General features: G+C 35.3%; 2 protein-coding genes and 1 pseudogene across 2 annotated transcripts; 2 read left to right on the top strand and 1 right to left on the bottom strand.

Moving 5' to 3' along the window:
* Positions 1-27734: 27734 nt before the first annotated feature.
* Positions 27735-34814, top strand: si:ch73-390b10.2 (Golgi pH regulator). Its single transcript, XM_042730886.1, has 14 exons — positions 27735-27946; positions 28215-28274; positions 28362-28465; positions 28764-28870; positions 29140-29241; positions 29456-29576; positions 29663-29743; positions 30060-30169; positions 30733-30821; positions 31119-31211; positions 31308-31403; positions 32477-32566; positions 32802-32867; positions 33851-34814. Exons 1-14 carry the CDS (start codon positions 27905-27907, stop codon positions 34055-34057), a joined length of 1368 nt encoding a protein of 455 aa, XP_042586820.1. The 5' UTR covers positions 27735-27904; the 3' UTR covers positions 34058-34814.
* Positions 34815-37373: 2559 nt separating this feature from the next.
* Positions 37374-44134, bottom strand: LOC109086057 (Na(+)/H(+) exchange regulatory cofactor NHE-RF3-like). Its single transcript, XM_042730887.1, is given in 8 exon segments — positions 37374-38117; positions 39020-39346; positions 40385-40612; positions 40754-40950; positions 42024-42214; positions 42645-42786; positions 43588-43816; positions 43923-44134. Coding segments are annotated over 8 exon segments (1593 nt in total). The 5' UTR covers positions 44130-44134; the 3' UTR covers positions 37374-38045.
* Positions 44135-48896: 4762 nt separating this feature from the next.
* Positions 48897-65114, top strand: part of LOC109086058 — a 36070-nt pseudogene continuing 19852 nt past the window's right edge.

Raw genomic sequence — 65114 nt, 5'->3', positions numbered from 1 at the left:
TTTTTGTCAGAAAAATATACATATTTCAAACATAATAAACACTTTTCTCTCACTTCTGCTGACTGTCATATGCGGAAGCGTTATGATGTAGGACATATGTGTCGCATGCAACTCTGAGATATGCTAGTCTTATGAGTTTGTTTAAGGAAGCAAAGTTTCCTTACTTTAGCAAAGGAAAACCAGTCTCTTCTTGGATTATATCTCTACAGGAGGCCTTTATTCACGCCCCAGAGCCATGTGAGGCATGTTGTATTATGGATGCACACGCTTTATTTAATGTCTTTTGGACTGTTGAACAGAAACACCCACCCACTACAATTTATAGAGTGTAGAAGTGGCAGGAAAATTTTTTTAATATAACTCCGATTGGATTCATGTGAAAGAAGAAAGTCATATACACCTAGGATAGCTTGAGGGTGAGTAAAACACAGGCTAATTTTCATTTTTGGATGAACTAACCCTTTAAATGCAGCAAACACAATTTATCCAGCAATCAGAACAAAGGAGAAAATGCAATGTGCGGAGAAACATGTAACCGCTACAAAGCAGTGTAAAGACAATACCTGAACAAAAAAACTGAAGGAACTGAGGGCATAGGGGTTTTGCACTGGCTAGTTATAAGAACTCAGTTACAGGAACTAGCCACCAGGGCGGTACCTTGAGAATCACTGAAGTGACGTACCGTACGTTGCTTAAAGTTACAGGAACTATGTAAAGGTTTCACCAGTGGAAAGCCCCTATAAATACACTAGTAAATGAGGAACTAAACAACAGACAGTAATCAAACAAGAATAACTACAGGAAAAACAAACTAAACATTCAAGCAAATGAAACTATGACTAAAAGACTAACCTGAATGTATGAATCATATGGAAATTCATGTTGAAATTTCCTGGAGATAAAATCTAACAGTCTTTTTATTTTATTAAATATTACCATTTTTAACGTTAAGTCATTGTTAGATGATGGCAATGGTAATCTTAATGTAAAAATAGCGTAAATGAGCATGCACAGTTAAATACCCAAAAACAACTGATACTAATAAATCCTCTGTATCAGCAATATCCAATATGATACGATGGCATGCATCCTTAATAACAAAGCAACTGTAAACTGTCCTTAAATGTTCCCTCACTTACATGTCACAAAATTTTCACATCACAGTACGTTTACTCTGATGTCATCATCTAAAGATGAAATTAAAATCCCCATCTGACTGAAGGAATCCCCGCCTTAATTCAGAGATATTTAGTGGAGATCCTTAAGAGAGACGTAATGCATTTTGATCCTAATGTCTGGGAGATAATGTCTTATCTTATTAGATCATCATAATCGTGTTGATACACAGCTCCATCATGATCCTCTTGTCTCAGCATCTCTCTCTCTCTGAATGCCCAGTGTGTCAGATCCGGCTCATTTACTTATCAGCTTGGTCTATGATAATGTGTTCATTATCAAATCAGCACTGCCAGATTAACAACTCCTAACTAATGGGCTTTGAAAGAAAGCGTTATCTTCGGTGTTTAACATTACACTAATGCCTTCTGGTATTGATACCCTATCCATAATTGTTCACAACATTTCCAACAATGTTTGTTCATATGTCTAGTGTGTCATTTCTGATATACGGTAGGCAAAGCATCTCAGCTTCTATGTGAAGGCAGAATAAAAGTTGATGGGGATGAATTGGCCTTCATAGATTAGCCGCTTTAGCTCCAGAAGTCCTGATTAGCTTATCCATTGGCCGCTGCTATAAGTACTTAGAGGAGGTGGGAAGAGTTCTAGTGTAACACCTCCCATCTCTAGAGCCTCCTGACTGTCTGTTAAGTTCTCAGTGATTAGACGAGCCAAGCTCGCTCTCTCCCCTTAACCGGCGGGAACTAGGTTGTTACCATGGCGACAAAGGCAGTGACGGACACGACTGCATGTGTTATGTGTGCTGGTCCAACATGAAAGTGGCCTTGAGTGGAATCCCAATGAGGAAGGGGAAGTGAATAATCCTGCAATCTAAAATTCGTGCAGCACGGTCACAACACACTCATCTTGGCAATCAATTCGTCCAGTGTGGAATAAACTGCACAGAATGGCAATCTGGACATGCTCCGACTTCTAGCATGCTTTGTTTATGCTTATTTTGTGCATGCAAGCAGGGAAGCATGGAGGTATTTTCTGCATATTTTCCTCATCTGTTATACGACTCGTCCACTGAAACTGGCCCGAGATGGTCTCTGTATTTTTGTTTCTTCCTTTTACTCTTGTTTCTCCCACCCCTCCCCCTGTGTCGAAGAGCTGCACACATCTGTTTTGAGTGGCTGGCGAGCATTTATGTGGTAATTATGTACAACGGGCCATGGTTACACACACAGAAATACAGCTAGTCTTCATCAGTGCAAGTTTCCCACATCCTGTGCTTTAATTGTTTAAATACAATACAATTGCGTCTCTTAAACCAAATATTGTTACCAGTATTTATACTCTAAAGAGGTCATATACAGCAGATGTAATTTCAGTAGCCATCAAATTTGAACATACTGAATTCAGTGCATGATAAATCAATTATTATATATATATATATATATATATATATATATATATATATATATATATATATATATATATATTTTTTTTTTTTTTTTTTTGATAAAATGAGTCGTAGATTATACAAGAACATTGAACTACATTTTTAACTATATTTATATTTCTTAAACAAAATACTAGCGCTTGCAAGGCAACAATATATGGTTTTAGGTAAGTGTGGGTTTTAGGATTTTGTTCTGGAGAAATGAACAACTGCAACTACAGTATAAAGTAAGTAAACAATCAGTAGAGAAACAGATACTGTTCTGACAGAATATTACCAGTACATTTTCTGTTTAGTTTATGGACATTTCCTTCAACCCTAAAACACAACACAATATGTAATTCAAAATACAAGTAAAATACCCATGAAAAATCACTATGGAAAGTTCCTTCATATTACATAATACATTGGGCCGCATTTTTATGGACTTTTCTTAGACTATAGACTGAAAAAGATTGGGGAAACAAATTTCACAAACAATTCTAAACAATTCTAACAATTCTAAAGTAGTAAAACTGAAGTAGTATTTTCTTGTAAAATGTACTCCATTAATCTTTAGCTTTATTTACAACTTTAATAAATCACTTTTTACAGTGTAAGAAACTTCAACAATCAGCACATACCCTGAATATGTCTGGCTATGAATATTTCCTTGCAGTTTAGCATGCAAAAAGCAGTACATCAAAAATGTCCACATCAGTGTTATTTTAGTATTATTTATACAATATCAATATTATGAAATAGCTTTTTTTCTTCTTCTCAGCTTTCTTTTTAACTTTGGTTTAATTGTATTGTATTGGTATTTTTGTCATTTTTATTAGTTTTCCTCATCTGTTTTTTTCTATTTTATTGTAATTCATCTTTATCTCAATTAATTGAAACCAAATCATTTTCCCAAATCCTTAAACACAAATCCAAATACTAAAACTAAGTTCACAAAACCTCTGACTCTTCCTTAACAATATTTTTAATAGGTTTAATTTTAGTTAAAAATACTGGTTTAAAAGCTATATTAATAAAACAATTAAGTGTACAATACCTGGATGACCTATGTATTTTCTGCTGATGGACACTTTACTGTCCCAAGAGAACATGGAAACTGAGGAGCTGTCATATTTCAGAAAGCTGAAAAAGGCAGAAAAGTGCAATAGGTACCAAGACTGCTGTTCAAGGTTAACATATAGTCTATCACTATAACAACATGAGCACTTTACTGTCACTATCGCTAATACAGTAGTATGTCAAAAGGTTAAATGGATACTCCACCCAAAAATTAAAATTTTGTCATTAATCACTTACCCCCATGTCGTTCCAAACCCGTAAAAGCTTCGTTTGTCTTCGGAACACAATTTAAGATATTTTGGATGAAAACCGGGAGGCTTGAGACTGTTTTCATTTTGGGATGGAGTATCCCTTTAAAGAATGTATGGGTCATAAAGAATGATGTAAAATAGGATGGCAAGATGGTGATTTCGGGCATGTATTTATACTACACATGTTGAATAGGGTTCAGTATAATATCTAAATGTATGCAAATTCAAACGTAAAAAAATGGCTGTAGTGCTAAAACACTAATGACAGCATAACAAGTACAAACACAATTCAATATTTAAAATGTTTAAAATTTTACCTTGTTATGACTGTCAGTTATACTGTATTTGTACTGTAAATCAGTGATAGAGCATTACATTCAGTCTGTTTAAGAAGTATAAATCTTCCAAAAAACTGCACACAATGTGAAAATGATCTACAAAATAGCTTTGAATAAAGTTGTTGACTTGTTTAGGCTGAATTAATTGCCCAAGTTTAATACTTGTCAGAGGTTTAGTACAAACCCTGAGCAGAGTGTGTGAGGAATATCAATGCAGTGTTGCCTTACGAACCGTGTAAAACTAAAAGCTAAAAACAGCAAATGATGAAACTCCGTGAAGTCCTTTCCTAACTACAACAACCAGTTGTTGCAGGCAGAGCATGTTTTAAATGAGCACCATGTAATTTCTCATTTTGCCTGGGTCAGTTAAAGTACTGCAGTGCCTTCTCCTTTAACAGCCTCCAAGTGACTGGCGAACGGTGCTATAGGGAGACTTAAATTGCAGCCAGACAGGAAAAAATAAAAATAGCATAGCACAATTTAGGAGACCGAAGCAGTCAGTAATTTATAACTGGCATAATATATTTAGCAGGGCCAGGAACAATTACAAAGCTCGGTGCAGGAGGCCCTATGCATGTACGAGCGCAAAATCTCTAATTTTCTAGTCTCATGTTACATTTGTTTGCCTAAAGGCCCAGTCACACCAAGAACCAGTGTTGGGAAGGTTACTCTGGAAATGTAATAGGTTACAGATTACAAGTTATCCTATTTAAAATGTAATAAGTAGTGTAACTATTTCAATTACTTTATTAAAGTAATATAACTGATTACATTTGATTACTTTTTGATTACTTTTTTACATTTCTAACAAATGTTTTTAAATGTTTATCATTTTCAAACATGTAAACCAGACAGGGTTAAACCTTTTCTAGGACTTAACACTGATTACTGGCAGAATTTCAAAATCCCTCATCACTTGAATTAAGATTCTAATAATTTAATTTTAAAGCACAGCACTGAAACACACTTTTAAAGCACTAGAATGCATTTTTATTGCTTGCCTTGATGGTAATGCTCAGACAGGTTCTATCCTAAAGCTTTCAGCAACAATGTGGATTGATGTAATTGGCAGATGTGGTGCAATGCAAATTCAAAGAAGAGAATCAAAAGTTTTAGAATAGCGTTGCTTTACTAAACATCCTTTAAATGGCAGGAGGCATTGTGCACACCAAAAACAGGCAACACAACAAAATAATATTATTCAACATATCCTAAATTTTACAGAAGACATTCAAATGTAACCCGCTTTGTTTGTAATCGTTAACATTTTCATAACTGTAATTTAATTACACTTTTTTTCTCTCAGTAACTGTAACAGATTACGTTTATTTTGTAATTAAATTATGTAACTCTGTTTATGTCAATTACTCCCCAACACTGCGAAGAACAATTAAGTAAAAAGAGAACTATATATATATATATATATATAGATATATATATATATATATATATATATATATATATGAAATGGTAATCAGTAAAAAAAAAAAAAAAAATAAAAAAAAAAAACATGTTTACTACTTTACTACATAAAACCATGGTTAATTTTCGTAAGGGTGATGAATTTTTTATATATATTAGGGCTGTCAAAAATTAATCAATCACATCCAAAATAAAAGTTTTGTTACATAATATATGTATGTGTACAGGGTATATTTATTATGTATATATAAATACACACACATAAATTATATTTAGAAAATATTTAATACATATATATTTATATTCTTATCCCAATATTATATATAATATATTTAATATATAAACATAACATATTCTTCTTAAATATATACATGCATGTGTGTGTATTTATATATACATAATAAATATACAAGTATACACACATATGTTATGTAACAAGAATAATTATTTTGGATGTGATTAATCGTGATTAATCATTTGACAGCCCTAATATATATAAAAAACATCACTGTACCATGTTACAATGTAACATTGTAAGTCTATCCCTTACAGCTTTGTTTTATTTTAAATAAAATCCCAATATTATGAGAATTTATGAAGTACAAATAACATCATCAGAACGTTTCAAGAATGTTGATACAAGAATGTTTTCTCTCACTGTGTATCAAAATTATAAGAACATTCCATACATATTACTATAAGTAAGTATGTTTTGAATTGGTTTGAGTATGAATTTAGACAAAAAATCTGAAAGTGGATTCAGCTGTATCGTTTCTCTGTGTTTTTATCATTACAGCTGTGGTGTGGACTGTGCTATTCTTTTAAATTTAGAACAATTTTTAAAACTATATCGTTACTGCTATCATTATAGTTATTATCCTTGGTGTGAACAGTCTTGACTTTTTTAAAACAAAGCCCAAACCCAATCTCTCATTACCTTACATTCCTCTGCCAAGAGTGAATACATCAAGCATGATAATGAATGCTACGCACAAAGAAAAAGTGAGTAAGAGAGAACAGCACTGCACATCCTCTGAGCTGGAGTTCATACGGGCATGAAATATGCATGCGCTAACCATTAACCCCACTGTCCTCTAGTCCGCTGCACTCACCAGAGCTCGGTGGAGATGTTCTCTCAGGGCTCTGTTCACTAATCACAAATGCTCTCCTCAAAGCGAGCGTCTTCAACCTGGCAGATCACTTTACAACATCTGCAGCTGCAAAAACAGAATATTTGCTGTAAATGAATATGGGAAGAAAGTCAAAACATATGCAAGGAGCAGCATGAGCAACATGCATGTGGCTGTAATAAACGTGTTAACTGAACATGGACAGACCTCCATAATAATTACAGTTTTATAGCTATGCTTAAATAGTATAGTTACATTGTAATAGATTTATTTTTATCACTCTGCACCACTATGTCATCTAGTGTTACCAGACAAAACTGGTAAAATAATTACTGTTTTCAAATAGGTTTCTTACATTACCTTACCGTAAATTATCTTGAAATTAGAATTTCGACCAATTTGACTGAAAAATTGTTTTGAGAATTAAACAATTTATTGTGCGACATATATGCATCCATTGGGGTAGTTTTTAACGTTACTGTTCAACAGTTTGAAGACTGAGTTCTTACTGAAGCAGTCTTGAGCTTAAAAATAACGTTCATTCACTCTTTTCTAACGCTGGGATCAGAAGGAAGACAATACAGTACAAAGTCTTCACAGCCATCTTTATTGTTTGGTTTCTGAGTAGACCAGCCTTCGCCCTTCTTGTTATTTACACTACATGTGCAAATCGGTGGGCGTGGCTAAACAGGCAATGATGTAGAAGCAGGCGTTGATCTTCTTGGAAGTGGTGCTTAGCCACACTATTACATCATAGAGAACATTCAAAAATTAAGTTTTGGCAGACTGCCTTCAGTATTAGCTGTTTTTAGACTAACAACAAAGTTTTGAGTTCTAAACTTACAGAATGTTTTTATAGTACAATGACCTCTTATATGTCATATGATCAACTGAATTTTGGTTTCTTAGTTCATGACCCCTTTAAAAAATGCATTTGAAATAGTCTTTACTGTCACTTTTGATTAAATTAATGCATACTTACTGAACAAAAGTATTCATTTCTTTAAAAAAAAAAAAGGAAGCATATGTTAACATTTAAAATGTTCATTCTACCACATGCTTTCAGAAGCAAACTGGAAACATATTACTCATTTGAAATGTCTTAACTTAATTTTTTATTAGTTTTACCCATTTAGTTTTGTGTAATTCTGTTCTGCTTTGTATTTGACCATATAACCTCAACACTTATTTGAATGCTGCTAATGCTGTTATGTCAGCTACACATCATTGCAGTGTTTTTAAGGAAATTTGACACAGTGGCTTTTGCAACACATTTACAATATATCCATAGAAAAATACATACCTTAAATGTGGTGTCTGGTTTAACTTAAAAGGGGTTTAAAGGGGTCAGTTTTAAGAAACGCTTGCTCTTCTGTCATTCCGTGTATAAAAAAAAAAAAAAAAAAAAAAATTAAATCCTTACCCTTCCTATTTCAAAATAAAAATAAAAACAATTACAATTACTTTTTTGTGTGAGCACAGTAAAATAGCTAGATATATTACTTACAAGTATCTTTATTTGTCCCATTTTTGTAAAGAAGTGTACCATGGTACGGTGATGGTAGAATGTTTTTCTTCTTCGTTCTTTTTCTCTCTTTCTCTTTATTAGATTAGGCAAGCACCATCTTTACCCCTACCTGAAATGACTCTCGCTGATCTGAGTAATGCAAGGCCAAGCAATCCAATTAAATCAATACAAATCCAAAGCCTAACATCCTCATCGTGAATGTAAACACGTTGACTGTAAGTACTGCCGCGTGTACGCATGAGAGGAAGGACGGGAAATAGAGATATAGAGAGAAGGTACCTTGAGAATTCATAAACACTCAGAAGGGAATTCACTAAGAATCAATTGTGCACGCTAATAGGGTTGTCTGTGTTATTTTATACCCAATTCACTAAAGGAATTATGTAAATCACGTAATAGCATGAACACATCCAACAATTAGTGCTGAACAAAAATTGCACGGTAAATATCCCATCTTGACCCAGGTTTGGGTCCTGGGGTGCATTTTTCGAACAACGATGTAACCTGCTGCTTAACTACCACAGTACGATACACTGATAGGGAAACTTACTATGACTATTTCACGAAAACGTGGAAACTTTTTACACATCAGTTGTTATTTTGCTGCATGATCAGTTTAAAGGAATAGTTCACCTTAAATTTAAATTTATTTTTCCTCAGGCCATCCAAGATGTAGATTTGTTTCTTCATCAGAATTAATGTGGAGAAATTTACATCATATCACTTGCTCACCAAGTTTGAATTTAAAAATGTCTTAAAGTTATAGTTCACCCCAAAATTTTTATTCTCTCATTAAAGGGACAGTTCACCTAGAAATGAAAATTTAATGTTTATCTGTTTACCCCCAGGACACCCAGGATGTAGGTGACTTTGTTTCTTCAGTAGAACACAAACAAAGATTTTTTAACTCACACCGTTGCAGTCTGTCAGTTGTATAATGTAAGTGGATGGGAATCATGGCTTTGAGAGTCAAAAACATACACAAACAAAACCAAATTAAACCCTGCGGCTCGTGATGATACATTAATGTGTAAAGACAGGAAACGATTGGTCTGTGCAAGACACTGAGCAGTATATATATCATTTTTTACCTCTGATTCACCGGAATGTCTGAACTGTCCTGTGCGTATTTGCATCTTCTTCTTCAGCTGACGTGTGATGGTCTTCTTTTTCTTCTTCTTGCTTTATAGCAGATCGCAGACTTATAAGTGCATTACCACCACCTATCTCTCAAATGGACCATTGATACTCTATCTACAATCTCAATTAGGAGTGTCAATGGTCCGGCTGAAGAAGAAGACACGAATGCACTCAGGACATTGTTCAGACATTGTGGTGAATTGGAGGTTAAAAAAAAAAAAAAAAAAAAAAAAAACTATATAAATACTGTTCAGTTTCTTGCACAGACACAGATTGTTTCGTGTCTTTACACATCAATGTATCATCACGACCCACAGGGTTTAATGTGGTTTTGTTTTGTACCTTTTTTTGACTCTCAAAGCAGTGATTTCCATTCACTTACATCACTTACAGCAAGGATACTAGCAATCAGAGAGCTCTCAGATTCCATCAAAAGTATCTTAATTTGTGTTCCAAGATGAACAAAGGTCTTACAGGTTTGGAACGACTTGAGGGTGAGTAATTAATGACAGAATTTTCATTTTTGGGTGAACTGTTCCTTTAATGATGAATTTGTTGATTACAAACAAGTAGTTAGGCAAACTGATGGGCTTGAGTGGTGTCAATAACTTGTGGATTATTGTGATGTTTTATGAGCTGTTTAAACTCTTATTCTGACGGCACCCATTCACTACAGAAAGCTCTGGATTCAGTAAACACCATATCCTTGAAAAACGATGGTATAAATGAAACTTGCACCAATAGTTGACTTTTGGAAAACGCACACATGTTTGGTTGTGGAGGATGCAGTAAAACACAAAAATCTGAAACCAAGCCAGACACCTAAATCAGCTCTTTAAAATGCAGGAAGCCCTGAAAATAAATGGCATTGTCACTCTGTGCAATTAATTTTTAGTGTGTCTGTCAAAATCCTTATGTGAAATAAATACTGCATGCAGAAATGCAGAAATGACATAGTGACCAACAACACCCAACGCTGCACACTGTACTTATTCTTGAAAAATACTGGCAGAACGTAGTAGATGAATGAATATATGACCCATATGACCTACAGTGCTCTGTGTGTAATAGGGGTAATGTGTTTAGCACAGATCCCCAGACAGAGTGGATGTTTCTTAGCTGTCATCCACCTGACTGCCTTCCGGTAAAAGATTTTCCCGTTTAGGCTCCATTACAGAGAGTGAAACAGCAGTGGGATAAGAGCTTCTGTGTTTGCTCATCCGTGTGTGAGGGGCCAGAGATTGGAGCTCGCCCCCTGCTTCATTGACTGCTCATAGGAAAGGTGCCAGACTGGCACAGGACGGTCAAATGACTGGAAGTCCTTGAGATAACATTTTCCAAAATGTAATGTCCTATTTAAACAGACGTTGACAGAGATCCTGCTGGCCAAAGGGCCATTTCGGGGGGGGATGGGGGGGTTGGGGGGGGGATAGGCACAGCAGAAAATCATGTTTAAAAATCTACCTTTATCAGCTTGTCACTGAGGCAGTACCCTTAAAAGAACATTTTTGTACCTCATTCACCTCTAAAACATTCAAAGTAGTAACTTAAGGGTACATATCTATGGTATAAATATGACTTTTTTTTGAGGTAGAAAAGATATGAAACCATCCCTTTAAGAGTACTGCTCTAGCATCTTGCTGTGTACCACTAAACCCAGCTAACAAAGAGCGCTAGCTAATGTACCCATTAAGTTATAAATGCATTATATCTGAAAGTTCTCTAAAGGATAGAAATGCCAAGCTAAAAATAAATAAATAAAATGAAACCCCTTTTTCTTAGTTATACAAAAAATAAGGTAACATCCCATTTGATCATTTTGTAAATATTATGGGAATTTTCCTTTGGTCTCTGAATGTACTGAAACAAGTACCAACATTTAAAAATCATTAAATAAATGTCCAACTAAAACGTTTTGGAAAAAAATTTGGAAAAATGAATACATTATAAATAGATAATGTTTTGTACTAATGTTTTAAGAACATTAGTAATGACCAGATCATTTTCTATTAACATTACTGGAAAATATTACAAACATCATAATTACGTTACATGATTTTTATATTTTATTTATGCTTCTTTTCCTCTAGGATTGGTGATATTCTGTATAGTAGGGTCCGAAAAGTTCAAATCCAATTGTTGATTTTTGGATTTAAAATTTTTCTAATTTAATGAATTTTTTAATTTAACTATTTCATCAGCAAAACAATATCCAAGAAAAAAAAAAACAGAAAAAACAGAAAAAAAAACACATGAAGGTCCAATGAAGGTCAGTCCATGCACCTCACCCCTTAAGCAGATTTACAATATCGTACAAATTTGATTATACAAATTGATACAAATTCGCAACTAATTCACCAAAATGTAAAATAGTTACATGAGAGAGAAATAAGTTTTCATATCCAGGTCTTAATCTGATTTTGAATCTCAGTGCGGTGTCAGACTCTGCTGTATGGGATGTCAGGCTTATTCCCTTGAGCGAGATATTTAACTCCAGCTTTTCTCTGATGGGATACGCCCTATTTTAGTTGTACTTTGGATTAAAAAAAAAGAAAGAAAGAAAAAAAAACATCGGTTAAATGATGACTTCTTTACTACTTACCTGGCAGTGTCTGGCAGAAATAGCACTAAAGTATAATACTTTAAGCAGCTTGCACTACACATCTCATTCTTGTCTCATGTGTCCAGCACCTGAGGTGCAAAAAATAAAAACTGCAGCTCAGCAACACTATCACTTACTGACACTGCATTCTGATGCTTGACCAAAGAAGCAAAAATGAGAGACCGACTTCTTTGCATGTATAGAACCACAATAAACAAACACATACACATCTACTGTAAGCAAAGTTGTAAACACATTATAAATAGGTCACTGTGGATCTTGGATAGGCTGGTTGAAATGTTCCTATACTGAAAAGTGGAACCTCATACCTGGTAGTGAAAAGTGAAACGACTGTATGTGTATAAACATGTTTTCATCAAATTCCCACAGCAAATATTCCTGAGAGAAACATATTACAAATGAATAGAGCTCAAACCTGTTTCTTCCAGGCCATTATAAAACACTATCTGAAGTCATATGAGTTTATGCTGCTTGAAAACAAAAGGAGGTGCTGCTAGAGACTTCTGCAAAGCTGTTCATATCAACATTAATACATTTTTTATTTTCCTGCCTGTCATCAGTAAAATATGGATGTGCATAATGAGGATGCACTTCTAACAGTCAGCGATCAAATGTGAAAATACAGCTTTCACTCTTTTCAGATCAAATGGATCAAATGTGAGATACAGATATGAATTTTAGTTCATTACATCACTGATAACATTTATTAGACTACCCAGAAATCTGAAGCCCTGAGGTTTTAGATCAGTGCTTCTCATCTGTTTGTCTGCAGGCCACAGATTTTACATTGAACATCAAGTTGCAAACAACACAAAAATATGTTCTAAGAATATTCTATTAATATTACTGGAAGAACATGTATTTATAACTTTGAGATAACCTTGCCAGAATGTTTTGAGAATGTTCCCTTGTTTGTTGGGAATACAGTTCTAAAAATCATACAAAAGTAACAAAAAGACTGAGGTGGGTGGAGATGGTGGGAAATGAATCTAAGCATGTTATCCATTGTCATATTTGTATGGATTCTCGACATGATATATATTATGAAAATGTTATTTCAGTTCATGATAGGAAGAACAAATAAAAGAGAAGACACTAAATGAGTGATGAGGTTTGCCCATGATACCTCTTTAAGCTTTAGCCAACTCTCTCTCTTTTTTTTTTTTATCCTAACCATCTGAACTGTTTTTGTGATGTTTTTAAAAAGACGTTATGCAGTTATTCTTTAGTAGCAAATTAACACAAAGGCAAAGTTAAGGCTGTTAAGAATAGAAAAGTGTGTGTCATTTCACTGAGTACTCAGAGGCAAAGTAAATATTGTAAGCATAATCTCTAGATATCAAAGCATGACGCTGGAATGAAATCCTTCATTTATCCCCCTGTCATAGATATTAATGGTGGCCCAGGTGTTTCTCAGGGCTTCATTCATTTCTAGACAATGCAAAAACAAATACAGATGAGAAAGACGAATCATAAATTCTTGTAAATTTTCCAAACCTTATAGCAGCAGAGAGAAAAACAACATGTAAAAAGATCTCACTCATCCAGCTAGTCCTGTTTTAGGCAAATGACTTTGCTTCCAATCTGCCATTTTTGAGGGAAAAAAGGTGGGGGAAAAAACATGCAAAGATCTAAAGACATGGTTTTTATAAAATCCAGACTTATTTTAATTTGAGCACCACAATTTAAAAGAACACTGTGTCATGTGCAAGACTTGAGCACAACAGTCAAACGCACTTGTCTAGTGCACATTGGTATAGAAAAACAATGGAAAAGCAGTGCGGTGGAATGCAAATATACTCTCTGTGTGAACGGACCTTTATGGTTTCCTTTTCCACTGTGACACTATGAAATCAGGACTCTGCGAGTGTAATGTACCTCAATGACAACAAAAGAAAAATTACGAAAAATACTGTACTATAGAGAAAAACCATCCTCATTTCACTACAGATGTTTGGCCAAGTGTTGGAAGCACTTAAAATGGCAAATTAGGCAGTAGACTATTTATCCTCTGGCAATGAAAATAGTTCCAAACAAAGCCACAGCAGAATTACCTAATATTTCTCCAAGCAACACACAGTAGTGCTGTTTTGTTGTTGAATGAATAAGTGGCTGAATTTGGATGGCATACTAGCATAGCTGCATCGTTCATTAAATGGCATAAAGAGTGGTATGTGAATTCATCAGGAAGTGTTTTCTACTGAATACAGAATAATTCTTCACACTTCTTCACACTTTATGAATTATAAATTCATTAACTTTTTTTTTAACTAATCAGTTAAGTGATTCAGATGATTTACTCATTATCGCAACCCACTTAACAATTTAACCTGCTGTAAAAATCCACGGCATCCTTCTGGAGCCCGCAAACACAGAAAGGCGAAGTGATACAAACAATGGAAAGTCCCAGTGCTTTTGGACTGTTGTGTATGAGCTAGTTGGTTATATCAAAACTTTTGGAACACCTCTCGGCTCGCTAGACCATTCAGATTGTGAGGAGTGAACGAACTGTTGTATACTTTAGTTTTTAGTTGTCTCTTATTAAGTAAAACCTTATTTTTGTGCTTGTTCTAAATAAAAGCACTGTCTAAATGATGATTACATTGAAAACATTTGAGCAATTTGTAAGCAAAATTCATTATTAAAATACAGTGACACACAGATAGGCAAATGTGGCAGAAATTGCAAAACAAGGTGAAACAGGACAAAATTAGCCCATAGATCTGTTGTACACGACTTGCTTTTGCTCCAAACGTAGCCTTGTTTTGAAGTTTTATGTTTGGAGTTATAGAGTTTAAGTTGTAGATTACGTAAAGTATCATGTTTAATTCTAGCTAAATAAACACTGACAGGGTGATCCGGTTTTCTATCTCCTGAAGTGTTTTACTTAATAGCCGTGATTCCACTGTTGGGCCAAAAGCGGGCATGCTAGTGCGTGCCAGGGCCAGATGCGTTTCCACTGTCACTTCCGGGGCTTGATGGTGCCTCGTCGGTGCTTCCTCGGGGCCAACGGCTCGGGTTTTTTGTCCCAATGAAAACCTTGGGCCAAAGCGGGCCAGCTGGCGCTAGAGGAGTGTTTATGAACAAAGGCAGAGTTTCTTCGCGTCTGGAGAGCGTCAGCGCCGCGGATCATTTCATAAAGCTAACAGCTATAACACCAGCATTATACACTTTTTAAAATAAGCTGAGCTCAAAACTCACTTTCAGTCAGCAGCGAGTGTTTGAAATAACTTGATCCGATGTGGATTATAATCACCATACAAGGTCAGAAATATTTATAAGCGATGCAAAAGACCCAGTACGAAGAGACTCAGTACGAAGACTCAGGTACAAGCTTTTTTGGGGTTGGTGGGGTATTATCGCTGCTTCATCCCTAACTTCTCCTCTCTAGCCGCCCCTCTGACAGACCTGACCAGGAAGGGGGAGCCAGAGCAAATAGCCTGGAACTCCGACACTGAAGAGGCCTTCCAGGGGGTGAAGCAGGCGCTCATTTCCGAGCCGGTCCTACATGCCCTGGACTTTGGCTGCTCCTTCATGCTGCAAACGGACGCTTCTGAAGAGGGATTGGGAGTGGTTCCGTCTCAAGTCCAGGAAGGTGAAGAACATTCCATGTTATTTATTAGCAGGAAGCTGACACCAGCCGAGAAAAATTATGCAGCCGTGGAAAAGGAATCTCTGGCGGTGAAGTGTGCAGTCCTGGAGCTCCGTCACTACCTACTTGACCGTAAATACACACTCATAACGGATCACACGCCCCTACAGTTGATGGCCCGTGCCACGGACACTAACGCTAGAGTGTCGTGGTGGTTCTTCGTGCTCCAGGACTTCCACTTCATCTCCCGGCACCCCGCCAGAGCAGCCAACACCAATGCCAATGGCCTTTCTCGGATTTGGTCAGCTTTTGCAGGTCTGTCAGAGGTCACTCCCCACCCACCCCCAATATCCCCCTTGTTAACATCATATTTTTCCACCAGGACAACGCTTAGGGGTGACGAGCATTATTTTAAATTGTAATAATATTTCACAGTTTTTTCTGTATTTTTGATCAAATAAATGCTGCCTTTATGAGCATAAGAAATGTCTTTAAAAAATATAAAAAATCTTACTGATCCCAAACTTTTGACCGGTAGTGTATATAGGACCCTAATGAATTAAACCTATATAGGACAAAACAAGTCATAAGTAGCACAGGTATATTTGTAGCAATAGCCAACAATACATTGTATGGGTCAAAATTATACATTTTTCTTTAATGCCAAAAATCATTAGGACATTAAGTAAAATCATGTTCCATGAAGATATTTTGTAAATTTCCTACCGTAAATATATCAAAACTTATTTTTTGATTAGTAATATGCATTTAACCTCAGATTCCAGATATTTAAATAGTCGTATCTCGCTCAAACATTGTCCTAACAAACCATACATCAACGGAAAGCTTATTTATTTGGCTCTCAGATGCTTTATAAATCTCAATTTCAAAAAATTTACCCTTATGACTGGTTTTGTGATCCAGGGTCTCTCTCTCTCTCTCTCTCACACTCACTCACTCACACACACACACACACACACACACACAAAAACAAAAACACACAAACAAACACACAAACACACATACACACACACACACACACACACACACATATATATATATATATATATGCAGCTATACATAAAATAAGTTGCCTGTGACAAGAGTCAATTAGTAGTATGGTAGTTATACAAGCAAATTTGACCAAAAAATGCCGTACCTGACCAATCAGAATGAGATAATCTAGAACTAAAATTAGTTAAGCCATCTTGAAGCGCTTGGAGCTAACCGAATGACACACGACCCCTCACCCCTAAAGGTTATTCCATCTATGAGCAAATTACACATCCATATGTTACCTCATCTGTACCAACAAATGTGTCTAATCATGAAAAGTCAAATGTAATGAACCTCAGTGGATGAGCTCTATGTGAAAGTGATCACTTTATCTGAAGTGACTGTTCACACAAGTATAACATCTCCATGGAGGTGGTTCACCCCAGGCTTCCTGTTGTGATTTTCACTGGGACTGAAAGCATCCGGCCTCTGGGAACACACACACACACACACACACACACACACACACACACACACACACACACACACACACACACACGTGTACACACACACACACACACACACACACACACACACACACACACAGTCACACAGATCATCTAAACTAGAAACGTCATGCAAAAAAAAATTTTAGTGTATGTGTGTGTGTGTGTGTGTGTGTGTGTGTGTGTGGAAGCACAGCTGTGTTGTGTGTGGATGTATGTTTTTGAGCATGTGATGATGAGCTCAGCAGCAAATGAAAAGGAAATGAGAGGAGGATGGCAGATGGGAAATGAAAAGGATTACTTCTGGTATCACTCTACAAACCAGGATTTATTGTGAAGACGGGGATACTGAGGTGACTAATACAGTTAGGTATGCAGACACACAACGTCTCATAAATCCTCAACGAGGCTAATATCACAGATGATACAGGGGCACAGGTGAGCGATCACAAACACTATAGCAAGGACACACTTTGGGGAATACAGGAAAGCACTGTATCACAGGGAATTGCTGGAGAAACAGGACATCATGCATGATAACACCTATTGTAGATACATATTTGCAGGATTTTTTTGGGAGAAACAAGATAGTTTAATTGCCAGTCCTGATGAGCAGATGACAAGGTGCAGTTGTGTGTGATTAATTTGTAACCAAGGAACCCTCAAACACAGGAAAGGACCAATCATAACGCATGTTCAACAAATGCATCCATTTAAGGAATCTATGTCCCCCAAAGATGCATTTCTCAGTATTTCATGCAATTTGTCTTCTTAGAAACTAGGCTGTAAGGTCTCTAAAACAGCACTTCTTGTTTCACACTCGTCTTCTCTGACCCATCAAAATAACTCTAGCATAGGCTACTGTGGAGCCATTTAGAGAAGAAAAGAACACTCTTTGGTAGAGTAAAGCAAATAAAACTAATAATAATAATATGTGAGATAAAAAATACTCATTGACATTAATCAACACACATATAGAGCACATCAAACATGGTAAATAGAAGCTCAAACATAAGAGCTTGACAAACTGGCACAAGCTTCGATCATTCTTGTGTGTCAAGCAAGCACATTTGAGTTTCTGTTTTCCATATTTTATGTGCCCTATGCATGTGCGAATTAAATTTTCATAGTTTAAAAGACTCGGATCAAACCGTATGAACTGGGTGAACTATCCCTTTAATAGCTGTGACCAGATCACTGAATCAGTGAATTGAATTTTAAAATCAATAAATGAATAAGTCAGATTGGTTTTGTGAACTATATCAACTGATACACTGAAAAGTTATCAATGATTATAAATGAATTATAAATTATATTATTTTATTTCAATATAGTTAATTTACAACATTAACACCATGAGAGTGACAGAATTGTGATTTGTTGTGTGAATAAAGTCAAATGAAATGATGATGAAGTGTGTGTGTATATACTGGGGTGATTTCTTTGAGGTATTCCCTGATGCAGCAGAAAAAGTGCTGCAGCTGCACTGTCTGCTTTTCCCTTCCTGCAGAGCCGGAGACAGCAGGGCATGACACACACTGAACCAAAGAATGAGGGACAGGAAGACAGAGAAATACACATGCAGGCAGACAAAACAAAGGCTATCATGAACAGGAAAAGAATTCTGAAAAACCTAAGGAAAAAAAAGTACCAATGTTTTAGGGAGTAGTAATTGTCAACCCACAGAAGTGAGATGCAGAACTTAAGATCACTGAGATGTGTGCAAAAACCTGTTCTAATACAGAGTGCAAGAACTGTTGATTAGAAGAAGCCAGAAAATAAAATCAAATACAAATACACTATAAGAGGCACACACACACACACACACACACACACACACACACACACACACACACACACACACACACTTGTTTCTGTAATTTTGGGGACTTTCTATAAACTTCTAACAAAACTAAACTTACCAAACCATAACCCTAAACCCACAACCCAAAAAAAACCCTTTACAAAAAACACGCTTTCGGATAAACATTTACTATTTTTTATATTTTTTTCCCTTCAAATGTCAAAAATGTCAGGTTTTACTATCCTTGTGGGGACATTTGGTCCACACAATGTACAACACACACACACACACAACACAACAAACAAACACACACACACACACACACACACACACACACACACACACACACACACACACACACATTAATATGCTATTTATTTAAAGTGCATGTTTATATTGGTCGAATCATTTTTTTTTCTATATATATTTTAGATTAAATTAAAAAAAGGTTTTAGATTAATTAGGAAATATATTAGAATACATTTAAATCAAAATTTACATTTTGAAACAAAACAAAAATATAGTTTGAGAAAAATTTAGTTTTGTCTGTAACAATTTTTTAAAAAAAAAAATATATATATTTTTTTTAGCTTTTAAGTCCAAACCATCTTTTTTTCCCAACTGCAGTTAGTTTACGCAAGTATGAAAATTCTGTCTTTATTCTACTCTTCATTTATACTATCATTTAATTCCAAATGTCTTCTAAACTTAAAATAATAATAATAATAATAATAATAATAATAATAATAATAATAATCCAAATCAGCATCAAAAAAAGCACCAAATCAGCAAATGACTACTGCTGATGAAAATCTCTTGGTCTTCCAAGGGGGGAGTCATTCTAACATACTTTCAAGTCTTCACTATAATGTGCTGTCTAAAAAAATGCTGAAGGTTGTATTTGAGAAAGATTGAAGGAAATGCATAGGCCTAAACAAAGGGTGATGGGAAACATGAAATATTGCAACTGATAGAAAGACTGATGGAGTCTGTCAATCCAATATGAAAGCTATAAATTGGGCCACCACTCGGCCTTTGAATGGCTTGCACTGATTTATAGGTATTTATAATGGATAATGCAAGAGGATTATTTTATATTTTTCTCTTACTCCAGGGAGGGTTTATCTGATGCTCTGATTCTGTTGTCTAGCAGGATACAGAATATCTCTGAATATGCATGTTTATGTGTAGATGTTGTATTGTATATGGATAAGCGTGGGATCATAGGATATTCTGTGCACTCCCTGAGGAGTTTACAACCCTCTCAAGCTTTTGAAACCTTACACTAACATTAGTAACTAACACAACTAAACGACCTATTGTGGGTTAATAAAGTCAAATTGTATTGTACTCTATTGTGGTATCAGTGCCCCTGGTTTTTTAACCAAAGCTAAATTAAATCAATCAACTTTAATAATAATATTTTTTTTTACTATACATACTGTGTTGCTCTAGTTACTATAAATATTGCTCCAAGATTTCCTCTCCACAGGGAGGAAGGAAGAGAAAGATAGTGAAAGGCAGTTCCTCCATAGCAGGATCTGGATTTCCTTCACTGAAATGTGATATGAAGATCTTGAAAACTGGCTTCAGTGTGACAAATAGTGAAAGTCAGAAGATTCAACAGAATAAAACTTGTGGGTTTAATAACTTCTTTCTCCTGCAGCTTAAAGGAGAGAGGAAATCCCATCATTCAATGTCATAAACTGTATGTACATTTAAAAACCCCATCAAAGTGGGTGGGAAAAAAGAGCAGGATGGAAGTATAAAAACAAACAGAATGAGATTCTTGGGTAGACACTAAGACATCATGAAAAGACACAGAGAGAACAGATTAATAGTACGACTTAGATAAGTTAGCCAAAAATAATTCTGATACTTTAGTCAAACTTAAAAATGCCTGAACATCTAGATCTTTTTACAGAACTAACCACTTTTCTGAGCAAATCAGAGTTGTGTAGTGCTTTGAGTCTGACTCCGAGGGAGTATTAGAGAAATCACTCAACATCTGGAGGAGAGAGAGAGACCGAGGGATGGCCGAAGGTATCAAGCTGAAAGTGAGATGAGTGCTTGACGTAACTCATCACTAAGAGATGAACCATTTTCAGCAGGCAGATTTTGACCCTGTAATCTCTCACATATACGTACGTCAGCAAATGACAAATATCCGTCTGTGTAGTCATTCAGTGTCTCATGCTTCACAAGAAACTTATCTACAGTTGATTCAAACTCAGTGAACTTCATTTGAACTCTGCTCTCGCACTTCCTCATCTCTGTTCTTTTCATTCACTCCGACTTTGAAGTCCAGAGGACCTTGGATCATTTCCCCACTAAAAGTTTCTCTATCTCACCACACAGACTTTAAATTAGGTGTGATAATCCTCATAAATTGACCTCTTCTATCATCCAAATAGATGTAGAGATCAGTCAGAACGTCAGGATAGAACAAACTTTCCATTGAAAATTCACTTAACCCATCTGGTTTAATGTTATGCCTGTACAATGTGTATTTTACTGGATGGAGTCAGATTTTCACAAGTTCCTTGCAGAGTATGTTTTAACAATTTTCTTTGTAATGTGTTGTTTGAAAAGTGTGATGTACCAGTTCTTTGTTTGAAAGACATTCTGTGCTCTGAATCTGTTGATTAAACATTTGTTGATTAAATGTTGATTAAAACTCTCTCCTGCGATGCTTCTCTAACACTTAATTCACAAGGTCTTTGTACTAACAGCCAGCCTCGCGCACACACACACCTACACACACCCACACACACACACACACACCTCTTATTCAGTGAGCACTTCCAGCTGAATCACCTCGAATCAAGCCCCCCCCCCAACTTCTTTTTTTTTTTTTGTCTGGACTACTCTCCTGGCATTATATTGTGAATCATGAAAATAATGTAATAGTCATATTTCTTTTCACATTAACATTAACAATTTCTCAAAGGTTTATTGGTATGCTGTTAAAACCACATTTTTGCCAAAACACATAACTTTTAAAATATGTACACTTTCAGTTTTGGGTCAGTAAGATTTCTGGGTCACACTTTATTTCAAGGTCCAATTCTCACTATTAACAACCACTATTAACCATTAACTGTGACTTTTGCCTCAATAAACTCTAATTTGCTGCTTATTAATAGTTAGTAAGATAGTTTAGGTTTTGGGTAGGACTAGGGATGTAGAATATGGCCACGCAGAATATGTGCTTTATAAATACTAATAAACAGACAATATGTTAATAACAGGCATGCTAATAAGCAACAAGTTAATAGTGAGAATTGGCCCCTAGAGTTTTAGCAAAGTTTATCTTTACTTTTATTCAAATAGAATGCATTAAATTGGTCAAAAGAAAGTAAATTTCACACAATTTTCACACACACACACACACACACACAAAAAAAAAAAAAAAAAAAATAACAATCAACCAACAAACAACACACGCACACACACAAATAATTGTATAATTGTTTCCCCAAAAATATTGAGCAGCACAACTTTTTTCAACAATGATAATAATAAGAAATGTTTCTTGATTCTTGATAATAATAATAATAATTTTTCTATATTTTTAAACAAATGAATTCTGCCTTAAGAGACTTTTAAGAAAAACAATTTAAAAATGCCTGATCGTTCTTCATGGTTAATGATAAATATTCTCCATTCACTGTAATTGCATTGAAAGAGCAAAACAACAACAACAACAAAAAATTCTTCCACAAATGAAAGAAAGTCATACAGGATTTGAATGACATGAGGGTAAATAATGATAGCATTAAATTTTTTGGTGCACTAATCCTTTAAGTAAGATGAGAAATGGCTTTAATCCTAACACAGAGAGGACATTAGTCTTGTAAGATTAGTCCCAGGGTAGGCAATGATCCGATGCAGTGTTCAGACCATTTCCCTTTACAACAGAAAATGATATATAAAGGAGCACTTAGATAATAGAGGAACAGCCTATTCATTTCGGGTATTCACTTCATTTAGTGATTTTTTTTTTTTTTTTTTTGAAGGTAACACTTTACAACAAGGTTTAATTCATTAACGTGTTAGGTATTATGAAATAGCAATATACAATATAACATTAGTTAATAAACTGACAATCACAATAGAAATGTTATACTACAATATTGCCCCAATTAACTTTAACGAATTTAGAGAACAAAACAATAGTAATTTAAATGCCATAAAAATGTTTGTTTATTTGTGTTTATGATACCTAATGCATCTCTACAGCCAAACCAAATGGAAATATGATGTCAAACATCACAAATGAGTCTGTAAAATGCAAATTTCAAATGAACTCCAGATGTACAGGCAAACCAAGAAGGAAAATTAGTTCTTGTAGTTCAGTTTTCTACTCTTATTCAGTCTATACAGTCTTTTCCCGGACTGCCAAACAGCTAGTATTGTCCTCCCGTGACCTCTTAAACCCCTCGTAGCATCTTAAAGAATTTACAAGACCATTTGGTTTCTAATTACCACAAACAAGCAGATCAAAGTATTTGGCCCTCTCTGTCCTGGGGAAGAGAGTTCATTCACCCTGCACTGATGAAGTTTTGAAACGACAGCCTGGGGGAATGCTTTATTTTTGTGATGTATAAAGCAATAGTAGACCTTCTCTCTCTGTCTGTTTTAGATCTCTCTCTCCTTATTTCACTCTGTGTGTGGTGAAGCCGTTTGTCAGTGGTGTGATGGTATCTTTGCCTCAACATGTCTCCTGTCACACTCTGTAGAGGCTGAAAATCATACGGCATACCAGAGCCAAAATAAACACACCTCCACATTGCATATTTCAGACCAAAAAATAAAAAATAAAGAATCATATCAAGATTACATATTTGTTATGATCTTATTTGTTAACCTGCTTTCGAGCACTGATAAAAAGTGAAGGCCTGCCTAGAATAAAGCGAGGTGTTCTGCCCTTACAGTCACTGTAAACACAACCTTAAATGGCTTAATGCTTTCATAAAAAAGTAATATGATAAATTAATAAAAAGTACAAATAGACAGTAAACGGTAAGATAATAATAATTAGAATAAACTGTTTTTCACCAATATAGTACTTCAGTGTCAGTGTAAATATTATTAATTTCACTGCCTTTTTAAAAACAGTTATAAGAAATAAATATGAATAAGCACAGTTTTAATTATTCTGTTATAACCAATTGAAAAATTTATGTGATACTGTATGTGAATAGAATAGAATAGAATCCATCTATTCATTAGCAGATATTATTCCTTAGAATAGAATAGAATAGAATAGAATAGAATAGACAACTCTCAGTTTGTCAAATTGCATTCAATGAATTATACAGAATATAACAGTCCTATGTTATAATAACAGAATAGAATTAATCCATCTGTTAATTCTTAGATACTGTTCGTTCAGTAGAATAGAATAGAACCTTCTCAATTCATCAGATGGCGTTCAATGAATTGAACAGAATATAACAGAGTCCTATGTTATAATAATAGAACAGAATAGAATTAATCCATTTGTTCGTTATCAGATACTACTTCTGCAGTAGAATAGAATGGAATAGAACAGATCCTTCTCAATTCATCAGATGGTGTTCAATGAACTGAACAGAATTACCAGAGTTACCCATGTTAATGGAATAGAACAGAATATTTCTGTTTTCACCAGATGCTGTTCTTTGAATAAAGTAGAACAAAATAGAATAAAAAGAATAGAGTAGGTCCTGTTTTCAACAGATTTTCTTACGGAAATAGAACAGAAGCTCAACTCTTCCTTAGAATAGAACAGAAATTAACAGAATTGTTCTGTTCTATTCCATGAATAGAATCTATACTATTCCATGAATAGAATAGAACAGAACAGAACAGATTTTTTCCTCCCTGTTAAAATATTTTCTGCTTTTGCAGCATAATTTGCAGAGAAATTTTACAAACATTACATTTGTTGAAATCTGCTAAACATCCCTAAGTGCCAGACCGACTCAACCAATGGCACATATTAAAATTTGTGCAAATTTATAGGTTGTATTTGCACAGATTTAGAATGCAAAATAATCAGATTTGTGTAGAATTATAAGATTAATTGTCAGAGCTGAAGGTTAAAGCTGACACTGATGCCCTGAACCAGGAAAAGGACGTTTGAGCTATGTGTACATCGCTATGGAGGTGTCTTTAAGGAGCGTCCATGTGGGACAGGCTTAATTTAGCTTTCACAGAAGAGGATTCTGACACAGATTGTGTGTGACAGCTGTTTCCTCCCACACATACACAAACATGCTTTCAGACTTTCTCCCGCTCATATGCACATAGACACACAACCCTATCCAGAGATAAAAACCTTCCCCTGGAAAATAAAATTATTGTTTAAAAACGAAAAACTGGAATAAATAAATGCCGAATGGGTAAAATGGGTGAAAAAGTGCTGAGACACGGATGAGAAACCGAAGATGCTGATAATTAGTATGTGACATTAAAGCCAATTAAACTCATTCACTCCCTAAAAAACGGATTATGTTAAAACTGTTTGCATAGTTTAATGCTTCTCTATGCTTGTTGTGCAGTATTGTGTTCATCATTTTCGCAGTTAGCCTATACAAAGCATATTCACATAAAAAAAAAAATAAAACATCTGCCAGACAATCAATGTGTTGCATTGCATAAATTTGTAAATATGAAAACAAAACCTCAGAGCTGAAAGAGGCCTGAGAGACTGTATCTTTCTTTAGCCCTCTCACATTCAAACAATATTGCCTTCCCGAGAGTCCCGAAATCTCATCAGAAACACTTTATCGCTTTCATCACTTCATGGTCTCCACAGCGGATGCTTCCCCACACACCAGTCCTAGACTCCTGCAGTATATAAATAAATCAGCCAATGAATTAGAAAACTCTCTGACAACTCCAGTTGTGTGCCGACAGTGCTGTGGGACACCTGAGCATCTGTTTCAATTCACACCTCAGCACTGTGGAGAAGCTCTTCAGGGGCCGGGAGGAAGACAAGCCTTTTGTGGTGTTGTGGGAGGTCTTGACTTAATGCTTGTTTTCTTTAGGTGAGTTGTAGCAAAGGGAGTGTGATGATGGGCTTCAACAGCTGTTCTTAAAGGGTTTTGCTTCAGGAAACAGGTTTTTATTGCTCAGAAGTTGCTTTTTGAAGCTCACAGGATCAGGACACATATGTTCTAGTCAACTTTCTATCAGATGTTTCTCCTAAGGTTTTTTAGATAATTGTTGATATACAGTAAAGTATAACTGCTATAGTTTTTTTTTTCTTTTTTTTCATAGGTAGCTTTTTCAAAACTGTTCATGCAGTGAGCACAACAACAGTCTATACTTTTGAGATGTGTTTGTGATATTTTGAATGCAGTGCTTCATTTTGCAAGAGATGGGAGGCATTTTGCATTTTGTTTGTGCAATTCTTGGATTTGTGTGTAAAGTTTTGAAAAAAAGATGTAAAGTTTTGAAAATGTATTTAAGCAGTTTAATAATATAAAACTGAATAAGACAGAAATCTGCTCCTTTGTTGTTAATGTTTTTTAAGGTCACTATATTACAAGTGACAGCGACAACCTTTGCCAGAGTTATGGAAAGATTACTTAATTTGAGACACGAATGAAGTGTTTTGGTGGTGTTATTGCATTCTGCATGTGAACTTTACATCTATGCCAAGCTGAAGGTTAGAAAAGAGCACTGCATGAAGGGTTTTGAAAAACTGACATAACTATTGAGAAATAAGCTCTGTAGCGATTGGAAAAAAACCTAATGTAGATAGCATACAGACAAATCTGATAAAAAAAGAAGCTCATATTAAAATCTCAGATTTTTCATTGCATCTTCTCTAAAAATCCAAATAATATAAATGCAATATAGTCTCCATTTGGTCAGTTTAATATTGTTGATCATAAAAAAATACCTGTAATAGTTATCAAAAGATCCATAAATTTTTTACTTGTAACTAAATATACTGACACAAAGGAAAGGAACTGCAAATGATGTAAGTAAGGTTTTGATATATTTATATATTATGAAAATAACACCACAGGCTGAATGGAAGTGTAATCTGTTGGGGACGAAGCCATTGGGACTGCTGTGTGGCGACAGCTTTCACAGGATGTGATTTAGCCAAGACTCCCATGTTCTCTGTTCCATATGTCGCTTCAGTCTGATGAGACTTTCCATCTTAATAATGAAACACTCAGCCCCTGGCCTCAGTCACACACCATAGCTCTCTCTCTCTCTCTCTCTGTCTCTCTCTCTCTCACCATGAAGAAAAAGAAGAAAAAAACCTGTTGTCTGTGGGTCTTTACAGTTTTTCTTTCAAGTGCTTACACACTTTACTTGTCACACAATTTCTGAAACCTGACAGTCAAGCACCAGAAGCACACACAGAATCTGCAAAACCATAAACGCTAATTCTTGGCCTTTGACTCAGTTTTCAATTTCATAAAACACTTTTTGCAAAACACAACCCACAATGCTCTATGTAACACACACACAAAAAAAATCTAACAGGAATTTGCAAAAGGTGTTTGCTTTTAAGATGTGTTTGTGATATTTTGAATGCAATGCTTCATTTTGACAGAGATGTGAGGCATTTTGCATTTTGTTTGTGCAATTCTTGGATGTGTGTGTAAAGTTTAAAAAAAAAAAAAAAAAAAAAAAGAGTCAACGTTTTGAAGATGTGTGTAAGCGGTTGTAAAAAACGTTAATAATTTTTGAGGTGGTAACGCCCTCTAGCGGTCGCGTTATAAACCAGTTGATGATGACGTTACTGTGCGCCGGAAAACCTTTTCGTCCCATGTGATGACGTCAGCAGCTTGACAGCTCAGTCGGACGCTTGTTCTGTGTAATATTTGTTTCTCTGTATTAATAGAGCATTTTTAACACAATGAGCTGAGGGCGTGTTTGTCATTTTCTGTATATAAGCTCCATACTACATGATACACCATGTCTTTCTTCGTAGATTCGGTGATTATGGTCACCTCTCAGGTATGTCTTATCTCTCTTTCATTAATAAGTGTATATTAGCATCAACAACGCGAACACAAATACTTCATTTATTGTACAATGAACCACATGTTACCAAGGTTAAATGCTTTGGAAAAAAAAGTAAATTAAATTATTAGTTGTTTTAGTAGTTTTGAAGGTCTTTGGTTTATGTGTTGGTTGTGTATATCGCAACATATTTATGTATCTCACATAGAAATGCTCGGAGGATGTGTTAAACACTCCAGCTAACACGACTTTGTGTCCACAGGTGCTGTTTTTTGGGTTTGGGTGGCTGTTTTTCATGAGGCAGTTGTTTAAAGATTATGAGGTATTGTGCACAGCGATGTAGATTTAGATCTTGTTGTCTCTGGGCTTCCAGTGTTTATCATACAGGTCTGTCTCTATTCCTCCTCAGGTTCGACAGTATGTTGTGCAGGTGGTCTTTTCCATCACATTCGCCTTTTCTTGCACTATGTTTGAGCTCATTATCTTTGAGATCCTCGGTGTATTAAGCAGCACGTAAGTATTCATACAGAACTACCACATTTTGCTATAAGTTTGATTGCATAATTGCTGTTAATAGTGTTAATAGTCTGTTTGTTTATGTCGTTTATTGATTTTTCCGAACATAAACTGACAGTCATCACTGATAAGCTACTACTAAATAGTGTAGAAACTTAATTTTCTGTAACGTTGCTTTGCTATGATTTGTATCGTAAAGAGCGCTATATGTATATATACATATTCATGACTACAAACCAGTGGTGAGAAATGTAGATCAGATGTTTATAACATGCTGTTTGTTTTTTTTAAACAGGTCCAGATATTTCCACTGGAAGCTGAATTTGTATGTGATATTACTGGTTTTGATATTTGTGGTGCCTTTCTACATTGGCTACTTTGTGGTCAGTAATATACGATTATGTAAGTAGATTTTGTTCTCTTTTTATATTTTGTAGCCTTTACAATTGATTGTTTAGAAGAATAGTTCACCCCAAAAATGGAAATTTGCTAAAAATGTTCCTACACTCAGACGATTCAATATGTAGATTAATTATTTTTTATTTTTTAATAACTTGCTCACCAATGGATTGGTGCTGTCATGAGTACATTTTCTTCTTTTTTAGGTGAATTATTTATTTATATTTGCACAAAATTTGCTTATGCACCCTTTTTTTTCTGCTATTTTTCAGTGCATAGACAAAGGTTGCTTTTTTCATGCGTGGTCTGGTTCACATTCATGTATTTCTTCTGGAAACTCGGCGATCCTTTCCCTATACTTAGTCCAAAACATGGTAGGCCCTGTCAACATAAACACTTTCTATGTATTTATGAATGTAGCATAATATTTAACAAGAAAAAAACATGTATGAAAAATGTGTAGACTTTGAAAACAAAATCATTTGTTATTTTTGGAATAATGTGCACCACTGATTCAAGCACATTAATGTGCTTTAGGAAAATAAATATATCAGAAATAATAATGTATCTGTTTTCTTGTACTCTCAGGCATTCTGTCAATAGAGCAGCTGATCAGTCGTGTGGGGGTCATTGGGGTCACACTGATGGCTCTTCTGTCTGGCTTTGGTGCTGTGAACTGTCCTTATACATACATGTCATATTTTCTGAGGTATCTTTGCTCTTAGATGCATAAAATAAGAGTGAACAGCCTGTTTTATATTCTATATGTAAGATGCTAGATGTTTGTTTGCTCAGAAATGTGACAGACAGTGATATTCTGGCCCTGGAGAGAAGACTTCTTCAGACTATGGACATGATTGTCAGTAAAAAGAAAAGGTAAGCAGTATAAAGAGAGGGATACAAGCAGACAGGGGAAACATATTCACAATATCACACGCATTTCTTGGTAAAGCAGGATCTTCAGTAGCTGTTTCTCCAGTCTTCAGTGTCACATGATCCTTATTATGCTGATGATTTTATGTTTAAACATTATGTTGAAAAAAAAATCTTTCTGACCCTACATTTATGGATTTTATATGAGCTAAAAGTAGTAAATAAGTACGATTTGTATTCTTCAAGTTTGTCATAACAGAACTTTTTTTTTTTTCCTTTTAAGAACTTTCTAATGTCTATTTTTTTTTTTTTTTTTTAGGATTGCCATGACAAGAAGGCAGATGTACCAGCGTGGAGAGGAGCAGAATAAACAGACGGGATTCTGGGGGATGATCAAGAGCGTGACCTCCTCACCATCAGGCAGTGAGAGTATCCTTAATGAGCCAGTTCATCTGAGGCAGCAGGTCCTGAGTTAGTAATTCAGTCTCATTTAGAAGAGACCTAGCAACTGGAGAGCTACTAAGATCACATTTCATCACCATTGTGCCTTAAGTGTCTGAACAAAGCACTTAACTCCTGTTCGCTCCTGGAGGACTGCCACAGCTATTTAATTTAAAGCAGTTGCTAATGGGCAGTAAATAATGTGTGTATGTGTGAGGATGTGCATGTTAAGTAGATTGGTTAACCTGCTGGCTAAACACAATGCTTCTCAACTAGTTATGGTTCAGGACCCAGATTTTACAATGCATCTACAAAAGCAAATAATAATTTTAATGAAGTCAGATATTGAAATGTGTTCATTTTTATCGTTTTTTTTTATTTTTTATATTCTTTTATTTTTTTAATTAGCTATAAATGCATATGCAGTATGGACTGTACTGTATTTTCTTTTAGTAATATTGTTCATTTTTTCAAGGCTGAGAGCGCTAATTTTTGAGGAGCTGTGATGCATTAGTTTAAGACCAGTTTGTTTCTTAACCTTGGCACTGCAGATCTTTCTCTGATCCAGCAGGAAGTGGATGCTCTGGAGGAGCTCAGTAGACAGCTTTTCCTCGAGACGGTGGACCTGCAAGCTACCAAGGTATTTAACAAAATGAAAAATAGTTTTATTTCTATGCACAGGGATCCCATGCTCATGTAAAGCAAGGAAGTATGTATCAGGCAATTAAAAACATTGTAATTTTGGAAATTAACAAAATCCTTAAAATAAACAATTATAGTTAATCTATTTTTTATTTTTTTTGGCTTCCAGTATCCAGTAAATATCCAGTAATCACAGTATAGTCATGACAATTATTTGGTCAAAATGTCAAATCCTTTATATAAATAAAAGTAATTCTAAAAACACTATAATGATCTCATGTCTCTGTATCCCAAGGAACGGATAGAATACTCAAAAACATTTCAGGGGAAATACTTCAACTTCTTAGGTTATTTCTTCTCCATTTACTGTGTGTGGAAAATATTCATGGTAAGAATTGTTTTTGCTCACTTTGTTTGGCATGTATTATAGACCGTTGTAAGAAGGTGTCTTAATCAGTGACATAATGTAATGTGTTGTTCTTAGGCTACTATAAACATAGTGTTTGACCGTGTGGGGAAGACTGACCCAGTGACTAGAGGAATCGAGATCACAGTCAACTATCTCGGCATTCAGTTTGATGTATGTTATCATCATCTTACGCTGCTTTATACATATTTTGGCTTGCTAAATTTTTTTTTCTTATTTATTAATATTTATTTATTATTTTTCTTTCTTTACTCAACTTTTGTTACTCAGTAGTGAGGATTAATGGTGTAAATCACTATTATTCAAAACATTTGTGGTCAGTAAGGTTTTTTTTTTTTTTTAATGTTTTTGAAATTGTAAAGAAGTCACACATACTCACCGTGTCTCAATTCACAAAAATATAGCAACAACAGTAATATTGTGAAATATTATAACAATTGAAACAAAGAACAGTTTTCTCTTTTAATATACATATTTCATGTTAAAATCAATGTTGTTGTTTTTTATGCATATCAGGATTATATCAGTTTTCTTGAACAGAAAGTTTGAACTGAAGTTATTAGAAATAGAAATGTTTTGAAACATATACATTCTACTCTTGAACTTGAATTTAGTGCATCCTTGCTGATTTAAAAAAAAAAGCTGCTGACCCCAAACCTTCGAACAATAATGTATGTTATGTTTTTTTGCTAATAAAACCCCTTAACATTTTTAATGTCTCTTATCTCATGGGTAAGTCTTCCTTCTTGTGTTTCTGTGCCCCCTATTGGCCAATATATAAAACTGTAGACAAATCAGATGTTAGCACTGCTTTTTCGCAGCAGGACAAATTACCATACCAGATGTTTGTTGACTTATTTAATGATAGTGTTTTTTTTTTTTTAATTATTACATTTGTTAGTCCACGTTCATGTACATAATTGTTGCGTATCCACTCTAATAGACTTTATACTCCTGACTGTGATTGTATATGCATGCTGTGATTGTGTGTGCTGTGTCAGCTGACATTTACTGCTTTGGTTGGCAGTTAATTGTTCCCCAGCCTGTTAAATGATGGTTTAATCTTTCCTCATGAGGAGGTAATGATTCAGCCTCTTAAACATGTAATCTGTGTCCGGCTTCACTCTTGCTCTCTACTGATAAGCACAAATGCTGCTCATCGCTTTCTAATGGATAAAGCCTCACAATTTATGTGCTGAAGAACTTAAATCTTTGTTTTCCCACAGGTCAAGTTCTGGTCTCAGCACATTTCCTTTATCCTTGTGGGAATCATCATAGTCACGTCCATACGAGGCCTTTTAATCACACTCACCAAGGTAATAAAGGATGAACATGTTTTTTTCTCATTCAGTCTTATCACTTAAGGGGAAATGGTCATATATTACTGTACTTGTGTGTAGGCGTGTTGGTTCAGTCGGTGTAGAGGGAGGTGATTATTTCCTTTAGCAACTGCAACATGGTCTTGCTCGAATTCAGTTTCTAAGAAGCATTAATGATGTTTAAAGCTCATGAAAAGCAGTTTTGGTTAATCTCTTTATGTTTTGTTCACAGTTTTTCTATGCCATCTCCAGCAGCAAGTCCTCCAATGTCATTGTGCTCGTCCTGGCTCAGATCATGGTGAGACATAATAAAAAAATAAAATAAAAAAAAACTGTACTAACTGTTAGAATTGTTAAAGTGATCGTTCACCCAAAAATGAAAATTCTGTAATTAATTACTCACCCTCATCTTGTTCCAAAGCTGTAAGACCTTCATTCATCTTCAGAACACAAATTAAGATATTTTTGATGAAATCCGGGAGCTTTCTGACTCTGCATAGACAGCAAGAGTACTATCACGTTCAAGGCCCAGAAAGGTAGTAAGGACATTGTTAAAATAGCCCACGTGACATCAGTGGTTAACTGTTAATTTTACAAAGCTATGAGAACACTTTTTGTGTGCAAAGAAACCAAAAATAACAACTTTATTCAACAATTTTATTTGACTATTTTAACTATGTCCTTACCACCTTTCTGGGCCTTGATTGTGGTAGTACCCTTGCTGTCTATGGAGGGTCATAGAGGTCACGGATTTCATTAAAAATATCTTAATTTGTGTTCAGAAGATGAACGAAGGTCTTACGGGTTTGGAACGACACGAGGGTGAGTCATTAATGACAGAATTTTCATTTTTGGGTGAACTGTCTCTTTAATTTTAAGGTGTACATCAGCAAACGTTTGATGTATGTTAGATGTATGTATTTTTTATTGATTATGATATACAAATAATTATTAATAATGTTTTTTGAAGAAAATATTTTTGAAAACGCTTTTAATGTTGCAAAATATTTCTATTTTAAATAAATGTTGTTCTTTATATTCATCAAAAAATGCTGAAAAATGTATCACAATTTCCATAAAAAAAGATTAAGTAACTTTTTAAACATTGATATTGATTAAAAATGTATAAATTTTTTTCCATTTTTTTAAACCAGGTCTTTTTGGTGATTTTAAATAATAACTGTTTTTGATTCCTTGTCCCACTAATATTTAGAAAATCACATATACAAAATGGTGCAACATCTCTGTCTCTCTCTCCCACTCTCTGCTGTCTGTTTGTAGGGCATGTATTTTGTGTCGTCTGTGCTCCTGATGCGGATGAGCATGCCTTTAGAGTACCGCACCATAGTGACGGAGGTACTGGGAGAACTGCAGTTTAACTTCTACCACCGCTGGTTTGACGTGATCTTCCTGGTCAGTGCTCTCTCCAGCATCCTCTTCCTTTACCTGGCCCATAAACAGGCACCAGAGAAGCACATGAGCCTGTGACCTCATAAGTGACCTCACCAGAGAAAAATGCAGAGGACTACAGCGTCTCTTTCTTTTGTCTCTCCTTTTAGAAGGACTTTTATGCCTCTGCCCTGTAATGAGCATTATTGGGTCTGTATTTCCTGAATCAGGAGGTGCCCAGAAACAGTGTTTATTTGACTTTGGTTTCAAAAAATACTGGATTTGCTGTATCATTTAAATAGACTCATATTCATGGAAGGGACAAAATAGTATACAATGTGGGTTTAAATTTTTTTTTTCTTTAATAAATGCATACAATTTCCCAAACCAGGTGTTATTATGTTTACCACGGTAGGTGAACAAACTAAATGCTCTCACTAGTTTGTTTACCATGAAATGAGTTACTCTTGAACCATCTTTTATCATTAATAGACATCAGATCTATATCTCGGCAACACCCAGTTATGTTACGGTGGACTGTTGGACTCTTGTTGTTTTTCTTTCAGGCCTGTTAATCGTTACTATCATTCCATGTCTCATTAAAAACTGTAATGATTCACATGTGGATACTGTACTGAATGTGAGTCATAATCTTCTGCTCAAATCACATCAACTAGAAAAGGTTTAAGAATATATGTACTTTGGGCTTGTGTAGTATCTTTTTTTTTTTAATGTTAAGACGGCTGCCATTGATTTACTGAAAATGCAATGTCTGCGTACCAGAGATGTAACTGGCTTGGATTTCTCGTCAAGTGCAGGAAGCTCAGATTTCCATTAAAAGGCTTTTTCAAACATTTCCACTGATTCTCATTGGTACATTCAGTAGATTGATGCTGAAAAAGTTTTACAAGTGTGTGAAGAGCATGACATCTTAAATGAAAAGTGTTTTTCATTCTGTTTCGTGTGGTTCGCACACCCTCAGTGTATTTCGTAATTCTGAAAGGGTGTGACCTGCAACGAAAATCCTCACCTTCACTGGCTGCCACTTCTACAGATACGCTGTAAGCATAATGGTGTTTGGTGATGTGAAGAGCGAAAGTTAAGCCATTAAACATCTATTATTAAAATGCTTTACCAGCAAAAAACAAATAAACATGAGAGTTAGTGTATATACAGCCGAAGAACAAGGAAAGAGCTAAAGACAAATGAACAAATGCTTTGTATACAAAGGTGGGAATATTTGAGGATGAGATGTGATGCATAGGTTGCTTTATGAAATTAAAGTATGTATTGAAACAATTCAAAGGATCTAAAAAACATGACTGCTTAGTTAAAGTCAGTGTTACTACATCTCAAAGTAAAATAAGAGCCAGAAGGACTAACCCATGCTTCTGTGCTCCATGGATATGGCCTCTTTCGAGTTTTGAATTGGGAGAGGCTCTATTTCCACAAATAATTTTTTTTTTTTTAGTGGAAGTGGCTGAAACACACCTTCACTGTCCTGTTGAAGGAACACAGACATTTATGAGTACTTCATAGATTAAATCTTAATACAATGTTTGTTCCATTCTGAAATACACCAAGGATTTTAAACAGAAAGTGGTTCATATTTGGAATAAATCTGAATATAAATGAAAATTATAGATAGGGACTAACCAAATCTTCTGTACTCAATGGGCACAGCCTTTTTTATCTGCATTAGGAACTTAGATGCTGTGCTAAATAGGCAGATGTGGATGCTCTCTGGGGAAAAGAGGCAGTTAAAGTTGTTGTCTGTTGCAAAGAGGTTGAGGCCTGAGGCTTCTGCTGCCTCTATTTTCTTCCCTGTTGGGAGCCGGCAGGCATTAATGTTCCTTGTGGGAACCTGACTCCCTCTGGGAAAGAACCCAACAGACACAGGTGATCCATGTGGGCTCCTGACGGTCATGGGAGCACCCTGTGGGAACCTTGTGGACATGGGTGCTTCATGTGTACCTGTCCCTAGGGCAAAAAGGTTTGATAAGGCTTCTGTTGCCTCCACATTCCTCTCTTTGGGAGTCTGGTGGGTACAGATGCATCTTGTAGAAAAGGGGTGTGAGGATTCTCCTGCCTTGTTGTCTTGATGGATAGGGCTCTTAGATGATTGTAAGACAGATGATTCAAAAAATGAATGACACAAAGGTTGTGCAAGATTTGTTGTGTATGCAATAAATAATATCTAGATCTGTGAAACCTTGTGAAAGAAAAAGGGTGTGAAGAGATGAGTTGAGTAAACCCAAAAGAGCTTGGAATTTAGTTGTCGGGTCTTGTATAACGGGCAAATTTTTATTGAAGCTGTGTAAAAAATGGGCCATACTACAGTGTGACAGCTCTTAAGGCTTGCATGCACTGAAGAACCTGAATGATGAATGGATAATAATGACTAATGAATTCTGATTGTTTTGTGACTGTATGCACATACAAAATCCTATTCAAAGCCACTCACCATATCCATTAAAAATAACTTTTTATGTACATAAAGCGCTCCTAAGCTAAAATATTGGCAACTGTGCATTTTTCAGAGACTTTTTGTTGTTATAAAAAAGTCTAGGCTCAGACCGTAAAAAAAAATTCCACCCATTTCAACTTAAAAACTTAAGTTCAGTTGATGCCTTAATTTTTTTAAGTCATTTCAATTTAAATGTCATTAAACTGATGTGAAAAATCAAAATGAATTATATATAACTTTTGTATAACTAAGAAAATTGCTCAACTTATTTGGATGAGTTAAAGTACTAATGTAAAAGCATGTGGTGCCATGACTTACTGATAATATAATTTGCAACATTGTGTATCAAAATACAGATTACACATTTTCTTTCAGTTTGCACTATTTTTACAATTTTATTTTGTAAACACCAAACTTCAATTTCATCGAAGCCACTTGAAGTGAGAAGTGAGTAGATTCACTGTTTCGGACTGCTGCCTCAAAAACGCAAGTGCAGAATGACGCACATGTGCATGTTCAGTCTATCATTGCGTTATCTTATAGTTAAAATTGCACAGTGTATAGCGGTCTTTAGTGTAAATACAAACACTGAGACAATTTCATTGCCCTGTTTAAACAGAGCTTTCTTGAAGTCATAAAAAGATCCCCAAACCCTGCTGATGAGGATACTCACGAACATCTGCCGACTTGCTACAAAATGTAATTTTGTCTGCATCAGATTTATACTCAGCGAATGTTCTATGGAATGTTCATCACGGTACGTCACAAAGGATTCCTTAGCAACCACACACAGTGGTTAAATAAATATATACAATAAATAAATGCAAAACAAAGCTCAATGCTCAATAAACTAACAGGTTCGTTAGTGATGGAAGTCCTTGGCTGTTTTGTCCGATTAAAGCTAGAGCTACAGATAGGAAGTGAATACTGATTTTTAATTAGTGATGAAGATTTGCTTCTGACGTTTATTTTTCTTTGTGCATAAAACATTTCATGATTTTCCTGAATAATACATGATGCATACAATGTAAATCTGTCATTGAATGTTGAAGTGCAAATCACTTGATTTTATCATCAATGGATCCATATAGCAGCATATAGTATTTTTTCCACTTTAAGCACTAGTTATAGGTACTATAAATATACAAAGAACATTGGTGCCAACACTTGCTAAAGAGCTAAATGCAGCTTTAAAATGATAAGAATTGTTTTCACATTTGACATCACGCCAAATAAAGAAATTTTATTCAATAGGCATCCATGAAAAATATTTTGTAGAATAAATTATATATCAAGAAGTATGCATTGCCCGAAAGACCATAACTACTTGTAATTTTATATTTCATGTATCACAAGCATAATAAAGCCAATTCAATAGATCATTGATGTTGTAGATCCCAATGAAAGCAGTACAGAAATAATCTGTTACATTTGATATTGTCACTATAATAGCTTTGTAAATTCACATCGAAAATATTCTTTAATCAGTAGTCTTACAGTCTCTTGTTCAAAGGGGCATTTCCCCTCTTAATAAATTGTACTAGCTGATCAGGTAAGTGCATCAACCTGTCACTAAATCACAGTATTGGCAGTATCTGTTGGTACAGAAGTGTAGTGTGCTCAGAGTTTCTCGTCCTCACTCACATCTGATGCTGAAGATGATGACGATGAAGAGGATGAAGAAGACGATGACTAGGGTGCAAAAAAAAGTTAGAGTTAGTAGCTCTTTCAGGATTTATTCATGGCTTGTATCCTTAAAGTGATAGTTAATAGATTTGAAGATAGAGAAATCTTCAAATCAGAATATGACAAAATAAAGGAAATCACAATATACACTACCACTAGATTTTTTTTTTTATGTTTTTGAAAGAAGTATTTTATGCTTACCAAGGCTGCATTTATTTGATCAAAAATACAGTTACAAAATATGATTACAATTTAAGAAAAGCTGTTTACTATTTTAATATGATGTAAAATGTAATTTATTCATGTGAACTTTTAGCATCATTACTCCATTCTTCAGTGTCACATGATCCTACAGAAATCATTCTAATATGCCGATTTGCTGCTCAAGGAACATTTCTTATTATTATCAGTGCTGAAACCAGTTGATAATGCTTAATATGTTTATGGAAATCGTGAGACTTTTTTCAGATTTTTTTTTTTTTGATGCATAATAAGGAACAACATTTATTTAAAATAGAAATCTTTTGTAACATTATAAACATCTTTACTGAACTTTTGATCAATTTAATGCACTGTAGACAAAAGAAAAGCATAAATAAATAAATATATGGAATTTTTGAACTGAACAGTTTAAGGTAATATTTCGCCCCAAAACTATAATATTATAATTTACTTATGTCTATACCATTCCAAACACAAAGTTAATGTACATATTCAGACGTACATGTTGGACAACATTAGAAATATATTTTAGTGGACAGTGTACAATTCTTCAAAATTAATTTTATGTTCCACAGAAAAAAAGAAACTCATACAGGTTTGGAATGAAACAAGTGTGAGTAAATGATGACAGAATGTGAAACTTAGTATTGTGAGGTGTATTTTGAATGCTGAAAAGCAGTACTGACCCTTGACCGGGTTTGAGCAGGTGGAGTGGCTGGCCTTTCGTTGTCACTTCCTGTATCTTTCCTCTCATCCTCCTGTGTGTAGGCTGGCGCCGGGACATCAACGGGGGGCTCTTTATCCAGCAGCTGAGGGGTGATGGCGATCACCCGTGCTTTCAGATGATCATAGGCCGTCCTCTCAGCCACTAGGAGGACCAGCGTGTCCCCGCTCTTGCGGATGAGGTTCACAACCTCCTCATGTGTGCTCATTTCCACATTCACCCCATTCACCTCCACAACAATGTCATCATCCTCCAGTCCGGCTCTGTCTGCTGCTCCATCTTTCACCACCTGACAGAAAACACATTAACAGGTTCATTCATCCCAAAATGAAATCAGTTACTCACCCTTATGTTCTATATCTGAAGGAAGAATATCATGTCCACTCTTTTAATGAAAGTGAATAGGTGAATCTAACTCCAAACTCTAAATCAGTTCTTCAATCAATGAAAATTTGGATCTATTTATTCATTCATTCATTCAAAAATTATGTTTTCTTATTTCTCATATATACCAGAGAGCAACAAATTGACTTGTGATCTATATTTCAGATTCTCAGACACAACTTTCATACACTCAAAAAAATCATAATAAATGGATTACACTGTCAGTCATACATAAATGCAATAGGTAAGAAAATAATCTGCACTCATAAAAAATTGTGGCATGGTTAATTTCTAACGATTTGCATCTATATGACTATTTCAAAATTCATATTTTCAAAACGCATTTATTCAGATATCTTAAAATCAGCATAAACCTTTTCATTGTGACAACAATTGAATGTATTTACAGTAGTTAAAAAAGTATGAACATGTTTATTATAAAAATGGCTAGACGTGGAATAAGCAATATTCAGTTAAAATGTTTGGGATTGTTTCAAATTATATGCATTAGTTTATTACTGTTAAATAGGTGGAATTCAAATGGGTGAACATTTTATATGAAATTCAAAAACATAAATAAATGTATTAATATTATTTATAAATCTACAATATATTGTTATTATTATTTGAGTGCAGACATAGAATATAAGGTTTATGGGCAACATTTATGATACTTTTATCATTCTTTTATGGTACTTTTCTCATATTTTGGAGCTTGATAGACACTAGTCCCTATTCACTTTCATGAAATAGACAAGAACAGTTCTTTAAAAAAATTCTCCTTTTGTGTTAAGCTGAATAAAGAAAGTCACACAGGTTTGGAATGTCATGAGGATACGTAAATAATGACAGAACCTCTGAACCTATTCAAAAACTGAACCTAAAGGAGATCAAGGAGAGCTTTCTAGAAATGTCAGCACAGGTCATTTTTTTCAGAGCCCACCTCTTTGATGTACTGTCCGTGAATTCCCTGGATGCCGTTGAGATGGAAACCAAATCCAGCAGCAGTCTTCTCCAGCCGGCACAGTTTGGGTTTGTGGTCCACATCTGCTGGAGCAGGTGCCGCTGGAGCAGGTGCCGCTGGAGCAGGTATGGCTTCAGCTTCATACTCAGGATAGCTGGGCGGAGATCCTCTCATTTCCTCCCAGTACAGAAGTGGAGAAACACCACCCTATACATCAAAGTATTACACAATGAAATATGAAATGTAATTTATGATTCAAATTTTACATTTAAACATGCAATCACCAGTGTACTCTTCAGTATCGGTGTAAATGTTTCAAATCAATCTTAGTGGATGAAAAGGACTCACCAATTTGTACATTTTCTCTGTTTCAGCATCCAGCACAAGGAGGGAGCACTTGTTTCCTTGTTGTGATATTTTTTCCACCACCTGTTCATGTCTGCAGTTATCTATTTCCTGTCCATTTACGGCCACTAATCTATCCATATTCTTCAGTCCCGCTCGCTCCGCAGGGCTTCCTTTGTCTATTTCTCCAATATAATGGCCTGAGACAGAAAACAAAATATGACATGAATCAAATATTAAAACATAAATCAAATATTTTTCTCAATTTATCTAGGGTGACCATACATCATGGAATTCTAAATACATAATCGACCAAGCGTGGCATGAAAGAAAGAGGGATCTACAGAGAACATCCAAAGAATACGAATTAAACAAAAGTAATTATTAATGTATTTTTTTTTTTTTTTTTTTTTTTGGAATGAAACGTATTCATTAATTATAATGAAAAGCCAATGCTGGTAAAATAAGTTTTTGCTAATATTTTTTAAAATGTCCTCTTTTGCACCCTACATTGTTTACTGTACAAAAGAACATCATATTAAAATGCTAATCTTTTTTACTGCATCTAAAAGGCATTTCAGTAGATAACCTTTTCATATCACTATACAGCATCATCAAAATTCCTCACAGTTACGCAATGTCAATTATCCTGCATAAACATGAATTGCCCTTACACTGCAATAAACTTCAGTATGTTCATTTGGCACCACTATGCTAGAAAGAAAAATAAACAGAAGAACTAACGAAAGTAATGCAGTGGTAATGCAAAGAGAATCAGGGCTGCTAACACCCAACTTCCAGGATCCAGGAAATTACAGTCCTGCTGTATTTCCCCTGAGTTCAAGTCTGCGAGCAGTGCACTTAACCTTGCTCCAGAGAGACATCTATGCAATTAGTGTGCTGTAAGTCACTTTGGATGACATAAAATAAAGAATGAAATTCTTAAAACCTACAAAAGAATGAATAAATAGCTTGTAACCTATTTCAAATTCAAAAACTCTTTTACATTTCTTGGCTGGTCAGATGCACTGTTATAACATTTCCCTCAGCAGGAACCAAAAGATAAGCCACCAAGACAAATCTGACAAGAACATACAGTAATACTAAGAAAGGAACAAGGTGCTCTTGGAAAGCATCACAAATACTGTTTTTTAAACAACTGAAGCAGATTTAATTTAGATTACAATTAGGCTAAATTTGACAATTTTAACACAGTGTCCAATAGGCTAAATTTGTATTTCATGTTGACTACCACACCATGGCAAGCACTTACCTGCACATTTAGGATCTTCCTTCAGGATAAAGCCATAACCATCTGCTCTCTTGGTCATGTCTGCAATGCGTGGCTTATGCAGTATGCTCTACACAGTCACAAGACCCGCTCTTTCTAAAACCCCTTCCCCCCAAAAAAATTTCACCAACCATCCACACACAAAAACAAAAACAACACTGTCCCCCCCTCCTCTCAAAAACAACAATAACAATAGGACTACATTATTATAATATTTTTCTCCAACACTGGTAGGGTAAAACAGTAGAGTCAAGGTCTTTAGCAGTATCCATTTGGTTTGTACTCAAAAGTTATGAATATTTCGAAGAATGTTGGTAACCAAAAAATTCTGGGTCCCATTGACTTCCACTGCATGGACAAAAAACACAGAAGTCAATGGGACCAGGAACTGTTTGATTACCAACATTACTCTAAATATCTTATTTTGCGTTCCACAAAATAAAGAAAGTCATGCAACGACATGAATATGAGAGAACGATGACTGAACTTTTATTTTTGAGTGGACTATGCCTTCTCTAAAATGGTTACTGCATTATACAATTGGTGATAAAGAGTTAATGTCAGAAAGGAGTTATTGCAGTTAGAATTAAAGCATAATTTTAATTTACCTTTTTCACAATCTGATCATGTGAGAGACTCTCAACATTCTCACTGTTTATCTCCACTATACGATCACCAAGCTTCACACCGGCCTGATCAGCTACTCCTCCAGACACCACTTCTGTCATGAATATGCCCTTAGTACCTGAGAGAAAACAGGGTTAGATCAGAAAACTCTGATAGTACTTCAGCTCACGTGTCATCTGAAATAATTCCAACAATGATCAACATATTGGTTGATTTATCCAAAACAGGCCTTAGAATTTAGTTAACGTTTGACTTTCTCAGCCTCGGACGATCATTCGCTGATTATCGACAGCACTGGAAAAGCCTTTCTTGAGCTGGCAAGCTCTAATCCCTTCAGCTGACCATGAGAATGTTTGAAAATGAGCTAATGACAGGATTTAACAAAGTTCGGGAGATCAGAGGCAAATCTTTAAAATATATTCAAATTGAGGGACAAATTTAACTAGATTTACTGCTATGTTTTCTGTAGCTGTGAAAAAAAAAGCTATTTTTTTTCTTAGTTATATATATATATATATATATATATATATATATATCTAAACATAATCATAAAAACAAAAACAAAAACCTAATTATTTAGAAAAATTTTTTTGGGGGAAATAAACAGCAGCATCATCAAAAAAACAGCATAAACCCTCTTATGGAACCTTATTAAAAATAAATAAAAAAAAAAATCAGATCACAAAGTCTACACACATTTGCTATTTCTGTCATTTTAAACATTTATTTGCATTTATATTCCCATATAAACCTGTCTCTAAATGGTACATAAAATGAATCAAACGTGATTAGTCGCTTGTACATGTTGGTCAGATGGTCTGTTATTCTAAGTAGTCAGTTCTTGGCCCAAACTGGCATTACTATAAACAAGATCACATGATGATACTTAAAAATCTGGCTATGGGAGTTTTTGGCTTACCTTTGATGGACTTTAAGGAGAAACCAAATCCACTGCTGGATTTTTGCAGATAGCAAAGCTTTGCTTTAGCGGCTGGTGCAGACACTCCATTCATGGTGGGCTGGCTCTGACCTGACTGGGACTGAGTGTCAGCAAGATTCACACCGTTGGCTTTGGCCGTCTTATATGCCTCTTCTCCAAGGACATGCAATGTGACGCTCATCCCACTCTTTCTCACCAAATCTGCAACCTGACCCATGAAAAAGACTGAGGTTTACCACCAAACTATTGAAATAAAATATACTAAAATAAATAATATAGGATTTACAGAAAGTCTATTTTCAAATACATCAAACCTGGCTGTGCTCCAAATTGTCTACAAACGTTCCATTGACTCTGACTATGCGGTCTCCGTCCTTCAGACCGGCCAGTTCAGCCATGCCGCCCATCTCCAGCGCTCGGATCAGGTGACCCACCTCGCCGTGCTCCACTCGGAGGTAGAAGCCATAGCCCTGACCCTCTCGCTTGGTCAGAGTAATGATACGTGGTTTTGGCCCAGCCATTTTCCCTGTTAGGAAACATCTATCGATCAGTATTGCTTTTACGCTGAGGTCATCGAACGTGATAATATGCTCGTCTTGGTACATCTGATGTTATCTTATCATAGATGCACACAGTTCAGTATATACCAGTCATCTGGTGATAAAATTGGTAATTACAATTCAGCAATGAAGTGCCAATGAAGTGAGTGGAGACCAAATTTATTAAATCGCAGGTGTTAGTAATCAATGAAAGCAGACTGGTGCAGATTAGACACAGAGGTGAACATCATTATGTAATCTTATGTTCTTGAAATGGAGTGATAACTGGGGTAATACAGAATTATCAAAGACCATATAATCACCGCCCTGTGTTAGGGTGCACCTGCTGAACTACATTACTGAAGGCTTAAAGTCAACGTAAAATGACATTTAAAAAATAATTTACTTATATTTCTGGGTATTCAAAAATACATAAGATAAAAAAAAAAAAAAATAATAATAATAATAAAAAAAAACATTTCAGAGGCAGAGCACGCATATAATGAAATCATATTAAATTATTAGAGCAGTATTAAATGAATGTATTATTTGCAATAAAAATTTTCATCTTTTTTTTTTTTTTGCAATAATATTCCCTAATTAATCATGCATAATAAGACCTAGAACGTGCATTAACAAATATAGTACATTGTGATTTCATGTTGAATTTAAATAGAAGCAGAGCAAATAAATAAATAAATAAATACATAAGAGAGTGAGCGCTCTGATTCCACAACTAAAAATTGTTAACAAAGTGCCTGAATGTGTCTGTCAAAGCACATATTGCTTTAAAATGCTTGAACCTTGTCTCTGTAATTACAGATGACAATCAATCAGTCAAGTTTATTTTGTTTTAGAGTGAGTTTTAGAATGCGTGCTCTGACTCCACAATTAATGATTGTGTGTTGTATGTATTTTTTTTTCTAACATGTACCTCGTACCTTGTCTCAGTAATTACAAATTAGTAAATACAAAACAATAGACACAGTTGGGAGGAACCATCATCAAGGCTTTTAAGGCTTTAGAAAGATTGCCTATAGCCTTGGTTCATTTTGATAAATGTTTTACCAGGGGAAAAAGCACACGCATCTAGCTGTAGGTTCAAGCTCTACAGATGCCATATCAATTACACAATACCTCACACATCAGCCGAGAGCTGAAGTACACTTCTCACACTTGAGTGCTCCATGAACTGCTCTGTGAGCTGCTAATGCTTTCACATCATCACGTTATGCCTAAAACCAACTCCTTGCTGCTGTGTATTAATTAATGCAACTTGTGTCAAGTTTCTCATCTGTACAAATAATATAAGAGCAAGAATTTCACTTGAGCCATCAAACTGTATTCTAAAATTTCTCAACATGATTCTCAGGGTGTCATCTATTAAATTAAGGTGGTCTGAATCAACATTTCTATTCTATTCTATTCTGTTCTATTCTATTCTGAAAAAAATATTCAAATGATATCACTCTGAATACATTTTTCAAATAGTAATGTACACATCAAAGCACATCTTTCTTTCTCAAGCACATGATATTTATAAAGGTACATCTATGTTATGTCACTCACCAGCTGCAGTCTCCTCAGTGTCCCGGTGTAAAGGAGGTGGCTGCCTGCTTCTGCTCAGGTGTTATCTAGTGCTGCGCAAGTGTGTGTGAGGGACTTTGACAGGCCAAAGGTTGATGTAAAAGCTGATTTATTTAACCACGTCCCGTGGCTGGAGGCTTATTCTCTGTTGCTATGAGTGACCATAATCTAAAATAAATAAATAAATAAATAAATAAATTTAAAATCATGTGTTTAATAAGACATCTTCATTTGCAAATCTGAAGTCTGTAAGGATATTTTTTATTCACTCTATTTATTTGGTATATATATATATATATATATATATATATATATATATATATATATATATATATATATATATATATATATATATATATATATATATATATTAAAATAAGTTTTTTTTTTTTATTACATAAATTTTTTTTTAGCAATGTCTTTGCATTTATTTGATCAAAATACAGTAAAACAGTAATATTGTGAAAGATTACAATTTAAAATAATTGTTTTCAGTTTTCAGATATTTAATGTAGTTTATTCCTGTGGTGGCAGACCTGAATTTCAGCATCATTTCTCCAGTCTTCAGTGTCACATGATTCTCCAGAAATCATTCTAATATGCTGATTAGTTACTCAAGAAACATCTCTTTTTATTATTAATGTTAACAGTTTTTGATTCTTAATATTTTGTGGAAACCATGATGCTCTAATATCAAAAAGTTTTAGGTAATGTAATTAATGTATTTCAGATGAATGTTGCTCGTTTCAGCTTCATCACAGAATCCTGAAAAAAGGTATCATGGTTTCCACAGAAATATTAGACAGTGACAACTATGTTACTATTTTCAACATTTATAAAAATAAGAAACAACTGAGCATCAATATAATATACTGATAATAACAGAGCATCATCATATTAAGGATCACGTGTCACTGAAGACTGGAGTAATTATACTGAAAATTTTAAGATTTAGCTTTGCATTTCATGAATAAATCACATTAAAAGTTTGAAAATTTAAAACAACTATTTAAAATTGTAATAACATTTCACAATATTACTGTTTTTGCTGTAATTTAAAAAAATAAATGCATAAGACAGTAAGCATAAAAAATATATACAGCTGTGCTCATAAGATTACATACCCCTTGCAGAATATGCAAATATGTTAATAATTTTAAATAAGAGGGATCATGAAAATTACATGTTATTTTTATTTAGTACTGTCCTGAATAAGCTATTTCACATAACAGATGTTTATATATACTCCACAAAACAAAATAATAACTGAATTCATAAAAAATGGCCCCATTCAAAAGTTTAGATACCCTTGAATCTTAATTTATTTATTTATTTTATTTATTTATTTATTTTTTTCTGGATGATCCACGACTGTTTTTATATTTTGTAGTTGTTCATGAGTCCCTTGTTGGTCCTGAGCAGTTCAACTGTCTGCTGTTCTTCAGAAAAATCCTCCAGCTCCTGCACATTCTTTGGTTTTCCAGCATCTTTTGCATATCTGAACACTTTCCAGCAATAACTTTATGATTTTGAGATCCATATTTTCACACTGAGGGCAATTGAGGGACTCATACACGGCTATTACAAAAGGTGGAAACATTTACTGATGCTCAAGAAGTCAACACAATGCACAAATAAAAAATAACAAGCAATTTTCATGATCCCTCTTATTTTGTTAAAATTATTAACATTCTGCATATTCTGCAAGGGGTATGTATATTTATGAGCACAACTGTATATAAAAAAAAAAAATCACAAGATGATAAAAAAAAATAAAAAATAAGAAGAAGCAGTTGCCACAATGTTTATTACTCTCTATATACAAATAAAGAACAGATGCTTGTGCAAATAACTGGGATCATGGCACTGATTCGTGGGTCAGTCTTCTGGTAAATCATGCCCTCTTAACGTAATTGGTGTTTTCAGTGGGCCACTCAAATGATCTGAGTATTAGAGAACTCATTAAATCTAAATCCTAAATCCCGTGACAGAGTCAAGTGAGGAAACCAGTCTGGACCATGAGTGTGTGTAGAATCACTAATTTGTTTGTATTGCCTTTGCAGATGTGCACAGACACTTTATTTAGACCTGAAGCCTGTGCTTGAACGGCTCGTCACTTATAGGCCTATTAAATTGCCCAAGAAAACACCAGACCAAACAGATCAATATCCATGAAGCCATTTTTAAAGGCAAGCAATGATGATAATTTAACTATCATACAAGGTGCTATCATATTACTGAATCAAATGATAACAAACTCTTCAATATAAGAAGTTTAGACCCTGGTATACACTCATCTAGACATTCATATTCATGTTAAATAACTGTAATATCTGTATAACATTAAAATGTAAAATGTGCATTGCGACTCACAGGATAAATACATTTCTTTAATGCTCAAAGTAAAAATAAATAAATAAAATGAATAAAATATTTCCAATACCTATTTTATTTTATAATACTGTAAGATAAGTGCCGCATAGAAATGTATGATCAAAACTAAACGTAGCCTACCATGATGAAAAACGTTCACTGAAGTTTGTGACAACTACACCTGGTCTGTTCTATGAATATTTATTAATTTAGGACGAAACGGAGTGCAATATATTAATTCTAAAAAAACATTATGTCTGTAATGTTTTAAATCTTATAAAAATGCACTTAATGTCTTTTCAAAATAGAAAAGGACAGAAAAATCCAGACCAACGGTTCTGCTTCCACGAGAGGGCGCCGATGCTTCACTCTACCTGCCACATCATTCATAACTTTCCCCAAATCTCCATGTGCGCGTACTCCACAAACTCCCTTCAACGTCTCCTCCTCTCCAGGATGCTCAAATCCCTGAATCCCACCTGTTCACCCCCAAACTCCCACCCCTGCTGTTTAAGAGCTCATTAATAAACCCTCAGCTCAGTCCACGCGTGAGAAGAGACTCAGTGGCGGTGCGCGCGCTTCATCACATTCTCATACAGAGCAACACACTGCTGAGCAACAGCGCTTAATTTCAGCACGAGCTAATCTTATTTCTCCCTTCTTACCTTTTTATTGATTCTTAATTTATCCTCTTTACATTTCTGTCCTCTAAGCAGCTCTTTGCGCTCTCATTGTTGACAGATGACTGCGAGGAAACACTGATATAAAATAGTTGTGGTTAGGTCCGAAATGGATTTACAAACGCTGAATGATACATCTGGGATTTGGGCATGCCTTCAGCTTCAGAACAGCTCGGTTCTGAACGGGAGTCTGGAGGTTCCCAACGACACCTGCGGAGACGCGCTTCTGCTGCCCAAGACGGAACCGGCGCGACCCAAAGGTGAGGATCTCCCGACACACACTCGGCACCAGACCGCTGCGTTCGTTCAAGACACTCGTTCTCCTTCACTATTGGGTACCAAAGCTAGTCATGACCCTGTTTTGACATTATATGGAGAGGCTGAAGCATCCTCCAACGGCTTGAAGTAAAATCAGGAAGTGTTTGGGGGGTTTTAAAGGTATATAAAACATTTCAGTAAGCGCAGAAGTTAGATTGCAAGTTTTAGTTGGAACGCACTAATTAGGCTACAGTAGCCTACGCGCTCGCGAATAGAAGCGTTCGCCTGAGGAGGTAACCATAGTAACAGCAGGGTTCTCTGCGCTTTCCGCACGGTTCCTGAAAATATATATAGGCAATGCATCACTTTATGATATATTTAGGTATCGCAAGTAGCCTATATCAAAAAAAGTTTTGTTTTAAAAGTCTAGTTACTCGACGCTTGCGTCTTGGGAGCGCCAAACTCGGTTGCGCAAGACGAACCTGAGAGATTGCTTCATGAAAATCAGGTTACTGAGAGAAATTTCCTTAAATTTCCACACCCCTAAAAGTCACTGAATATTTCGCATACTGGAAATAAATGGCATACCATGTTATGTTTTTGTCCTGTAACCTTGCACTCCTTACCTTTGAGTAAGTAGGAAACGACATGGTAGCCTAACCATTCCGCATCTAGGGAATATCTTAAATTATCAAAGCGTTGCTATATAATACTGCAACCACTGTACCGTGGGGTGTTAGGAAAGGGACAATGCTTGTTATATCTTGGGAAATTGTAGATTAATTTCTGCCAGCATCGCTACAGCTTTATTTGTCACCACAGGGAGAATTGAGATGTGATTATAACCCTATGCTTTATTAGTTTCTGATGCCGTATTTGCAGTCAGCCCCTAGAGAGATGCTACAACAAAAGGATAATGAAGTATGTCTACTGTATGTATGTACTGTATGTAGTCAAATCACACAGACACACACACACACACACACACACACAAAACATTGATTTCATTTTTACATAGCTGCTGCTGTAGATACATTAAATGAAACAAAGTCATACATAAAATGATACATTAAATGAGACAGTCATTTTACATACTGGTAAAAAGAACCCTTATGAAGGTATGTATAGTTGTTTCATAAGGTTGTCCAAGGAGTTAATGAAAAAAAAAAAAAAGATTAAATGAGTAAATTTATTTCGCAAATCTGAATAAAGTCAGCAGTGTCTATACAAGAAACGGAGTTCGCAGCCTTTCCACTGCTATTAGAATCACTGCCAGAGCAAGTAAATAATTCAGCAGAGTTCACTGCATCACCCTCTGGGCATTATGACGCGAGGGACTGTATTACGACGTAAAGAGATTATTTATCTAGTGCAAATGAAGTGATGACAAATTCTACATATCCGCATTAAATGTCAACTTTAAAACATTAAACAGTAAAATATTAAAGCAAAAAATATTCTAAATTATTACTGAGAGGAAAACCAATATTAAAATACAATAAAGTTAGCTACTTTTCTGGAAGAAAGCAGATGTTAAATATTTCTTAGGCAAATTTTCCTATTAGACTATTTTAGATTAGTGATGGACATTACATGACAGGCTCCAACTGCCGCTTGCAACATATCGAGTCATAACCACAGGGTCCCCAAGGCTTCACGCTGTTGTGCACTTTAACAGGATTGTAAACTTTATGCTTGTGACTGGATAAAAAAAAATAATAATTAAATAATTCTGAATATTGAATTAGATCATTTTTAGAGCCATTTAGACAAATTTCACTAGATATAACTGAATTAAAATAACACATGCAGAAGAAAACAAAACAACCGTAATTAGATGTGACCCAAAAAATAATGACAAAAAAAAACATAAAGTAAATAACAAAAACAAGTTATTGTTCAACCGCAATGCTATAATGCTTTGTTAGCAGTGTTGGGAAGGTTCATTTGGAAATGTAATAGTTACAGATTACAAGTTACTCTATTTAAAATGTACTGTAAGTAGTGTTACGATTTCAATTACTTTATTAAAGTAATGCAACTGATTACATTTGATTACTTTTTGATTATTGTCTAAAGTTGCAATGAATGTTTTCATCTGTTAATCATTTTTGAACATTTAAAGCAGCCAGGGTTATTGTTACAGAAGTACTCAACACTAATTACTGACTTTCAAAATCCTTCATCGCTATAATTAAGATTACAATAATTTTAAAGCACAGGCACCACTGCAAGACTTTAGCCCCTGATTTTTACTTTGAGTTTGGAGGTTAAATTCAGATTTAAAATTACAAAAAAAAATAGTTTAACAACTATTACAAAGTTTTTGAAATCAAATCTTTGCATAGTTATGACAGGAAACACTGGCATCGAACAATGCCATGAAAAAAAAAATAAGCATATACACAAACCCAAATAAGAAATAAAACAGTTATTAAATATGCATGAGTCCTATTATGTGTCCTAAATTATTGAAACATTGATGTCTCATATTTTAGAGTAGTCAATGCAGTTCGGGAAAGTAATCCATTATATATATATATATATGTACATGTATATGTGTATGTATATGTATATATATATATATTATATATATATATATATATATATATATATATATATATATATACACCAAGGAAGACAACTAAAATGCTAATTATAAAATCTTAATTAAAATTATTCAGATGTAATCCCCTTTGTAATCATTGACATTTTCATAAGGTAACTGTAATTTAATTAAAAATTACAATTCAAAAATTTTTTTTTTTCCTCAGTAACAGATCACAATTGCATGTATTTTGTAATTAAATTGGGTAATGCCATTACATGAAACTAGTTACTCCCAACACTGTTTGATAAAAAATTCTAAATTATGAAAATGTGCAACAATTTCAACATTTAAATGCTTTTACTTATGAATATTCACTCAATCAACCTGACTTCTTCATTAGGTTACCCAATAAAAGTAAGTTGAGGTCGAAACAGTTCTTTTACACACACTACTACACATTCACATTTTACAGCAAAAACGAGTGATTTCTCCTCTTTCTCTGTGGGTGCTTTGATGGAAGCGTTCAGCATACCTCCGGGCGCAGGCTAAATTTAGTGCATTGCCACCGAGGAGCCTAATCAGAGACTGCTCGACAATACACATATTTGCTGTCCATTTCCTCCATCAGCAGAGGCTGTTGGGCTCTCTGTTCTTGTGTTCAGTATAAACCCTGATCATCAAACACACGTCTGTCATTATCGCCATCACACAGTGCTCCAACAGCGCTCTTCAAATCCACAGATTCTGGATTGTTAGCATACAATGCACACTCATTCATTCTTCTTTATGATGACTCCAAGATGGCATGCACATGCTTCAGGCAATCAATGTCATCTCAGTGATTTTCTGTGAATCTTTGTAAATCTCTTCACTGTACTTGGCAACACAATGACTTCCATTGTAAAATGGGTCATTTATTTTTTCTCAAACCTGCAAGTTTATATTTTGCAATTTTGATTTTATCTCACAATTCTGAGTTAACATCTCACAATTACAGTTTTTGTCAACTGCTTACACACATTTTCAAAACTTTACACACAAATCCAAGAATTGCACACACAAAATGCTAAGTGCCTCACATCTCTTGCAAAATGAAGCACTGCATTCATAATATCAAAAACACATCTCAAAAACAAACATTTGCAAACACCTTTGCCATAATATTAATTGCTGTTAGATTTTTCTGTGTTACATAGAGAATTGTGTGTTGTGTTTTGCAAAAAGTGTTTTATGAAACTGAAAACTGAAATTGAAATTGAAGTCAAAGGCTGAGAATTAGTGTATGGTTTTGCAGATTTGGTGTGTGGTTCTGCTGTTTGAGTGTCAGGATTTGTGTGACAAGTAAAGATTTTGTGTGCAAGCAAACCTGTAAGATATATATATTATATATATATAATATAATAATGTATATATTGTTTTTTTTGTTTTTTTTTTTCACAGAATTGCAAGTTTATAGCTCACAATTCTGACTTCGCACATTTGCAAGTTTATATCTCACGACAATCTCAAAATTCTATTTTTTTTTCTGAGAATTGTGAATTTATACATGTATCTCACAATTTAGACTTTTCTTCTCAAAACTATCCCAGCAGTCATGCAATGTCATAAGACACTGATATTTGGTCAGACTTCAGTTGCGATGTCGGTTGACCAAAATTCAATGTGAATTCACCGTCTAATCTCAGTGTTAATATGATGCCCAATACCGATGTCAGCTGACGTTGATACAGTATTTTTTGTTTTTAGGTTGTGTAACCAAAATCTAATGTTAAGTCAACACTAAATTGGCATCAAATAATGACTCCAACCCTGATTTTCATTCTCAACCAAAATTGAGACCAAAATGAGACCAAAAACCAAAGCAACATCTGTCCGACGTCACGCCCAACATCAACATGACATTATATTGACGTCCTGTGTCTGCTAGGATGAGCTTATATCTCAGAAATTCAATAAAATAAATAAATAAATAAAAATAACTGAAATGTGAGCTGTAAATGCAGAGTTGTGAGGGAAAAAAGAAAAACAATTACATTTATTTACTTATTTAACATTTCATGGCAGAAGTAAGCTTCCATAGTTTTTGCTATCCATAGTATGCATAATTACTTATTAATTAATTATTAATGGTTAGTTGAATTATATAAATTCCATTTAGCCTATTTTTCTCTGCTGACCCCAGAAGAACAAAGCTGCGTCCCACCAGTTGTATATGATCAGACACGTGCTGTGTTAACATGACGAGACAGGCAGTAGAAGTCATTCGCTCTGAAACAATGCAACCTCTGATCTCAGGTGAGACGCCTGTTGAGTTCACTCAGGATGAGGTCTTCAGTCATGAGCTCTTAACATTTAGATCCAGTGATGAAACTGCATCAGGGTAATTTGAGAGGACACAGAGGTAAGCAGAACGTCATGCTTTGGCTTAATATAGCAACATTTGTGACCAACAAGTGATTAACTTCCTTGACAGATCTTGATGATGATGATTGACACCAAAGATTGAATCCAATCAGTAGATAATTTACTGCTTTAAACTTGTTTTCATAGTGGGTTATGAGAGGTCTCTTAAGGATCTTATGGATGCTGTATGGCTTCATAAATATACAATTAATTTATTTAAAAAAATGGGTTTGGTATGTTTTTTTAAAATAACAAAAAAAAAGAAAAAAGAAAGAAAGAAAGAAAGAAAGAACAAGACATTGTGATGTTATTATTGCAGTATATGGTGTTCCTGAGTAGTTCTAATGGCCTTAATTGACAAATGTGTTGTTTGGTTGTCCTCAGCACATCAGAGAGTGATCCGAATCCAAATTATGGCATTACCTTTGTTTTTGGCTCTAATGTAGAAGCAAACAACTCAAGAACCCAGTAATTTAAGAGCCATTTATTATAAATTTGTGTCCACACTGCATTTACTTACCCGTTTTAAAGATTTTCATATATTCGTGTTTTGGAAAGAGAACACCAAAGCAGTGTCTGAAATGAATTGTTTTTAAAAACACAATAACTGATTTTTTGAAAACTGATTTACAGGGCCATTTTTACCTGTATAATTAGAGATTTATCTGTTTGTATAACATGCAGCCTGCCATTATTATTATTATTATTATTATTATTATTATTATTATTATTTTAAATACCTTAATTGAATAAGAAAGTAAAATAAAATAAGTTTTAAAGTACTAAAATGACTAAAACTGAAATAAAAGTAAGTTAAAGTTAGAAGTCAAAACAAAACTGATATAAAAATATATATAAAAATAAAGATACTTTAAATTTAGTACTACAATGGAATACAATTAGAATATATATATATATATATATACTATATATATATATATATATATATATATATATATATATATATATTAGATATATATATTAATTTAATATAATATTTAGAATATAATATAATAATAATAATAATAATAATAATAATAATAATAATAATATATAAATGACTACAGGGGCAATTTTTTTGTTTTTGCTCCCACAGTTTAATTATTTGGGGTACTTTTGCCAGTTTCAGTGTCCAGGTTAAATTCTTGTAGTCCTGTTTTCAGTATGTTCCTAATAACTTCATCATTTTCTGAATGTTTATAAATTTGTTGCCATCGATAACGACTTCACCTGACACTTGAGACTGTTGAGTTGTAAACTTGTGTGGGCTTTTCCACTCAGACACAGCCTGTCCTGATGCAATCTCATCCTCTGACACTTTTATGGTTACTAACACTGCAAAGCTCCCAGACTCTCCACAGATTTATGTCATGACATGGGGGAGAATTATCAGTTTCTGTTGTGTTTTGCTCACAGAATGTGAGTACTGGGACCTTGAATGTATACAGCAGAACATGTATACAGTTTTTTTTTTTTTTTTTTTTACCATTTTACCAGTTTTATTGTATTTTTACCAGTACAATACAAACAGTTTACACTATACAGTAGGTCTGAATAACCCAGAAGGAGATGAGCAAACTGCAAACAGCAAAGGACTGTTGTATGTGAGGAATGCTGGGTATTCAGTCACACTAAGATTGGAGTGAGACAGGCTGTTCCAACAGCTTAGTACTTACTGAATGCCACACAATATACTACCTATTATTCTTCAATAGTAAGTGAGATTTTTTTTTTTCTTTTGGTTTTCTGATAAATGAGTCAAAATAAATGGGTTGAGAAAAGAAATAGTTCATTCATTATACTGGAAGCAGAAGATCAAATCGTGCAGATTACATTGTGGCATCTGGGTACGGAAAAAAATTTATGTTGTGCACTCTCTATTTCACAAAATAGAGTGTTCCTGTGGCTCAGAGGTAGAGCATTGCATTAGCAGCGCAAAAGATTGTGGGTTCTGTTCCCAGGGAACACATGTTAGGTAAAAAAAAATGTTAGCCTGAATGTGCTGTAAGTCACTTTGGATAAAAGTGTCTGCTAAATGCAAAAATGTAAATACACATAGCCTAAACAGGATTTCTACAAAATATACTGCAGAAACAGGCTAACAGAAACAAACTGCAGGTGAGTGTTTTTTTCTGATGTTTCACATGTGCTTTGTCCTGCGGATTTTAATTAGTGAATAGTCACTTGGCCTCTATGTGGACACCAATTACAAACATCATTCAGGAAACAGCATGGATTGCTTCGCTGCTTTGGGAATATTGACTACAGTCTGAATGTACTGTTAACCCTCTCTGACTTTCCATGACAATCAAGCTTTTCCCAAAATCCATGATTAGACATCCATCTGTTTTAGAATAGAATCCCTTGTTGCTGCAGCAGTGATGCAAACTGTTTGTAACTCATGGCTTTACTATCAATGTTGGTGAATCACTCATTTAAATCTAGCATGTAAAGCTAAATAAAGTAAGGATTTTAGTAGTTTTACTATCTTGAAAAATAAAAAGAAGATGTGATTTAATGGGGCAATATATTACTATATCTTCAAACTATAATTTTCTGTGGCTCAAAAATTCTGTTATTTCTTCTTCTCTAACTTTATTAAGCATAAAACATCTAGCAAAACATGTATATTGGAGTTTAGGGATCTCCACTGAGATATTCTATACTCAAGAAAATGTATAATACAGCAGGTCGATTTTCTTTCTTCTTTCTTTCTTTGCTGTGACTAAATCTGTACGTAAACCATACAACTGGACATTCTCTTGATTTGTGCTTATGTGAAAGTACAATAATTCTAATTAAATGTTAAAAAGGTTCTACCAATTAATAATTGTGATTTTTTTTAGCAATAAATAATAACCAATAAATACAATGACAATTAAAAATAAATAAAATTAGACCGGTAAATAAAACTGAAAAGCTAGAATATAAAGACAATGTGCTTAATGTGGTAGAATGTATGATTTATTCAAGTCCAAATCAAAAATGCCTCCTTAAGGCAAATTTTACACTGTGAAATACCTTTTCTCCTCTAGTTAGTTGTAGCACTGGTTATAACAATGACTTAGAGCATGCAAAATGCTGTTGATATGTGAGGAAACACAGTTTTACACAAATCTAACATATTTATGCACTCACATTTGGCCTCAGATTCATAATTCTGCAACTAACTTTCATGATATCTTGATTCCATCTTGATTGTAATTTATTCATGCATTCCTTCTCTGGTTTGAGACCTGGATTCCTAACCCAGTTCCATCTTCTCATGAATTGATCATGAGAGCCAAAAAAGCATTGATGAAAGTAAATGGTGGAGTTTTGGAAAAGGGAAAATTACACAGCTGAAACAGTAGCTGTGCGGCTCTGGAGGTGATGTGTTGTGAGATGGAAATGGACGAGGGATGATGAGAAATCATAGTGATGTTTTGGTTTACATGCCCATTTAATGACATGAGCTGTAGTTTATCCCATCTGGAACAAATATTCAGTTCACTTTTAAACAATATCCATCTGATTTTATGATCTGTATATCTTGTATACATATTTTAGATAATGTTAAGTATGGTAGACATCAAGCTATACGTTCTGTTTTTTGGGGTTTGTCATAAAAACCAGAGGCATAAAACAGCAGAGCACACATGAGAATGAACTTTTAACCCTCTGATGCATGAATAATTAAATCAGAAAGGACAAACAAAATCGGATTCAATCTATATCTATCTATCTATCTTCTATCTATCTATTCTATCTATCTATCTATCTATCTATCTATCTATCTATCTATCTATCTATCTATCTATCTATCTATCTATCAATTATTTAAATATTTAAGTAGTTTATTATACTCCCATAAATTTTGCATCTCAAAGAGAAACTACTTCAGATGGATATGCAATAATGTCTGCTGCAAAAATATCTGTCCATGGTTTTTCTTCACTTTTAACATTTCATTATTAAACCCTGACAGTAAACCACTTTTTTAATGCCAAAAGAGGGTTTACACAAGAAAAAGCTGTTATTAATTCTGACCCTATTGTTTTAGGTTTGTAATATTATATTATAATATAATATAATATAATGTTATATAATAATTTAATGTTATGTAAGCCAATGTCAAAAATATACCCTTTTTAAACCATGAACATACATAAACTGTGGTTTAAAACATTGTAATACTAAAATTATTATCTGGCTTTTACATAGGAAAATAAATTCAGCTGTCTTACTATGTGCATTTTATATCCCTATTTGGTCCCTATTTCTACATATATTAGCACTGAAGTCAACAAAGAAAATCGCAAATATATTTCATTAAAACATTGAACAAATAAAAGGCCGTCATGTGATCTCTTAAAAAAAATTAATTGTTTTTGCAGCAGTATTATAGAAAGAACCATTTTGAGTTCCAGAAATATCCTTTCAGTTATCAATCTCAAAAGAACCATTTTTTTCCCCCACAACTTCATACTACTGTCTACTATCTTTAAGAACTTTTTTTCCACTTTAAGAACATTTTTTGTAAAATGGAAAGCTTCTATGGATGGTAAAGGTTCTTCCTGGAACCATAGATGCCAATAAAGAACCTTTCTTTTTAAGAGTATATGGTGGTTTGAATGAAAACTCACCAGTGGATACCAGTCCTCATTAGGTTAAATAAATGATCTGAAGTTTTTATATAGACCTCATTCTTGTCAGTCCCTCACGTTGCAATGAGTTTACACCACACTGTGCTGTCTTGGATGGTTTGAATAGATATTGTGACTTGCAAAAGGTTGACAGTACAGGTTTGTGCGAGATAGAAAATGTTGAGAGCTCATTCACTGAAACAATCCACATCTGTCACATACACCAAGGACTGCATGATGAAATATGCTGATAGGGAGACCATTCATCCACAGGGAGTGAAGAGCACAGAGGAGGAAGAGGTTAATTGCAATCGATTAGAGCAGCCTTTTTGGTAACATTTCAATTGGCAAGTGGGACCAAGGGTTTCATTCTCTGTAATCTAAATCTGATTGTCTCTTCTTCCTGAATTGTTTCTTCCTAAATGAGTTGTTTGCATTCACCAGTGTGTGTTTCTGATTTTTTTATGTTTCTAAAAAAAAATGTCACTCATCCTGTTGGTCTTATGGGGTTCTAAGATGGTGTGTACAAACATGTCTCTATGAAAAATGGTGTCAATCAAGCAAAGGAAAAAGCTGCATTGTTTTTCATGTAAACATAACTTAGGATAGCTTCAATAACAACCCTTTGAAAAAAAATAGAAAACTGGAAGTGCAAATTACTGTAATTGAAAAAATATGAATGTGCACTTGTAGTGTACATTCGAATCGTAAAAGTATATTTTTAAAAACATGTACCTTGACAAGACAAATATCAATTAAACAAAAGGCGCCCTACCTAAGTACACTTTCATACTGTTAAGCACACTTAAGTACACTTTTACAGGGTAAGGCTTTTCCTTTTACGTACACTTATTGCACACTTCAATGTGTTAACTATCATATTACAACTTTAAACATTTGAATTTAAATGTAAACTAAGTTTCATTTATTTGCAGCTGACATGCAGTTTAAGTGTTTGGACAACAGCACTACATTCAGTTTTATACTTAAGTTAATGCTGAAGTCTAATCTTCTTCTTACAACAGAGGAAGTGCTTTCATAGAAAAAGTCAACAGTTCTTAGAAAAAGGGCAGAGCTCTAGCATAACGGTCTTAGTCCCTTTCTGCCCCCAATGATAAAGCTTTGGCCCGCAATGTTGCGAAAGTACTACTAGTATGAAGCCGAATATAACATAGAATTCACAAATAGTATATTTAATCCAATAACCAGCATGGATGGACACATGCGGTTTTCACACCTAAATCAAGCCAATCCCCATCCACTAAGGCAAACCAACCACCAACAGTTTTATCTGGACACTTCTAAGTATTTCCCAAGGCCTTTGAAACCCACGACTATGACAGAATCCACAGCCAATCCTCAAACTGGTTTTAGTTCACAGCTTCTCCCCACATTAGTGAGAGGAGAGAGGATACTTGATAAAACATGTTCTCTTCATTGGTTTTATTCTTTTTACACACATTGACACCATGCTAATTGCAAACAATGACAGGAGAAAGTGAGAGAGAAATCGATACTTTAGGGAGTCAGAGCCCTCATGTGGACCAACATCACCCTAATGAGATCAAAGTCCTGAGGTTGTCAGCAGCTTTTCTGGCGGGTCTAATCCTTTAAGACCATTGCCTACCAGGCGATCAGTATGGAGCGCACACAGATCCCTCTTCAACTGTAAGTCAAACGTGGCCTTCGATTGATGGCTTTAGCCTGACCTAAGCCACAAACAGGATATGACTGTTCACGTCCCATAATCCTCCTGGCTCATGCTGGCCACACATTGACTGCTGTGTCTGCAGAGGCAGTAAATGGAAAGCAGGCTGGAAATATGTTGCACTTTGCCAGAAAAATGGCTTCTTTTCAATGTTTGATGTGTTGGGTGTCACAAAAATTAAGGCTTAGTATTCACATCTCTAAAAGGGTGGCTGGAGTGACGTGTTTTAAGTATGTTGGTGGAAGCTTTGGTCCATGTTCAAAAATCATATTAGCGTAGGAGCAACCGACTTAAAAGGGAAAGTTCACCTTGAATACTTTTCGAAAAATCTCTCATACAGTCCATCGCCAAATGGTCCCAGTTTGTTTCTAGACCCCAGTGATTTTCACCGTGATCAAAAACAGATGAAAACAGCTTTCTTGAGAAAGAAAGAAACAATCTATGCAAAATTACCCAGCAAGGAAACCAAAAAATAGAATTAATTATCAGAGGAAGTTTAATGAAAAGTTCACAATATGTCAGGACCATAAGCCACTGTAGACATTAATGGGTAGACGTGTGGTCGTATGCTCAGAAGATTGGTAGTCAAACATGGGTTTTGTGCATTGATTCTTACACGGCTACATTTGGTATCCTGAATCTTTGGTCATGAAAATTGAACGCGTGCCTTCCTGGGCCGCCCTGGACCTATCGAAACCAATTGGACTTCTGGAAATGTTATGTAAAAAACACAATCCACTATTCAGTAATATCTTAATAGCTGTGAACCTTTATTTTGATAGTGGCTCTGGTAGGAATTCACAATAATTCCATATAAAATGAACAATGTATTGCTATAAAATTGCTGTTTCAAAAAAGAAAAAATATAAAATTATTAGAAAATAAATAAACCACACAAACACACACACACACACACACACACACACAACACACACACACACACACACACACACACACACACACACACACAACAACCGACCCTACACAAGTAGCGCAAGAAAAATGATCCTTCAGACGCTGAGTAATGTATCATTCCTTTGCTTTCCACATCTTTTTCTGTCGCTGAAGTCCATACTGCCCAAATCTTCAGATTTTGACAACAAGATCTAAAACAGCTGACAGACTCAGCGCTCCAACACACATAATCCTCTTCAAAAAATTAATTTTCTCGCTCCTGTCCCCCTCCACTACCTCCCACCACTTCTATAACAGCTGATGATTTTCGCCCACATTCTGTGCACAGCAAACCTAGTTACAATCAGTAGTCAATTCGCAGCCCCCCACACACAGGACCTCAAGACCAACCACAAACCCATGGCTTAAAACTCCCATCTTCCTCCTTCTGTCCCCTCAATGGAGGCAGAAAGTATCAAAACTTCTCTCCCACACCATGCCTACAACATGCCCCTGGAGACGCCGATCCCCTCACACCTTCTCCAACATCTCTCCTACAACCTCTTAACAGCACGCCTTACACACTAGGGGCAGCTGTGGCCGAATGGTTTAGAGCTTGACTTGTAACAAAGGTCGCAGGTTCGAATCTTCGTTGCTGGCAGGAGTTGGAGTGGAGGGAGTGAATGACAGCACTATCTTCCAACCCTCCAATACCCATGGCGAATTGCCCTTGAGCAAGGCACTGAACCGCCCAGTTGCTCCGGGCGTCTGGATAGATCTCTGCCCCTGCGCGCTCCGGTGTGTTTCCACGGTGTGTTCATTCCTCAACTGCTTGTTGTGTGCACTTGGGGGTTATGCAGCTGCACCAATTCTCGAGTATGGGTTACCTACTTGACAAATTTCCACGACTTCTTTTCTTTCACTCACACACTCATCACTAACATCTCTCCTCACAGCACTTCCCCCACTTGCATTCAAGCAGGCTTCGGTAACCCCACTGCTCAAAAAACCTACATTAAGACACTTCCTATAGCAGCTACAGACCTATCTCTCTCCTTCCATTCATAGCGAAAACCCTCGAACAAGTTGTTTTTAACCAGTTGTTTTTATCATTGTTTCTTTCACAGAACAACAACAAACTGGAGCGCTAAAACCAGCTCAGATTTCAGGAGTGGCCATTCAACCGAGCTGTCCTACTGTCCGTCACAGAAGCCCTTGGATTCCAACTATCATCAGGTTCTTATTCTGCTGGATCTATCTGCTGATTTTAACACTGTAAGCATCCATTTTTACTTCTGTCTGCCCTCTGTAGTCAGCTGTCAATATGATATCACTTGTGCATTCCCACGAGGATTCCAAGGGGTGTCCTGTGTGGTGGGTGTGGGTGTCGCGGGGGGGGTGCCGTATCTCCACTGGTAGGTGCTTTCAAGGTGCGCCGGGGTGGGGGAGGTATCCAAAGCACATCAATAGTTCACTGGGGGGTCTCAGGGGGATCCCCTCCTGTTATTGGATCCCTCCTAGCTTCTACATATACACCTACATCTATGGGGTACATCATACAGGCACGTGGCTTCTCCTACCTATTGCTACTGCTGATGACACACAGCTCTAGCTATCATTGCAACGGATGATCCATCTGTAGCTGCACATATCTCAGCTTGCCTGGCGGACATCTCGGCATAGATGAAAGAACATCACCCGACAGCTCAATCTAGCATGCGATATAACTTGCTCTGGGGAACACAGGCCGCGAACGTTAAAGCAGACGTGGCACCAGTGACACACACATCAAGAGGCAAAGACCAACCGACGCAGGATTCACCAGCCCTAGGTCTTTGCGAGAATCCGGTTCTAGGACGCGCCTGGACAGAGTTGACCGGAGGTTTCACCGCGCTTTATCTCCCTCACTTGGCTACCGGTTTGCAGCTCGCATCAGTTCACAACATTGATGCTTGCATATAGAACCAGCCACAGCTCAGCACCCCCTACTTGCCACTCACTACTACAAACCTACATCCCCTTTAGAAGTCTGAGATCCGCGTAGTGAGCGATTGCCTGCGAGTGCCATCACAGGAGGCTCAAAATCACTTGCAAACAGCTTGTTCACACAGGCCTGGCGTGTTGGAATGGATCTTCCACACGAACGGTATCTGGAAGGCTGAATCTATGATATTTTTCGACGCTACTTTACTTCTCATCCTAAAAAAAAAATAAACAAATCTTTGTCTTTTTTATTTATTTCCTTCCCTTTCCTAGCTTGTACTGTATTTGGAACCCAATGCCTGAAACTGGTAGTAGGAGCACTTCCTGTGGTCGTTTGCCTCTTAAGAAGAATTGCTTATGTAATTCCCCAGTTGTAATTTGCTGTGGTGTCACGATAAGGGGGTTTTTTTTTTTGTGTCTTTTTCTCTCCGACTCCATTTCCCATAAACCCCTGCCTAGGAACTCATTATGCACCACAACCTGTTTCCTATCAGGGACACTATAAAAGGTTGCACACACTATCCAAACCACTTTGCGATTATTTTGGTAGCCTGTATCCTGTTCCCTGTTCGTCCGTTGTTTAACGTGCCTTGGCCTTGCCTTCTGTTTTTTGACCTTGGACTGTTTATCGGATTACTCTTGTGTCTCGCCCTGGATTGTACCTGTTGGCTGGTGTTTGACCCTCGCCTGTTTGACCACTCTTGTCATTAAAAGCTGCATTGGGATCCCAACTCTGTTGTCACGATGCCTCCCACGTTACACATTTTGTTACAAAACATCGAAACAATGACTAAATGTAAATAAACAACCTCTTAAAATAAATGGTTTTCAATGATGCCATAGAGAACCTTTTTTGTCTAAATGGTTTCCATAGAAGAACTCTTTTAACATGTTCAAGAAGAACAAAAAACCCCCCCCCTTATTTCTGTTATTCGCACAAAAGGTTCTTTGTGGTGAAAGAATGTTCTTCAGATATATAACAGTCAGAAAGAGATGGTTCTTTTACAAAGGGTAGTTCACCCAAAAATGAAAATAATTCGCATAATTCTCACCCGCACAGTCATCCTAGGTTGTATATACTTCCTTCTTTCTTTCAGAAACGAATCCAGTCACGAGTTTATTAAAAAATGGTCCTTTGAATCTTTCAAGCTGTTTAATGCCAACTCAGCTGGTGTTGTTGCATGCATCAGTCCAAAAGAAGTTAAATGAGAAGTAATATAACGCCGACTGGGGAAAAAAAAAAAACAAAAAAAAAAAAAATTTTTTCGGTCCTCGAAAAGAAGAAAGTCATATATCCTAGGAGTGACTTGAGGGTGAGTTAATTTATGGGCTATTTCATTTTGGGTGAACTAACCTAACTTACTTTGACGGGAGATGGTTTCTTTGTGGACACCCAAATGGTTTCTTTCTAAGGCAGGTTTTTCAAACGTTTTTGTCGGCCGAACCCCTTTTGACCTAAAATATTTTCTTGAAGTACCTCCCTGAGATTGTAGTAAACATTTATTTTATTTACATTTATTTTTTACAGTTTTAAAATTTTTCAGTAATGATTTACATAGCTCTTGTTATTATTACACTCCACCAATTATAAAATTCATATTACTGTAATTTAAATGTATAAGAACATTTTTTTTGTCCACAATATTTTTTTAAAAAGGTTTCCCAAAAAGAATTTTTTTTTACATTAAGAGTTTCATTTACCATTATATTTGTATAAACCTGTAACATTTAATCTAAAAGTACAAAAATGTTTTTTTAATTTCATTTCTTTATATTTTTATTTTATTTTAATTACTTCACACTGTATACCTCGCTTCTACAAGCAATACCGATCGTGCTATTTTTGAGGTTACCCACCTGGCGCAATTGAGTAGATCTGTGCTGACAGTAACTGGATTTTGCGGA

Source organism: Cyprinus carpio, chromosome B9 (assembly GCF_018340385.1).
Source record: "Cyprinus carpio isolate SPL01 chromosome B9, ASM1834038v1, whole genome shotgun sequence".
Taxonomy (NCBI): Eukaryota; Metazoa; Chordata; class Actinopteri; order Cypriniformes; family Cyprinidae; genus Cyprinus; species Cyprinus carpio.
The sequence above is the reverse complement of the archived record's forward strand: the minus strand, read 5'-3'. Positions and strand labels throughout refer to the sequence as shown.

Excerpts from the sequence above, each read along its gene's own strand:
- si:ch73-390b10.2 (XM_042730886.1), top strand. The coding sequence starts at position 27,905 with ATGTCTTTCTTCGTAGATTCGGTGATTATGGTCACCTCTCAG. Across the intron at positions 28,871-29,139 it reads GGTCAGTAATATACGATTAT|TGCATAGACAAAGGTTGCTT; the intron begins GTAAGTAGATTT and ends GCTATTTTTCAG. Across the intron at positions 31,212-31,307 it reads GTGTGTGGAAAATATTCATG|GCTACTATAAACATAGTGTT; the intron begins GTAAGAATTGTT and ends TGTTGTTCTTAG.